Consider the following 72,089-nt stretch of genomic DNA (forward strand, 5'->3'; position numbering starts at 1 on the left):
GATGGTGGCAGCGAGAGTCTCTGCTCGACAGCGTGTCCCTCCTTCCTAAGAGCCCGTGGCGGCGGAGCCGGCCATGAGAGGAAGGGGGAGGGGCGAGGCCAAGGCCGGGGTGGCGCTCGGGGAAGAGGGGGACAGGGTGGCGCACCGGCCTTGCCTCCGCCAGCGATGCCTCCTCCGATGGAGGGCCATGTCGGGTACTAGCCTCGCAAGTTCTTCATGAAGCTGCGTCAGCCACCGCGTCATCGCCTTCGTCTTCCTGCGCCATTCGCTTGGGAGATGGAGCTCGATCCGCCCCAAATCTTGAGGGTTGCACATGAGGGGCTGCGGGAATGGCGGCACGCGGGTCGACGTCAACTTTCCCGCCCCTCAGGTCATGTATCTTCGCCGCGGATGGAAGACCTTCGCTCACATCCATAGCCTGATGGCGGGGCTCGTTCTCTATTTCAAATTAATGGAGAACGGCCTGCTCTCCGTCAAGGTCTTTGGAGACTCTGGGACTCGCCTGAAGTGCTGCGTGGAGAGCTCCTCCGACGATGAAGACTCCTCTTCAAGCGGGAGTGATGAGGAGGACAGCGACAGCGACGACGAGAGTGTCGAGCGAGGGCACGTCGACCTCGTCTCCGATTGACCGCGTCGCCCCTCCCTCCGTCGGGCACTCTGCCAAGGGCCTTCCTCATCAAGCTCTCCATCGGCGCGTTCCCCGTCCCTTCTTTTTAGCCTTCACCTGTTGCACCTAGGAGAAAAGGGGCAAGAATGGGGATCACGGGGCACTTATCTTTTCTAGTTTGTAACCCTGCGAGCACTCGTTAGATTTCAAAATTTGTAACCCCTTTCTCGTGTACCCATTCCATATGAATTGTACTTGTTTGCAATGTATGAATGAAAGGAAGGGTGTTTGCCGGTTTTGTTTGCGCGTGGGCGAGGGCCACACCGACGAACGCGTCCTCGTTATCTTAAGATAAACATGGTCTCCCAGCAATAGGCCTTGCCGTCCTCCTGTTCTATGGCCCGACTACGCTCACGCTCTTGGTGGAGGTAGGGGCCGAGTAGGATTGGGCCTTTCGCTCGCCCTCTTCCCACCGCACTACAACCAAGTTCCGGTCCAAAGTAGAGTTTTCGGACATGGGATGGAGGGGGCAGGATGGTACGAGAGTGAGTGAAGCCTTATATGTTCAAGGTTCACACGGGCGCACGGAGTGGGGGGAGAAAAACTTGTCTGACGTTGCATCCCCCGGCAACCTTGGCCTGCTGCGGTTAGATCCTTGTGCCTGCAGCCCCCGGCAACCTTGGTTTGCCGGGGCCAGAGCGTCGGCCCGTTATTTTTCCTCCCACTGGCTCAGCAGAAATGTCCATGTACCCTGCGAACCAAAGAAGATGGAAAGGAACAGAGTGACGCACACTCGACCTCTATGCTAGGGGTTAGCCCCCGCTAAGCACTATCAACCCCTAACGGAGGGAGAGACTCAACCTAGCATGCATGCTATAACTTAGGGCGCCAGCGCTTCATTTATTTATGCTCAGGGTCTGCACCTGGCTTTGTACGAAGGGTTACTTGCCTTGCCGGAAAGGCTTGTACAAAAGGTGGTTTGCCGGTGGGCCCGGCAACCATGCCTTATGGGTAGAACTTGCGAAGATGTTCGATGTTCCAGGAGTTGCTCACTGGAACGCCATCTTCGGTCTTCAGGCAGACTGCACCGGGCCTGGTGACTCATACTACCCAATAAGGGCCCTCCCACTTCGGTGTCAACTTGTTGGAATTCTTGGCCGACTGAACGTGCCGAAGAACAAGGTCGCCTTCCTCAAAGCTTCAGGCATGAACCTTATAGCTATGGTAGTGGCGCAAGGCTTGCTGGTAGCGCGCTGCTTATACAGCCGCCCGAAGACGATCTTCCTCAAGGAGAATCGCGTCATCTTGTCACAACTGCTCTTGCTCAAGCTCATCATAAGCAAGCACTCGAGGTGACCCGTATGTGAGTTCCATGGGGAGAACTGCTTCTGCCCCGTAAACGAGGGAGAAGGGTGTCTGACCGGTGGCTCGATTTGGCGTCATTCTGATTGACCAAAGAACTGCCGGCAACTCATCAATCCAGCGTCGTCCGCACCTGCGTAGCCTGTCAAAGGTCCTTGTCCAGAGGCCTCGCAACACTTCAGCATTTGCCCTCTCAGCCTGGCCGTTCCTTCATGGATGTGCAACAGAAGCAAAACATACCTTGTTGCCGAGGTCCTGGATGTACTGCATGAAGGCGTGGCTCGTGAACTGTGTGCCATTGTCGGTGATGATCCTGTTTGGCACACCGAAACGGCAAACTAGCCCCTTGAAGAATTTGACGGCCGATTGTGCTATCACCTTTCTCACTGTCTCCACCTCCGGCCACTTTGTGAACTTGTCAATTGCAACATCCAAGTAGTCAAAGCCCCCGACAGCACGGGGAAAGGGGCCTAGTATGTCGAGCCCCCAGACCGAGAATGGCCAGGAGAGAGGGATTGTTTGGAGCGCTTGAGCTGGTTGATGAAGCTTCTTCGAATGGAACTAACACGCTTCACACTTGGTTACTAGTGTCGTTGCATCTTGGAGGGCGGTGGGCCAGAAGAAACCTTGCCGGAATGCCTTGCAGGCAAGGGCCCTTGACCCTACGTGGGAGCCACATATGCCTCTGTTTATCTCTGCAAATAACTCTAGTCCTTCCTCTCAGGGAATGCACTTCAATTTCACAATGTTTGGTCTTTTTCTATACAGGACATCGTCGACGAACTAATACATCGCAGACCGACGGGCTACTTTCTCCGCTTCTTCCTGCTCCTCAGGGAGTTCCCTGTCTGGAGGAATCAGACGATATGTTGTGCCCATGCCGGAGCCTGACGCTCGACGGCAAGGACTAAAGGCACTTCCTCAGCCATGGGAGCAGCTGTCTCTACAGCCAGGACTTGACGCCCCGCTGGAGTCGGTTGCCCCACGGCTGGCTCAGTGCCCACGGCAACATCCTTGCCGGCGGCTCCTGGGAGCTCGGCGGGAAAGTACTTGCCAGGGCCTGATTTCCTTCGCTTGTTCTGCTCTGTTGCTGGTTCAACGGATGGTTGAGTCAGTCGAAGCACAAAAGTACCTGGTTCCACAGGTAGTTTGAAGGCAGCACGCTTCGACAGGTACTCGACGATTTTGTTCTCCACTCGGGGAACATGCTCTGCCTGTATACCGTCAAAGCGCTCCTCCAGCTTCCTCACCTCATCCACGTAGGCCTCCATCAACGGGCTTTGATAATCTTTGTAGACTTGCCTGACAACAAGCTGTGAATCACCCCTGACGATGAGCTTCTTGATCCCGAGGTCTGCTGCGATCCTAAGACCGGCGAGCAACCCCTCGTATTCAACAGTGTTGTTTGTGGACATCTCCCTGGGAAAGTGCATCTGGATTACATACTTGAGGTGCTCTCCGGTGGGTGCGATGAGCAGCACACCAGCACCGGCGCCATGCAGTGAGAAAGCCCCGTCAAAGTACATAATCCAGTTGCGACATGCCTCCTTGCCGAGGAGGGTGGTCTCCTGGATCTCTTTGTCTGGCGTCGAGGTCCACTCGGCAATGAACTCTGCCAAGACTCTGCTCTGGATTGTCGAAGTACTTTCAAACTTCAAACGAAAACTCGATAGCTCCACAACCCACTCCACAATCCTACCGGTTGCGTCTGGGTTATGCAATATCCATTGCAACGGGAGGCGGGTGACGACGGTGATATCGCGTGCCTGGAAGTAATGACGCAGCTTCCTCGAGGCCATAAGCAGGCCGAAGAGCAATTTCTGCACACCGGAGTACCTTGACCTAGCCCCCTACAAGAGGGAGCTGACAAAGTAAACCGGGTGCTGCATCATTTTCTTCTTCGACAGCACTTCGCATGGTTGCACAGGACCTGCCCTGCCAGCGTCGGACCCTACTGGGGGCTTTGCCTCTTCGTCGACCTCCCTCTGCGCCACTAGTGCGGCACTGACCACTTGGTTCGTTGCCGCCAGGTATAGCAGCAACAACTCATGAGGTTTCGGCGCAACCAGTATCGGTGTAGAGGAGAGGTATTTCTTCAAATCCTGCAGCGCTGCTTCGGCCTCCGGGGTCCATTCCATTGGGCCCGCCTTTTTCAAGATTTTGAAAAAGGGAAGGGCACGCTCAACAGACCTGGAGATGAATCTGCTCATGGCGGCAACGCAACCAGTGAGCCGACGCACGTCCTTGATCCGATTGGGTGCCCTAATCTGCTCAATAGCCTTGATCTTGTCTGGATTCGCCTCGATCCCACGCCGTGACACAAAGAACCCGAGAAGTTTGCCGGACGGAACACCGAAGACAGACTTCTCAGGGTTCAACTTGAGGTTGATCTTGCACAGATTCGCAAACATCTCTTCCAGATCTTGTACAAGTGTTGCCCTGTCTTTGGTTTTGACCACTATGTCATCCATACAAGCTTCAATATTTCTATGTAGTTGGGGCTCAAAACCAATTTGGACTGCCCTTGCAACCGTCGAGCCAGCACTCTTCAACCCTAAAGGCATCCATAAAAAGCAATACGTGCCACATGGGGTGATGAACACTGTCTTCTCTTCGTCTTCTTTCGCCATGAAGATTTGGTGGTACCCCGAGTAGGCGTCAAGGAATGATAGCAGGTCACACCCGGCCGTGGAGTCAACAATCTAGTCAATGCGTGGCAACGGGAAAGGGTCATTGGGACAAGCCTTATTGATATCTGTGTAGTCAATACACAGCCTCCACTTCCCATTCGCCTTGCGCACTACTACCGGATTGGCCAACCACGTCGGATGGAGTACTCCCCTCACCAAACCCGCTGATTCCAACTTCCTTATCTCTTCCGTAATGAACTCCTACCATTCCAAAGCTTGCTTCCTGACCTTCTGCTTGACCGGTCGCGCATGAGGACAAACAGCAATATGGTGCTCAATCACCTCCCTGGGAACGCCGAGGATGTCGGATGCTTGCCACGCAAACATGTCAACATTCGCCCGCAGGAAGGTGACAAGCGCGCTTTCCTATTTGCTGTCCAGGGTGGAGCTTATGGTGAAAGCCCCTCCCGTGCCATCCTCCTCGACGGACACCCTCTTGGTCTCTGGTGGCGCAGTTCTAGAATTCTTGCTCTTGCCGGTGGAGCTCTGTAAGTGCATCTAGTGCCACCCCTAGTTGGTTTTGGAGTATTGACGACATACCTAGTTGAGGGACTAATGTGTTTGTGAGAATTGCAGGATAACACAAGTAGAAGTCCCTCATTGATTCGGTTTCATTACCAGAGATGACCCCTAAAAATGTATGAAGACATTGAAGCCAAAGGTGGTATATGAAGATATTCACATTGAAGACTATGACAAAAGAAGACACGTTATGAAGCCTATGAAGCTCGAAGACTTAGATCTTCCGTAGTTCTTTTTCTTTTTGTGTTGAGTCATAGGAACCACCGTACTATTAAGTGGGGTCCAGGAGAACCAGTCAGAATGACTGAAGTGATGCCTAAACTAAAAACCTATGTCTTCGAGTGAAGACAATGAGAGCGAATCTTGTCCAGAGCCGGACAAGTCAGCTTTGCTTGTAGCCCAAGTAAAGTTGCCATGAGAGTTTGAAATCTGACCGTTGAGACACGTGTCAGTTCCTTAGTGACCCAGGGTCATTTCGGACAAATCAGGTTGGGTTGCCAAGTGGCTATAAATAGCCCACCCCCTACAACCATAAACGGTTGGCTGCTCAGATTTCAGTGCACGGCTTTTGTCGTTTGAGAGCAACCCACCTCGAAGCCTTTGAGAGAAAATTCCTAGCGAGGAGAAAGCCCTAACCACCCAGAGCCAGAGTAAATTGGGCATCACTTAAGTCTTCTTGTCTGAGTGATCTGAAGACTTATTACACTTGAGGACTGTGCATCCTCCAGACGGTTAGGCGTCGCGTTCTGAGCATCCAAGAGACATTGTGGATTGCCAGTGAACGAAGTCTGTGAAGGTTTGGGAGTCTACCTTGAAGACTTACCTGAGTGATTGGGCGAGGACTATGTGACCTTAGCTCAAGGAGAATACGGTGAGGACTTGGTGTCCTGAGTTGCGTGTTCAGGACTGGGTGTCCGGGACTGTGTGTCCTAAGGTTTAAATACCTAGCCGCTCCAACCAGACGTACAGTTGTCACAGCAACTGGAACTGGTCCAACACATCATTGTCTTCAACGAGTCACTGGTTTCATCTTCACTTCCTTTTACTTACTGTTACTCATTGTGAAGCCATTGCATGCTTGCTATATCTTTTGTCTTCACAACGTAACTGTATGATTTGTTTGGCTTCATAACTTCTTCCTACCTGATCCTTATTACACTGCAGCTACTTGTCATTGTGCTTTCACTCTATTGAATACTTGACCATGGCTTGCCTAGTGTAATCTAACTTCCGCTGCATAGTGATAGGCATATCTCTACTGTTTGTCTTCTTAACTTCCACGTTTTGAAGACTTTCATAAAAATCGCCTATTCACCCCCCTCTAGTCGATATAACGCACTTTCAAGCTCTCTGGCACGTCCTCGACGGGAGCACAACACTCCGAAGAGGTGCGCTTGCCGGAGTGGGTGCGAGAGGTCTTGCCGGTCTTCTTCCCTACCGGAGCTCCAGCGGAAGGAGCGAGTGCCTTGGCGGCAGTCGCTGCAACTGCTTCCCGGTAGAGTTGGTCGGCGCATATTAGTGCATCCTTCTTGTCAGAGGGGACGGTGATGATGGTCATCGACCCCGGCATCTTCAGCATGTTGTAGGCGTAATGCGACGCCGCCATAAACTTGGCTAGTGTCGGGCGGCCGAGAATCCCGTTGTAGGGCAAGGGGATCTCGGCTACATCGAAAACAATCCTCTTCGTCCTGTAGTTTAACTTGCCTCCAAACTTCACGGGCAGCGTGACCTTACCCTTCGGCTGACTCCTCCCCGGGTTGACCCCTTGAAACATGCCCGTCTCTTCGAGGTCTCCATCAGGAATCTGCAGCCTTTTGATCACAACGGACGAGATCAAGTTCAGACCGGCCCCGCCGTCAACCAGCATCTTCGTCACCTTGAGGTTGCGTGTCATTGACGTGACCAACAATGAAAAACACGCGACCACAGTCGTGCGGTCAGGGTGGTCCTCGGCGTCGAAAATGATAGGCGTGCTGGACCATTTCAGTGGCCTCTGAGCATCGAGGGATGGTTCCGTTGCTGTAATCTCACGCGCCCACTGCCTGAGTTGGCAGTGAGAAGTGTGCAATGAGGCGCCACCATCGATGCACATGGTCTCCGTAGCCTTCTAGAACCCGTGCTCGCCGGACTCGTCATCCTCGTCATGATCATCATCTTCTTGCTTCTTGTCGTGGCCCCGAGCGGGCCTCTCTTGCTGATTATCCTTTCTACGGCGGCCTCCTTGGCCGCTACGCTTCATGCTAGACCCCTCGGCACCATCCTGGCCCTTCTCCTTGTCCCGCCTCTCATACTCGGCATTTTGCTTCTCAGCAAGCAGCTCGACTTCCCGGCAGTTCCGGAGGTCGTGGCCCTTGGTGCGGTGGATCTTGCAATATTGCTTGTCGGAGCCTCCTGGCTTGTCGGCGGCCGCCAAGGCCCGGCAAGCGCCGCACCCGGCAATTTCCTTGCCGGGGTCATCTGCCTTGGCCTTCTTGGCAGCGCCGGCGTCCTCGGATCCCTCGACGACAAGCACGGTCTTGCCCTTGCACTTCCTATTGCGGCGCCGGCCCTTTTTCGTTGGGGTGGCCGCGTCTTTGTTTGTGGAGTCGGTTTCCGCGCCGGCGTCCTTGCTGGGGTACTTCCTCCCCTCTTCCGCTCAAGTGCACCTATCGGCCAGAACATAAAGTTTGGCCACATCCTTGACCTTGTTCATCGCCAGCTCTTCATGCATCTTGTGGTTGCACACATTCTGATGGAATGCGCTGATCACGGCAGCGGGATGAACATCTAGGATGTTGTATTGCACTCGGCTGAACCTCTGTATGTACTTGCATAGTGTTTCACCTTCCTTCTGGGGGATGATATGCAAATCGCTTGCCTGGCCATGAGCTTGGTGGCCTCTGGTAAAGGCGCCAACGAACTCATGGCACAAGTCCGACCAAGAAGAAATGGAATCCGCCGGCAAGTGCATCAGCCATGACATGACATTGGGTTTGAGTGCCAGCGGGAAGTAATTGTCAAGCACCTTTTCGTCGCGGGCTCCAGCAACTTGCATCGCGATGGTGTAGATGTTGTGGAACTCTGATGGGTGGGTCTTGCCGTTGTACCGCTCGCCAACGCCTGGCTTGAACGTGCGGTGGGAGGGACACTGGAACTATCGCAGCTCACAGGTAAAGGTCGGGAAACCAACCTCGTAGGATAGGTCGCCAGAGCCCCCCAGTGCTGGGTGGTCCATAGTGGGCCCCGCCCGCCTATCTGACTGGTGGCACGTATCGCGCCGACGTTCGATGGTGGTTTGAGCGTCTTCACGGGCTCGCTCCTGAAGAACTTGGCGCTGGTCGCGGTGGGTTCATGGGTCGGGCGACACTACGGAAATGTTATCACAAGCGCCGTCATGATGGATCGACACCCGCGGTGGCTGGCCTGGAGGAGGAGAGTGCACCGTGGCTGCAGCGCCCCCGATCCTTCCACCACTAGCATGCGGCGGCTTGATGGAGCGCCGGCCAGAGGGCCCCGCTGGTCGTGGCTCATCTTTGTTGGCAACGCTGACAAGGCTTCGGATGGTGGCTCTCCATTCATCGAGTTTCTCCGCAGCAGGAGGAAAGTCGAGGAGCAACTACGCGCGTGCCAAAGCTTCCGCTGGCGTGGGTGGTGGTGAAAGCGGCATGGACCGTGATGCACTCCGACTTCTAACCACGTTAGAAGGAGCTCTATCACGGCCCGACGGCTGTACGCCGTTTTCGCCAGCATTTCGGCACGCGTGCTGGTCTTCTACGTCCCACGAATGATGCACAGGACTCTCCCCACGACGGTGCCCAGGGTTGCCAGCGTGGTGACGCTGCTCGTCGCGCACAACCTGGGAAGAGCACGTCGGGGCCGCCGACGTAGGCGCCTCGGAAGTCGCTGCGCTGCCCGTGGGTGGCACGACATTGGCCCTGGAGGGCGCCGCCTGCGAGGGGCCTGGCTCCGTCTTTGGATTTGGTGGTGTGTGGCCCATCGTCTCACGCATGAACGATGCCGCTCGCCAGGCTTTGGTTGCCAAAGCAATGCGGGTGTTCGCGAGCCGTGCCTCGGCTTCCGTCCGTGACCGCCCCATCACTCGCCCGCACTGGTACGGGCCGTTTGGCCCCTGACGAGCCGATCGTCGTGATCGTCTTCTTCTTGGGAGCCATGGTGATGAAGAACTGCTAAACTAACTGCTAGACCGTATTCTCACAACTGCGCACCCCCTACCTAGTGCGCCAGAGATGTCGGTGGGAAACGACACCTATGGGGTCATTGGGATCCCTTTTACGGTTGGCGGGCGCGAGGTTGTGCAAAGAGCGGGTCTGGCGGTCAGCACACAAATCATTTATCCAGGTTCGAGCCGCGGAGACGCGTAAAACCCTAGTCCTGTTTTGATGTGTATTTAGGTGTTCTCGTGTTCTTGAACTAGCTGCAATGGCTCTCTAGTCCAAAAGATCAAAATCCCCCTCTAGTACGCCCCGGGCCTCCTTTTATACACAAAAAGGGGTTGCCACAATGGCACACAGGAGGTGGAAAGGTGTACAGGGGCTGAGTCTATCCCCTGGCATTGTCGGACAAACGCATTTAGTGCGCTGCCGACATGCCCCTCTTGCTTTATTGGGGACGGCAAAGAAGCTTGTCCCAGCTGTCGTCGCCTCACCTGGCTTCGACGCACGTCCAAGCTGACGAGGCGTTGTAACGCCACGTTAGCTGGCTGTTGGGCTGGCGTGGTGGTGGAGCCTTCACGAAGATCTGCATGCCACCACTGCAGGTGCTTGCTGAGTTGGTGTAGAGGTCGCGCGCTGCCACACAGATGCCTGCCCAGCTGGACGAGCTAGCAGCTATATGGGAGCGGCGGTGGAGGCTTTGGCAGACGTGGGCCTGGCTGTGGTGCCGCGGGCGTACTCGGCAAGGGTCTTGCCGAGGGCCCGGCAAGGGTCTCGCTGCGGCACCGCGTTCTTCCCCGGCAAGGGTCTTACCGGGAGTCTCGTGGATCTCCTTGGCAAGGATCTCGCCAAGGGTTGTCGTCTTTTGGTTCTCATCTGATCTTGTGTATCTATGATCTCTATAAAGATCTGCATGCCACCATGGAGGTGCCTGTTGCGGATCGTAGCAGAAATTTAAAATTATCTGCGCATCACCAAGATCAATCTATGGAGTAATCTAGCAACAAGGGGAAGGAGAGTGCATCTACATACCCTTGTAGATCACTAAGCGGAAGCGTTCAAGTGAACGGGGTTGATGGAGTCGTACTCGTCGTGATCCAAATCACCGATGATCCTAGCGCCGAACGGACGGCACCTCCGCGTTCAACACATGTACGGAACGAAGACGTCTCCCACGCCTTGATCCAACAAGGAGGAGGGAGAGGTTGAGGAAGAGAGTCCAACAGCAGCACGACGGCGTGGTGGTGATGGAGTGGCAGGGCTTCGCCAAGCTCACGCGGAGGAGGAGAGGTATTGGAGGGGAGGGGCTGTGCCAGGTTCAAGCGTTGTGGCCGCCCTCCCACCCCTCCACTATTTATAGGTGGGGAGAGAGGGGGCCGGCCCCCTTTAGATCCCATCTAGGGTTGGGGGCGGCGGCCAAGGGGGGGAGGAGTGCCTCCCAAGTCAAGTGGAGGCCCTACCCCTTAGGGTTTCCCCTCTCCCATGCGCATGGGCCTTGGGGGGTCTGGTGCCCTTGGCCCATTAAGGTTAGGGCACCCCCCCTACAGCCCATGCTGCTGTATTGGATGTGGTGGAACATTTTCCGGACCTCCGGACCCCTCCGGAATCCTCCGGAACCTTCCGGAAGCTTCCCGGTACAATACCGGAAAAACCAAACTTGTAGTCATCAGGATTCTAAGCCATAAAATATGGTGCACTAAGCTATCAAGTAGTCATCAGGATGTGTCTGTCAGGTGTTCACAACATCCACAGACGATGTTGTAGGGGTTTGCACATCGAGCGGTGCATCAAAGACGTAAGCCATCTGTGTAGCATTGAGGACACTCCTCGGACTACGGACCCAATTCGCATCATTGCTTACAATATCTTTCAACTTAATCTTTCTCTAGGAACGTATTGAAACAGGGAGCTACAACGTGAGCTATTTATCTACAACATATTTGCAAAGACAATTTAGACTATGTTCATGATAATTGAGTTCATCTAATCAAATTATTTAATGAACTCCCACTCAGATAGACATCCCTCTAGTCATCTAAGTGAAACATGATCCGAATCGACTAGGCCATGTCCGATCATCACGTGAGACGGACTAGTCATCAACGGTGAACATCTCATGTTGATCGTATCTTCTATACGACTCATGTTCGACCTTTCGGTCTTCCGTGCTCCGAGGCCATGTTTGTACATGCTAGGTTCGTCAAGTCAACCTAAGTGTTTCGCATGTGTCCCGAGGCCATGTCTGTACATGCTAGGCTCGTCAACACCCGTTGTATTCGAACGTTAGAATCTATCACACCCGATCATCACGTGGTGCTTCGAAACAACGAACCTTCGCAATGGTGCACAGTTAGGGGGAACACTTCTCTTGAAATTTTAGTGAGGGATCATCTTATTTAAGCTACCGTCGTTCTAAGCAAATAAGATGTAAAACATGATAAACATCACATGCAATCAAATAGTGACATGATATGGCCAATATCATTTTGCTCCTTTTGATCTCCATCTTTGGGGCTCCATGATCATCGTTGTCACCGGCATGACACCATGATCTCCATCATCATGATCTCCATCATCGTGTCTTCTTGAAGTTGTCTCGTCATCTATTACTTCTACTACTATGGCTAACGCTTTAGCAATAAAGTAAAGTAATTACATGACGTATATGTTGACACACAGGTCATAAATAAATTAAGACAACTCCTATGGCTCCTGTCGGTTGTCATACTCATCGACATGCAAGTCGTGATTCCTATTACAAGAACGTGATCAATCTCATACATCACATATATCATTCATCACATCCTTTTGGCCATATCACATCACAAGGCATATGCTGCAAAAACAAGTTAGACGTCCTCTAATTGTTGTTGCAAGTTTTTTTTATGTGGCTGCTATAGGTTTCTAGCAAGAACGTTTCTTACCTACGCGAAAACCACAACGTGATATGCCAATTTCTATTTACCCTTCATAAGGACCCTTTTCATCGAATTCGATCCGACTAAAGTGGGAGAGACAGACACCCGCTAGCCACCTTATGCAACTAGTGCATGTCAGTCGGTGGAACCAGTCTCACGTAAGAGTACGTGTAAGCTCGGTTCGGGCCGCTTCATCCCACGATGCTGCCGAATCAATATAAGACTAGTAACGGCAAGTAAATTGACAATATCGACGCCCACAACTGCTTTGTGTTCTACTCGTGCATAGAAACTACGCCTAGACCTAGCTCATGATGCCACTGTTGGGTATCGTAGCAGAAATTTAAAATTTTCTGCGCATCACCAAGATGAATCTATGGAGTAATCTAGCAATGAGGGGAAGAAGAGTGCATCTACATACTCTTGTAGATCGCTAAGCGGAAGCATTCAAGTGAACGGGGTTGATGGTGTCGTACTCGTCATGATCCAAACCACCGATGATCCTAGCGCCGAACGGACGGCACCTCCGCGTTAAACACACGTACGGAACGGAGACGTCTCCCATGCCTTGATCCAGCAAGGAGGAGGGAGAGGTTGAGGAAGAGAGTCCAACAGCAGCACGATGGCGTGGTGGTGATGGAGTGGCAGTTCTCCGGCAGGGCTTCGCCAAGCTCACGCGGAGGAGGAGAGGTATTGGAGGGGAGGGGCTGCGCCAGATTCAAGCGTTGTGGCCGCCCTCCCACCCCTCCACTATTTATAGGTGGGGAGAGAGGGGGCCGGCCCCCTTTAGATCCCATCTAGGGTTGGGGGCGGCGGCCAAGGGGGGAGGAGTGCCTCCCAAGTCAAGTGGAGGCCCTACCCCTTAGGGTTTCCCCTCTCCCATGCGCATGGGCCTTGGGGGGGCCGGTGCCCTTGGCCCATTAAGGTTAGGGCTCCCCCTACAGCCCATGCTGCTGTATTGGACGTGGTGGAACATTTTCCGGACCCCCGGACCCCTCCGGAATCCTCCGGAAGCTTCCCGGTATAATATCGGAAAAACCGAACTTTTCCCGGAACCCGAACAACAACTTTCCATATATAAATCTTTACCTCCGGACCATTCCGGAACTCCTCATGACGTCCGGGATCTCATCTGGGACTCCGAACAACATTCGGTAATCACATACAAGTCTTCCTAATAACCCTAGCGTCATCGAACCTTAAGTGTGTAGACCCTACGGGTTCGGGAACCATGCAGACATGACCGAGACAACTCTCCGGCCAATAACCAACAGCGGGATCTGGATACCCATGTTGGCTCCCACATGTTCCACGATGATCTCATCGGATGAACCACGATGTCGAGGATTCAATCAATCTCGTATTCAATTCCCTTTGTCCAGCGGTATTGTACTTGCCCGAGATTCGATCGTCGGTATCCCGATACCTTCTTCAATCTCATTACTGGCAAGTCTTTTTACTCGTTCCGTAACACATCATCCCATGATCAAATCCTTGGTCACATTGTGCACATTATGATGATGTCCTACCGAGTGGGCCCAGAGATACCTCTCCGTTTACACGGAGTGACAAATCCCAGTCTCGATTCGTGCCAACCCAACAGACACTTTCGGAGATACCTGTAGTGTACCTTTATAGCCACCTAGTTACGTTGTGACGTTTGGCACACCCAAAGCACTCCTACGGTATCCGAGAGTTGCACAATCTCATGGTCCAAGGAAATGATACTTGACATTACAAAAGCTTTAGCAAACGAACTACACGATCTTGTGCTAGGCTTAGGATTGGGTCTTGTCCATCACATCATTCTCCTAATGATGTGATCCCGTTATCAACGACATCCAATGTCCATGGTTAGGAAACCGTAACCATCTATTGATCAATGAGCTAGTCAACTAGAGGCTTACTAGGGACATGGTGTTGTCTATGTATCCACACATGTATCTGAGTTTCCTATCAATACAATTCTAGCATGGATAATAAACGATTATCATGAACAATGAAATATGATATAATAATAACTAATTTATTATTGCCTCTAGGGCATATTTCCAACAGTGCCTCCCGAGCCTTGGTTCCAATATGGCGTGGGAACCCCTTGGGCTCAAGGGTGGCGCGCTCTGTTGGCGTCAGGCAAGTTGCCCCGACAAGGATCTTGCCAAGGTTGCGGAAGCCACCCCGGCAAGAGTCTTTCCGGGGGAGTCCACCTCGCCCTCTTTCTCTCTTTGCGTCTCTAGTCTTGGCGTTGCTCTGGTCGTCTTGTGCTCCGTCATCCCTCCTCTGCCCTGCTAAGTGTGGCCGTGGGCGCAACTATGACTGCCCGTGCACAAGTAAAGGTGTGCAAAAGGAGAGTCCCTACTTTTGTACACCGACATCAAGGGGCCCGAAAAATATGACAAACCATGCCATTCAGCCGCACCGGTCTAAAAGTGAGCAGACATGGCAAAACATGTTATGCGGTCAGCCGCAACAATCAAAGCCCGACGACGCTCAAAAAATGGACACACGTCCCAAAACACGCCTTTGTTTCAAAGGAGCGCAAGGGCGAGAGGCCGTGGTACAACCCCACACCCATCTCAGCAGAACAAAGGTAAATGAAAGCCAACGCTCACATTACATCTGTATCAATCACCATTCAAAAATTTCTATGTTCAAGTTTATCAATGACCACAGTATAACATAGTCTGACCATCATGGGATGCCCAACTCGGGAGAGTGAGCCTACCGGCACGGGCAAGGGAGCCTACCCGGCACAGGGCGGCGTGTCCAAGGAGGGTGTGATAGCTACTCTCAAAAGGGACTGCATCCAAGCTTAAGGGCCCTTTCCACTGTATTTGGTCTTAATTGGCTCTTTGTATGACGAATCGAACTGCATAATTTTCAACATCTTGGCATATATGAGTTTTTTGTTTCGCGTTTGTGTGACGAATTGAACTACATAATTTTCAACATCTCGGCATATATGAGTTTTTTTTGTTTTGCAAGCGTATATGAGGTTAAGAATGTTGCCGCCGTCCATCAAAATTCTTCCGTAAACGTCATATACATTTTCATAGTCATATGATTAGAACATTAGCTTGCCTCACCCAAAAGCAAAACAAATGGCACTCAAACATGAACACGGCCATAATCATTAAACTAATATATAACTAGGCGCATGACCACACTACTATCTAAGCACAACAATTTGGAGTTCATAGACGAAATAAGGTGTATTATAAATCCTTAAACATGGCAAGCGTTAGGTCATCCTAGCCGCATCCGACAACCACCTCAACGCCAAAAAGGTTGAAGATGATCACCCTGAAGCTAACTTCAGTCATGGCCTTGAAGGTGAGCAAGTACCTGACCTGCACATGAGATATGGTGAAGCCACCCCACCCTTCATCAACAATGAGCTACCCATTGACATCCAAGAGATTAACCTTCCAGTCATAGCCAGTGTGGTTTATAGGATGATCTCCTCTGGAGTAGTACCCATGTGATCTCGAAAAGCTATACTGGCAAAGATAGGGTAGTTGTTTCATTGGTGTTGCTGCTCTCTTGTGGTATATCCGAAATCGAAGAACAAATCATGTTTTCAAAGTGTTGTACCTAGAGATCCTACTGACATTATTTTTCTTGTTTGTTCCCTGCTAGACTCTTGGAAAAATCTGCAGAAAGAGGCGTACAAAACATGCTCCATGTCTAGAAGAATTGCCTTAGTGACTCGTGATGTCTTGAGAGGTGGGCATGGCTTGGCGCCACATATAAGGAGAATTTTGTGAAGCCAGTTCTTGTTATGCTTGCTGGCCTCAAAGCATTTTATGTTAATTTGGTCTCCTGTCCTTCAAATTGTCGATACTTTGTAGTTGTTGTGTAGTCGCTTCTCCTGATAGTTAGTGTGGTTGGACATAGTTTCTTTTTCTTAGTTGGTTATAATTGGTCAGATTTGAAGCATCCTTGGGTGGTTATACAGCAATGATGTAATGGTTGCTTAGTTGCCTCCTATAAGAAAGACTCCATTTTCGTAATGAAATCGGGGTTGTGTGGCCCCTTTTATCAAAAAAGATGCCAGATTAACCGTAGTATGATGGCAAGATTGAGAGAACTGCCCAACAGGCTTGAGCTCAAGGAGTTGTACTTGAACGGTCGACGCTACACGTGATCGAATGAGAGGTGGAGCCCCACACTAGAGAAAATCGACCACATTTTCATCTCTAACTCATGGGAAGATATTTATCCACGCAACCCTCTAACGGTGTTGGGCTCGGCAATACTGGACCACTGCCCCCTTCTCGTGGATCTAGATGCGGATTTTCAGCTAGGCCGACATTTCAAATTCGAGAGTTTCTAGCCCAAAGCAGAGGGCTTCCTTGATACAGAACGGGAGGCCTGGCAGTAGGTGGCATCAGAAGGGAACCCGTTTGTGGTTTTGGACAACAAATTACATGCCGCGGAAAAGGATTTACAGAGGTGGAACATCTGACTTCAACTTTCCTTAGCGCTGGAGGTGATTGGGCGACTGGATATGGCAACGGATTCCAGGCAGCTGTTGGACCAGGAATATGGGCTGCGTAAACTATTAAAGAAGAAGTTGTTGGGATTGTGCTCACTGGATCGGTCCATTGCAAGATAGGGGTTGAGGCTTTTGCAGCTTAGGAAAGGGGATGCAAACACGACCTTCTTCTAGACACATGACAGGCATGGGCAGTAGAAGAATGTGATCACATCACTACAACATGATGTTGCAGTGCACGGGGTAGCAGAACATCGCAGAGGTGGTGTGTAACACCCCGGATGTAACTTTCCCAATTTGTACTCCAACTCTTGCCGATTCCGGCGTTAAGTTAATTTATTTTCTCGGGTTCGGGTTTTTGCCTCCGTGTGTTGTTGTCGTTGTCATGCATCTCATATCATGTCATCATGTGCACTGCATTTGCATATCTGTTCGTCTCATGCATTCGAGCATTTTCCCCGTTGTCCGTTTTGCATTCCGGCGCTTCGTTCTCCTCCGGTGGTCATTTCTAGCTTTTTTCGTGTGTGGGGATTAAACATTTCCGGACTGGACCGAGACTTGCCAAGCGGCCTTGGTTTACTACCGGTAGACCGCCTGTCAAGTTTCGTATCATTTGGACTTCGTTTGATACTCCAACGGTTAACCGAGGGACCGAAAAGGCCTCGTGTATGTTGCAGCCCAACACCCATCCAATTTGGCCCAAAACCCACCTAACCCTGCTCCATCATCTAGAGCGTTCGATCACGATCGCGTGGCCGAAAACCGCACATCATTTGGACTCTCCTAGCTCCCTCTATGCCTATTTAAAGAACCCTCCAAATCCGGATCTTCCTCTCCCCCGAAAACCCTAATTTCCCCTCCGACGCGCCGGACATTATCCACCCGCGCCGGACGCTCCGCGCCGCCACCCCCACACCAGTCGCGTGCCGCCACGTGGCCTCCCGCTGCCGTCCACCGTGTCGGCCCTCTCGGGCCCAGGGAGAGCCCCGGCGGCCCAGAGGAGCCGCGCCGCCTGCGCCCTTCTCCTCCCTTCGCCGCGCCGCCGTGGGCCGCCAGCGCCGCCTCGCCCGGCCGCCGCCTGCGCCGTCGCCGCCGCCTCGCCCGGCCGCCGCCTCCGCCGCCACCGCCTCGCCCGGCCCGTGCCCCGCCGCCGCCGCCTCGCCCGGCCACCGGCCTCGCCCAGCCGGCTCCGGCGAGCTCCTTCCCCGCCGGTCTACAGTGCTCGGGCTGCCTCGATTTCCGTGCATGAGATCTAGATCCAAAAAACCCTAGGTCAAATTCGTCTAAGTCCCGAAATTCTCAGTCCATATGCTCATGTTCACGGCTCCGTAACTTTGCATCGGTAGATCTGATTCATGCATATAGCATATCAAAATGTTCATCTCAGAGAGTACATCATTTCATTCCATTGCATCATTTTCATTTGAGCTCATCTTGATAGCCGAAATGCTGTTAGAAGAGGGCTACCTGAGTTAATTGTCAGATCTGCTACTCCGTTTAGCACTTTTGTCATTTTTGCCATGATTATTGTGTGCATGATATGCCCGTGAGTTCTACATATGTTTTGTTAAGGGTTTTGTCATCTTTCCAGAGGTGCAACCCATGTATTTTTGTGATGTGTGTGGTGACTTGTGCAAGCTTGCAAAGTGGTGCACTTGCTAATTCTGTTTTCAGGGACTTAGTAATTTCACTAAGTCCTGGATCTGGTTATCTCATGATGCCATATGTTCTTGTTGTTTTCTAGTGATCCGTGCCTCTTTTGAGGATGATCAGTAAGGGAGTTTTGTTAATATTGTAGTGCTATATCCATCCATGTCTTTGTTTGCAATTATGGAGCATCCTAGCTTGAGTCAATCGAGCTCTACTTTTGCTACTTTGTGAATCTGGGCAGATTGTCAACTTGTTTGCAATTTTGCCGATGATGTTGTAGTTGATCCGTGCATGCTATGCTATTGTTCTTGCCATGTATAGCTTGTATTTTGTTCCTTCTTGATAGATGTATGCTTGTCTTGCCATGACTTGCACCGTAGTGAGTGCATCGAGCTCGTAAACATGCCTACTTGAGTTATATTTCAGCTTGTGTCAGTTTTTCACTAAGTCTAAAAACTGATTATGTTTTTGCTATGTTCACATGCTTGCAATTGTATTTTCTGATCCATTTTGGCTCAAGCTCACTAAGGGACTTTTGTTAAGCTCTTTGAGTAGCTCCATGCCATGCTTTACTTTGCCATGATCAGATCCTGTAGCATGTAGTTTTGTTGCTCCGAAGAGGGCTACCTGATCTGAAATTCCAGACAAGTGTTAATTTCACTAAGTCTGAGATCTGTTTGTCATATGCATTTTTGGCCGTAACTCAGTGCTAGACTTTTGTTAAGCATCTTGTATGCATCCCTGCCATGTATTTTGTTGTCATGTTTGGGTGTTGTAGCATGTTCATTTCATTGCATTTAGATGCCTACTTGCTGTAAATCGCAGACCGGTGTCATTTTTGAATCGCTTGCCATTTACAAACCGTAACTCCGATTCCGGCGTTCTTTATAACGTTTTCAAGCGATTTCATCTCATCTTTCCAGCAGCACACTTGGATTTCTAAGTTGAGGCCAGGTTCATGCATTTCCTGTCATATCTTGCATTTCGCATCCCGCATCGCCTCCCGCATAGCATATCATCATTGCATCATATTGTTTGTTCCTTGCACGTGGTTGATTGTATCCTTGTTGCTTGTTTGTCTTGTTTGGGTAGAGCCGGGAGACGAGTTCGCTAACGAGGAGCCCGTTGAGTTTGCTTTTGAGGATCCAGTCAACTCTGACAACTGTGCAGGCAAGATGATCATACCCTCGAAATCACTACTATCTTTGCTATGCTAGTTTGCTCGCTCTTTTACTATGCCAATGCTACGATGCCTACCACTTGCTTTCAAGCCTCCCAAATTTCCATGTCAAACCTCTAACCCACCATTGTCCTAGCAAACCGTTGATTGGCTATGTTACCGCTTTGCTCAGCCCCTCTTATAGCGTTGCTAGTTGCAGGTGAAGATTGGAGGCCGTTCCTTGTTGGAACATTTATTTACTTGTTGGGATATCATTATATTGCTATGTTATCTTAATGCATCTATATACTTGGTAAAGGGTGGAAGGCTCGGCCTCTCGCCTAGTTTTTTGTTCCACTCTTGCCGCCCTAGTTTCCGTCATATCGGTGTTATGTTCCCGGATTTTGCGTTCCTTACACGGTTGGGTTATAATGGGAACCCCTTGATATTTCGCCTTGATTAAAGCTTTTCCAGCAATGCCCAACCTTGGTTTTACCATTTGCCACCTAGCCTTTTTTCCCTTGGGTTCTGCAGACTCAAGGGTCATCTTATTTTAACCCCCCCGGGCCAGTGCTCCTCTGAGTGTTGGTCCACCTGTCAGCTACCGGTGGCCACCAGGGGCAACTCTGGGCTGGCCTACCCGTACCTAGGACAATCTGAGTGTGCCCTGAGAAAGAGATATGTGCAGCTCCTATCGGGATTTGTCGGCACATTCGGGCGGTGTTGCTGGTCTTGTTTTAACCTGTCGAAGTGTCTTGAATTACCGAGATACCGAGTCTGATCGGAACGTCTTGGGAGGAGGTCTATTCCTTCGTTGACCGTGAGAGCTTGTCATGGGCTAAGTTGGGACTCCCCTGCAGGGATTTGAACTTTCGAAAGCCGTGCCCGCGGTTATGGGCAGATGGGAATTTTTTAATGTCCGGTTGTAGATAACTTGAACCTTAATTAATTAAAATGAATCAACTGAGTGTGTTACCGTGATGGCCTCTTCTCGGCGGAGTCCGGGAAGTGGACACGGTGTTGGAGTAATGTTTGCGCAGGTTGCTCTCTAGTTTCTCGCTCGCGCTTTGCCTCCTCTTCTCGCTCTCTTTTGCGAATAAGTTAGCCACCATACTTGCTAGTCGCTTGCTGCAGCTCCACTATATTTACCTTGCCTTACCTATAAGCTTAAATAGTCTTGATCGCGAGGGTGCGAGATTGCTGAGTCCCTGTGGCTCACAGATTACTATTACACCAGATGCAGGGCCTGATGATTCCGCTCCAGGAGACGCGTATGAGCTCAAGTGGGAGTTCGACGAAGACTCTCAACGTTACTATGTTTCCTTTCCCGATGATCAGTAGTGGTGCCCAGTTGGGGGTGATCGGGACCGTGTCGCATGTTGGGTTCTCTTTTATTTTGGCGCCGTAGTCGGGCCATGAGTGTTTGGATGATGTAATGTTATTTATGTACTTGATTGACGTGGCGAGTGTAAGCCAACTATGTTATCTCCCCTTTATTATTATATTACATGGGATGTTGTGAAGATTGCCTAACTTGCGACATATGCCTTCAATGCGATTATGCCTCTAAGTCGTGCCTCGACACGTGGGAGATATAGTCGCATCGAGGGTGTTACAAGTTGGTAATCAGAGCCTTCCCCGACCTTAGGAGCCCCATTGCTTGATCGTTTTTAGCGGCCGAGTTGTGTCTAGAAAAATGTTTTGAGTCTTTAGGAATTATATATCGGAGAGTTTAGGAATTCTTTTTACTTCCCAGTCTCCTCATCGCTCTGGTAAGGCATCCTGACGTAGAGTTTTGACTCTTCTCTTCTCAAATTTCACTAAAAAAATTTAGGATCACGCGGGTATCTTGGAATCGTTCCGATGGTTTTATGATGAGAACATTGTCTTGGTGCCTCCTGTCAGGGGTTTAGTGGAAGTGTCCCGGGGAGTTGAGCTCTGAGGTGTTGTCATCATAATTTTATCGTTGCAGTTCTGGAATACCTGAGTTTAGTACGCCGACATCGAAAATCTCTTTTATGCAGTTCGTTGGTGAGATAACCTCGACGCCACCCAGTACTGGGGCGGGAGTTCGGGAGTATCGCCATAACTTGTATAACGGATGCTTTTCGAAGGTTGAGGTAGATGGTTTCCGAAGGTTTCTTGGTTATGTGTTGAAGGATGGATACAGCTGGATGTAGGATTTGCTAGTTTGGGTGAGATATTATGCTTCCCCTGTATCCCCAACACCTGATTGCATAACCGGAAAGGTTCGGGAGTTTCATAGGTGGGAATTCTAGTAGCTCTAGTTCTTCTTCCACGGATATTGGTTTGAGATTGGGATTTCTTACCGATTATTCGTTCTTGATCCGTACCTTGTTGATTTATTTCTCTACCTTAATTCTACGTGGCTTCTCAATTTATGGATATGTGACCATTTCAAGAGGAATGCATTCGTTCATTTTGTTCGGATGTGAAGACTATATGTTGCAATTTTCATTCCGTTGGATTCAGCTTCAATATTTGTCTGTCAATGTGCTAATGGTGGTCAACCTCTTCAGGATGGCTCCTCCAACGCGCACGACTCCGAATCCTGATCCGCCACCACCTCCACCTCCTCCGGAGGCATGGCAAGCTGTGATGGCCGCAACCAATGCAAACACACAGTTGATCATGCAAATTCTTCAAGAGCGCAATCAAGGCAACCAAGGGAATCAAGGCAGCAATCAGAATCACTTTGCTACACTCAACCAGTTCCTTGCTAACGGGCCAAAGACTTTCAGCAATTGTGTTGAGGCAACCGATGCTGACGATTGGCTTGTGGATCTGTGCAAGCATTTCGAGTGCAGTAACGTCAGGCCTGAGGACTTTGTTAAGTTCGCTTCCTTCCAACTCAAAGATCAAGCTGCAGAATGGTTCCAGCAGTACAAGGACTCCAGAGGTGGACGTGTTATCACTTGGGATGATTTCCGTCGAGATTTCCGAGCTCATCATATTCCCCAGAGCGTGGTTGAAAGCAAGCGTGAGGAATTCCGCAATCTGAAGCAAGGCTCTTTGTCTGTCTATGACTACAACAAGTTGTTCCAGAAGCTCGCCCGCTTTGCCAAGCAGGACGTCCCTGATGAGAAGAGCATGATATACCAGTTCAGGGGTGGTCTCAGAGAAGAAATTCAGCTAGCTCTTGTTCTCTTTGAGCCCTTGAGATACGATGAGTTCTACAACATGGCACTGAAGCAAGAGGCTGCTCAGTTGAGGTGTGATGCTTCCAAGAAGCGAGTCCGAGATGTTACTCCTTCTTCCTCTACTCAAGTGGCCAAGCAGCAGAAGTATTGGCTTCCTCCTCCTCCGTTCCGTCAGCCGTATCAGCAGAAGAGCAAAGGTGGCAGTGGTTCTTCCCACCCACCCAACCCTGGCTTTCAGAACAAGACTTCGTCTCAAGCTCCAAGATCGAGTGCTCCGTATCACCGTCCGCTTTCAGAGGTCACGTGCAACAAGTGCCAACAGAAGGGTCACTATGCCAACAAGTGTTTCAACCAGAGGCGTCTTCCTCCTCCTCCTGTCAGATCGGCAAGTACAGCTATGGTCAAGCATAACCCCAAGCATGCCAAGGTCAACTTGATGAATGCAGCTCAGGCAGAGGACTCGTCAGATGTGATCATGGGTAACCTTCCTGTTAATGATATTCTAGCTAAAGTTCTTTTTGACACTGGTGCATCGCATTGCTTCATCTCGAGACCGTTTACAAATAGGCATGAATTGGTTTCGCAAGTTTTGCCTAGTCCTTTAGCAGTTTTCTCTCCCGGTAAGTGCATGCAGGCTAACTCCATCGTTCCGGATGTTTCTATCACCTTGGGTGACTACAAGTTTCTGGCTTCTCCAACGGTTCTCGGTGACTCGGATATTGATCTTATTCTCGGAATGGATTGGCTTTCTAAGCACAAGGCTCAGCTTGATTGTGCAGCCAGGCAGATTCAATTGACTCATTCGTCTGAGGATGAAATTGTCTTTGCCGCTCGTGATGATACCATCCGTCTATTTTCTCTCAATGAGAAGGGTGAATTGGATGTTATTTCACAAATTCCAGTCGTTTGCGAATATCAAGACGTCTTTCCAGAAGAGCTCCCAGGAATGCCTCTGCATCGGCCAGTTGAATTCGTTATTGATCTTGAGCCTGGCACGGAACCGGTGTGCAAACGTCCTTACAAGCTCGGGCCTGAAGAGTTGAAGGAGTTGAAGAAGCAACTCGATATTCAAGAGAAAATGGGTCTCATCCGGCCTAGTTCTTCTCCGTGGGGTTGTGGTGTTCTTTTTGTGAAGAAGAAGGATGGAACGGACCGACTTTGTGTTGATTACCGTCCAGTGAATAAGAAGACCATCAAGAACAAATATCCACTTCCCAACATCAATGAGCTGTTCGAACAACTCAAAGGTGATCAAGTATTCTCCAAGCTTGATCTCCGTATGGGTTATCATCAGATTTGAATCCATGAGCAAGATATTCCCAAGACGGCTTTCAGGACAAGCTTTGGTTCATATGAATACACTGTCATGTCTTTTGGCCTCGTCAACGCTCCTCCGACGTTCTCTCGCATGATGAACTTCATCTTCAACGCCTACACCAATGACTTCGTTTTGGTCTATCTCGACGACATTCTGGTTTTCTCCAAGAACAAGGAAGATCATGCCAAGCACTTGCGTTTGGTTCTTGATAAGCTCAGGGAACATCAGTTCTACGCCAAGTTCTCCAAGTGTGAATTTTGGCTCGATGAGGTTCTTTATCTTGGTCATATCATCTCTGCCAAGGGCATTGCCGTGAATCCTGAGAAGGTGTCTGCAATTGTGAATTGGGAACCTCCTCAGAACGTGAAGCAACTCCGTAGCTTCCTCGGTCTCGCAAGCTATTGCCGAAGATTCGTTGAAAACTTTTCTAAGATCGCGAAGCCTCTCTCAAATCTTCTCCAGAAGCACGTCAAGTACGTTTGGTCTCCGGAGTGTGATATTGCTTTCAACACTTTGAAAGAGAAATTGATCACTGCTCCAGTTCTGACTCCGCCTGATGAATCCAAGCCGTACGAGGTCTTTTGTGATGCCTCTCTCCAAGGTCTTGGCGCAGTATTGATGCAAGAGAAGAAAGTTGTTGCTTATACATCTCGCCAGTTGAAGCCTAATGAGAAGAACTACCCCACTCATGATCTCGAGTTGGCGGCAGTTGTGCATGCTCTTTTGACTTGGAGACATCTTCTATTGGGAAGAAAAGTGGACATTTTCACTGATCACAAGAGTCTCAAGTACATCTTCACTCAGCCTAATCTCAACCTCAGGCAAACTCGATGGGTCGAAATGATTCAAGAGTATAATCCGAGTATCGAGTATACTCCAGGCAAGGCCAATGTGATTGCTGACGCATTGAGCAGGAAAGCTTACTGCAACAGTCTGATTCTCAAGCCTTATCAACCCGAGCTTTGTGAAGCTTTCCGCAAACTTAATCTGCAAGTTGTTCCTCAAGGTTTCCTCGCCAACCTTCAAGTCTCTCCTACCTTGGAAGACCAGATTCGCCAAGCCCAGCTTCTTGATGCTATGGTGAAAAAGGTGAAGATTGGGATTGCCAAGAGTCAGTCCAAGTACAAGTGCTACCGCCTTGATGACAAGGACACTCTCTTCTTCGAGGATCGTATTGTTGTACCCAAAGGTGACCTCCGTAAAGTGATCATGAACGAGGCTCACAATTCTCTCCTCTCCATCCACCCTGGGAGCACGAAGATGTATCAGGACCTCAAGCAAGCTTATTGGTGGACTCGAATGAAGCGCGAGATCGCTCAATTCGTGAATGAATGTGATGTCTGCAGAAGAGTGAAGGCAGAACACCAAAGGCCAGCAGGTCTCCTCCAACCTCTTGCCATTCCAGAATGGAAGTTTGACCACATTGAAATGGACTTCGTGACTGGGTTTCCAAAGTCCAAGCGTGGCAATGATGCTATATTCGTTGTCATCGACAAACTCACCAAAGTGGCTCACTTTCTGCCTATCAAAGAGTCGATCACTGCAGCTCAATTGGCGGAACTCTATACCTCTCGTATTGTCTCTCTGCACGGTATTCCTCAAGTGATCTCTTCAGACCGTGGCAGCATCTTTACCTCGAAGTTTTGGGATTCTTTTCAGAAGGCCATGGGCACAACATCCGCTTCAGCACAGCTTTCCATCCTCAAACTAGCGGTCAAGTCGAGCGTGTCAACCAGATTCTTGAAGATATGCTCAGGGCTTGTGTGATCTCCTTCGGCATGAAGTGGGAGGATTGTCTTCCTTATGCTGAATTCTCCTACAACAACAGTTTTCAAGCAAGTTCGGGCAAGGCCCCATTTGAAATTCTGTATGGCAGGAAGTGCCGTACCCCTCTCAACTGGTCTGAAACCGGTGAACGTCAGCTTTTGGGTAATGACTTAATCACAGAGGCAGAAGAAATGTGCAAAGTCATTCGTGATAACCTCAAAGCAGCCCAATCCCGCCAGAAGAGCTACTATGATAGTAAGCACCGTGATTTGGCTTTCGAGATCGGAGATCATGTTTACCTCCGCGTCTCTCCTATGAAAGGTACTCGTCGCTTCGGTATCAAAGGGAAGCTTGCCCCTAGATACGTGGGACCTTTCAAGATTGTCAGCAAGAGAGGCGACCTCGCCTATCAACTCGAGCTTCCTTCAAACTTTGCAAATGTTCATGACGTGTTCCATGTCTCTCAGCTTCGAAAGTGCTTCAAGACTCCTGACCGCACCGTCAACTTCGAGGACATTGAGCTCCAAGAAGATCTCTCTTATCGTGAGCACCCAGTTGCTATTCTTGAAGAGACTGAACGCAAGACTCGCAACAAGTCAATCAAATTTCTCAAAGTCAAGTGGTCACACCATTCCGACCGTGAAGCTACCTGGGAACGCGAGGATCACCTCCGTTCTGAGTACCCGGCGTTCTTTCAGTCCTAGATCTCGGGACGAGATCCTTTCGTAGTGGTGGAGTGTTGTAACACCCCGGATGTAACTTTCCCAATTTGTACTCCAACTCTTGCCGTTTCCGGCGTTAAGTTATATTTATTTCCTCGGGTTCGGGTTTTGTCTCCGTGTGTTGTTGTCGTTGTCATGCATCTCATATCATGTCATCATGTGCATTGCATTTGCATACGTGTTCGTCTCATGCATTCGAGCATTTTCCCCGTTGTCCGTTTTGCATTCCGGCGCTTCGTTCTCCTCCGGTGGTCATTTCTAGCTTTCTTTCGTGTGTGGGGATTAAACATTTCCGGATTGGACCGAGACTTGCCAAGCGGCCTTGGTTTACTACCGGTAGACCGCCTGTCAAGTTTCGTATCATTTGGACTTCGTTTGATACTCCAACGGTTAACCGAGGGACCGAAAAGGCCTCGTGTGTGTTGCAGCCCAACACCCCTCCAATTTGGCCCAAAACCCACCTAACTCTGCTCCATCATCTAGAGCGTTCGATCACGATCGCGTGGCCGAAAACCGCACCTCATTTGGACTCTCCTAGCTCCCTCTATGCCTATAAAGACCCCTCCAAATCCGGATCTTCCTCTCCCCCGAAACCCTAATCCCTCGGCCGCCGGACATGTCCGCCGCGCCGGACGTCCGCCGCCGCCCCCGCACTCGCGCCGCCACGTGGCCCCCGCCGCCGCCACCGCGCGGCCCGCCGGCCCGGAGGCCCCGCGGCCCGGCCGCGCCGCCCGCCGCCCCTCCCCCCGCCGCGCCCCGCCGCCGCGCCGCCTCGCCCGGCCGCCGCCTCGCCCGGCCGCCCCGCCGCCGCCGGCTCCGGCGAGCTCCTTCCCCGCCGGTCTACAGTGCTCGGGCCGCCTCGATTTCCATGCGCGAGATCTAGATCCAAAAAACCCTAGGTCAAATTCGTCCAAGTCCCGAATTCTTAGTCCATATGCTCATGTTCACGGCTCCGTAACTTTGCATCTGTAGCACCGATTCATGCATATAGCATATCAAAATGTTCATCTCAGAGAGTACATCATTTCATTCCATTGCATCATTTTCATTTGAGCTCATCTTGATGCCCGAAATGCTGTTAGAAGAGGGCTACTTGAGTTAATTGTCAGATCTGCTACTCCGTTTAGCACTTTTGTCATTTTTGCCATGATTATTGTGTGCATGATATGCCCGTGAGTTCTACATATGTTTTGTTAAGGGTTTTGTCATCTTTCCAGAGGTGCAACCCATGTATTTTTGTGATGTGTGTGGTGACTTGTGCAAGCTTGCAAAGTGGTGCACTTGCTAATTCTGTTTTCAGGGACTTAGTAATTTCACTAAGTCCTGGAGCTGTTTATCTCATGATGCCATATGTTCTTGTTGTTTCCTAGTGATCCGTGCCTCTTTTGAGGATGATCAGTAAGGATGTTTTGTTAATATTGTAGTGCTCTATCCATCCATGTCTTTGTTTGCAATTATGGAGCACCCTAGCTTGAGTCAATCGAGCTCTACTTTTGCTACTTTGTGAATCTGGGCAGATCGTCAACTTGTTTGCAATTTTGCCGATGATGTTGTAGTTGATCCGTGCATGTTATGCTATTGTTCTTGCCATGTCTAGCTTGCATTTTGTGCCTTCTTGATGGATGTATGCTTGTCTTGCCATGACTTGCACCGTAGTGAGTGCATCGAGCTCGTAAACATGCCTACTTGAGTTATATTTCAGCATGTGTCAGTTTTCACTAAGTCTGAAAACTGATTATGTTTTTGCTATGTTCACATGCTTGCAATTGTATTTTCTGATCCCTTTTGGCTCAAGGTCACTAAGGGACTTTTGTTAAGCTCTTTGAGTAGCTCCATGCCATGCTTTACTTTGCCATGTTCAGATCCTGTAGCATGTAGTTTTGTTGCTCCGAAGAGGGCTACCTGATCTGAAATTCCAGACAAGTGTTAATTTCACTAAGTCTGAGATCTGTTTGTCATATGCATTTTTGCCATGCTTGTTTGAACCTGTTAATGGATGAATTGGCCGTAGCTCAGTGCTAGACTTTTGTTAAGCATCTTGTATGCATCCCTGCCATGTATTTTGTTGTCATGTTTGGGTGCTGTAGCATGTTCATTTCATTGCATTTAGATGCCTACTTGCTGTAAATCGCAGACCGGTGTCATTTTTGAATCGCTTGCCATTTCCAAACCGTAACTCCGATTCCGGCGTTCTTTATATCGTTTTCAAGCGATTTCATCTCATCTTTCCAGTGGCACACTTGGATTTCCAAGTTGAGGCCAGGTTCATGCATTTCCTGTCATATCTTGCATTTTGCATCCCGCATCGCATCCCGCATAGCATATCATCATTGCATCATATTGTTTGAGTCTTGCACGTGGTTGATTGTATCCTTGTTGCTTGTTTGTCTTGTTTGGGTAGAGCCGGGAGACGAGTTCGCTAACGAGGAGCCCGTTGAGTTTGCTTTTGAGGATCCAGTCAACTCTGACAACTGTGCAGGCAAGATGATCATACCCTCGAAATCACTACTATCTTTGCTATGCTAGTTTGCTCGCTCTTTTGCTATGCCAATGCTACGATGCCTACCACTTGCTTTCAAGCCTCCCAAATTGCCATGTCAAACCTCTAACCCACCATTGTCCTAGCAAACCGTTGATTGGCTATGTTACCGCTTTGCTCAGCCCCTCTTATAGCGTTGCTAGTTGCAGGTGAAGATTGGAGGCCGTTCCTTGTTGGAACATTTATTTACTTGTTGGGATATCATTATATTGCCATGTTATCTTAATGCATCTATATACTTGGTAAAGGGTGGAAGGCTCGGCCTCTCGCCTAGTGTTTTGTTCCACTCTTGCCGCCCTAGTTTCCGTCATATCGGTGTTATGTTCCCGGATTTTGCGTTCCTTACGCGGTTGGGTTATAATGGGAACCCCTTGATATTTCGCCTTGATTAAAGCTTTTCCAGCAATGCCCAACCTTGGTTTTACCATTTGCCACCTAGCCTTTTCTTTCCCTTGGGTTCTGCAGACTCAAGGGTCATCTTATTTTAACCCCCCCCGGGCCAGTGCTCCTCTGAGTGTTGGTCCACCTGTCAGCTACCGGTGGCCACCAGGGGCAACTCTGGGCTGGCCTACCCGTACCTAGGACAATCTGAGTGTGCCCTGAGAAAGAGATATGTGCAGCTCCTATCGGGATTTGTCGGCACATTCGGGCGGTGTTGCTGGTCTTGTTTTAACCTGTCGAAGTGTCTTGAATTACCGAGATACCGAGTCTGATCGGAACGTCTTGGGAGGAGGTCTATTCCTTCGTTGACCGTGAGAGCTTGTCATGGGCTAAGTTGGGACTCCCCTGCAGGGATTTGAACTTTCGAAAGCCATGCCCGCGGTTATGGGCAGATGGGAATTTGTTAATGTCCGGTTGTAGATAACTTGAACCTTAACTTAATTAAAATGAATCAACTGAGTGTGTTACCGTGATGGACTCTTCTCGGCGGAGTCCGGGAAGTGGACACGGTGTTGGAGTAATGTTTGCGCAAGTGGTTCTCTAGTTTCTCGCTCGTGCTTTGCCTCCTCTTCTCGCTCTCTTTTGCGAATAAGTTAGTCCCCATACTTGCTAGTCGCTTGCTGCAGCTCCACTCATATTTAACCTTGCCTTACCTATAAGCTTAAATAGTCTTGATCGCGAGGGTGCGAGATTGCTGAGTCCCTGTGGCTCACAGATTACTATTACACCAGATGCAGGGCCTGACGATTCCGCTCCAAGAGACGCGTTTGAGCTCAAGTGGGAGTTCGACGAAGACTCTCAATGTTACTATGTTTCCTTTCCCGGTGATCAGTAGTGGTGCCCAGTTGGGGGTGATCGGGACCGTGTCGCATGTTGGGTTCTCTTTTATTTTGGCGCCGTAGTCGGGCCATGAGTGTTTGGATGATGTAATGTTATTAATGTACTTGATTGACGTGGCGAGTGTAAGCCAACTATGTTATCTCCCCTTTATTATTCATATTACATGGGATGTTGTGAAGATTGCCTAACTTGCGACATATGCCTTCAATGCGATTATGCCTCTAAGTCGTGCCTCGACACGTGGGAGATATAGTCGCATCGAGGGTGTTACAAGTGGATGATTACTATGCAGATTTGTTTGGGTCAGTGGAGCCTAGGGTGGCCTCGGTTAATCTGGACATGCTTGATCTTCTTTTCGAGGATCTTTTGCACCCGGAGGAGCCATTCACCGCGAAAGAGGTGGAGAAGGCCATTAAATCAATGTCGTTTGACAAGGCACCGATCCCCAATGGACTCATTGGTATATTCTATGTGACTTGTTGGCAGATCATCAGAGTTGACTTCATGCAGGCACCCGAGTAGTTTCATAGAGGGGACATGAGGGGCTTGGCGGCGATAATGTGCTGGTGTCACTCCTCCCTAAGATGGTGGGGGCGGTGGATATAAAATGCTATAGACCGGTTAGCCTGATAAGTGGGTCGATAATTGTTTTGACAAGATCCTGGCCAGGAGACTTGTAGTGGATCTCTCGAGACCGGTGGGACACCATAAAAGTGTGTTCATGCATGGCCGCTAGCTCCATGACAACTTTGTGCCGGTGCAGTGCACGGCAAGGCAACTATAGGCTATGAAGAGCCTGGCGGTACTACTTAAATTCGGCATCACCAAAGCTTTTGACACCATCCAATGGCCTTTCCTACTTGAGGTGTTGCGGAGATTGGGTTTCAAATCCAAGTGGATTGCTTGGATATGTGGATTATTGGCCACCTCCTGTACGAGAATCATGGTAAAAGGTCTAGCATGAACACCAATTTTGGTGTGCCTGGGGTTCAGGTAAGGGGACCCACTATCCCCAATGCTCTTCATCCTATGCATGGAACCCCTCTGAGCCCTCTTCCAGTACATTATAGAGAAAGGGATACTAGCACCGCTTCCTAGATAGGGGCTACGACAATAGATATCTATGTTTGCTGATGATGTGGTGGTATTCTTCAAACCAAATGACCTGGAGGCACGCACTTGTGATGCAATCTTGCAGCTCTTCGATCAGGCATCAGGTTTCGTGGTAAACATGAACAAGAGCATGGCGTTGCCAATCCGTTGCTCACATGATGAGATGCTGATGGTCACAGCTACTTTGTAGTGCCCCATAGTCCTGTTTCCGTGCAAATATGTCGGGTTACCGTTGACACTCAGGAAGCAAACAACAACACAACTGCAAAGTCTGGTGGACCGGGTGAGTGACGCTTTACCACTTTGGAAGGCGGCAATGCTTCTGAAGAGTGGTCGGTTACTTCTTATTCAATTGGTATTATGCGCAATCCCTGTGCACTTTGTGCTGGCTTTGGATTTGCCAACGAAGACTCTCTCGGCATTGGCCAAGATTTGCCATGGATTTCTCTACTGTGGGAAAAAGGAGGCGAGGGGAGGAAATTGTTCTGTAGCCTAGGAGGTGGTGTGTCGACCAAAGTGGACCAGGGAGCTTGGGATCCCCAACATGTAGTGGCTTAACAAATCGTTGCAAGCCTGATGGTCATGGTTACAGAGATATGACAAAGACAGGCCATGGGCGGAGTTCCAGATCAGGGTACCGGCGGAGGCTCTTGCCTTGGTTCGAGCGGCAGCAAGCACGACGACGGGCAATGACAAGTCCACGTTGTTTTGGGATGACAGGTGGTTAAACGGCTCTCGGATATGTGACTACCTCCGATGGTGTATGAAAGGATCCTGCCTAGGATTAAGAAACCAAAGCTTGTCTCGGAGGCACTCAACAACAACAGTTGGGCAAGCAATATTGGTCCCGACCTCACAGCCGAGGCGTTGCTTCAATCCCTTTAGTTTTGGCCGCAGGTCATGGAGAGCATGGAAGATGTTGTCAAGTGGAGCTGGGAGAAGAATGGCCGATTCTCGGCTCGTTTGACATATGTGACTAGATTCATGGGCCTCGAGGTGTCTCTGACAGCGGGATTCATGTGGAACTCACGGGCACCCATTCAGTGCCGCTTCTTTGCCTGGCTTGTTTTCAAGAATCGGTGCTGGACCTCGGAATGTTTGGCTCGTCGGGGACTGCCCCATCAGGATACATGCCACTGTGCAATCAACAGGAGAAGACCATCCAGCACCTGCTAATCGACTGCATGTTCGCAAGGCAAATATGGCATTGGTTGGGGAGGATCACTGGTAGGCCGGCATTTGAGACGCTCAATGATGAGGAGTTGAGTGTGTGGTGCATCAGGTAGGATTCGACCGCTACAGATCGGAAGTCAACAAGGGCTAAATGCCTCCTGACTATGTGGCTCCTTTGGAAGCATCGGAATGGCGTCGTGTTCAATGGCATGACAGCGCCACGCTCCCACTTGATGCAGCGGATAAAGGACGAAGGAAGGCTATGGGAAAAAGCAAGGCTGTTGAAGAGGAATACAGTATGATTAGAGATGGAGGTAGGATTGTGGGACGTCGAGATGTAGTTGGTTCACAAGTTTGGCGGTAGTGTCGAAAAATTCCGCATGTAATTAAAATTTGTACATATGAACTTGGGGAGTCTTCCCTCTTCTTCTTTAAAGAATGATACGCACACTAGTGCGTATTCGAGAAAGAAAAAAGATGCCAGATGGTAAAATGGTTGAACGATGATTTGGCACCAAGGTGGGTGCATCGAAATCAACTCTCCTTTCACGCAACCAACTAAAGTGGACGGAAACTGGAAAATATGAGCTTGCTAAACAACTTTGATACTGCTCGCAACTAGAAAGAGAGTTGGGTGGGTCATGAGGAAAATCCACTATGCTTTCTCTTGAAAGAAGAACCAAAAAATAATAATAGCATGTTCGGAATCCTCCCAATCCGAAATTTCCGGTCCCTCCCTCGTCGCGCCCGCAAGGTGACGGGGAGGGCGATCTCAGATCCCACCGCTGGTTTCCCCTCCTCCCTCCTCCTTCCTCACCGCCGTCACGAGGCGCAGCCGGGCAAAGCTCGTCCGGGCCGGCGGCGGCGAGGCCTTGGCGTCCTCACGCATGTGGGGGCTGCACGAGCAGGCCTCTCCATAGTCAGGCACGGCATTGGTGTTGGGCGCTGCGGCGTGGCGGCGCTTAGGTCTGACGGCTCTGCCTTGCGGCGGTGCCGGCGGCCCGGGGGACTGCTGCGCGACGGGCAGCACGACGGCGGATTGTGCCTTGGCACGACGGCCAGCTCTGGTCAATTGGCGACGCGAGCTGCGACAGCAAGGGCCGGTGGCTGCTGCTCTGCCTCCCGGCGGTGGTGGCTATCGGCGGCGGTGGATCTCTGGCCATGGGTGGGCCCTCGGGCGCGGCAGCGGGTTGGAGCAGCGGGGAGGATGCATCCCTCATGGCCCTAGTGACCTTCGTGCAAAGTCACCGTTCCACTTGCGATCGGTCCTCTTTGATTTCGCCATCGGCGAGCTCCGGACTTCTCCTTCGAAGGAAAACAAGGACTGACGTATATGACGCTCTTTGGACACCTTGATTGGATTGGGCCAGTCGAGTACACCCGCAACATCAGCATAACTAGCTTTACCGGGGTATCGCGCAGCTTCGTTTTTTGTTGACACCTCGGGACATGTCTGCACCAAGATTTCCAAGGGATCAACATATGCGGGGAATGCCATGGCGTGATTGGAGGAACTGCAAGTGACGGAGGCTGGGTCTTGAATACGATGAAGACTTTGCTTCACATGCAGTTGTCCAGACTTGGTTGTGGGATATGTTCCCGTCCAAACCAGGCACGAGTTCCTGTGAGTTTGGTGGTACGAGACTTCTAGTAGTGGACTCCGCAAGTGGGGGTGGCGGCATTGGAGGACTTCTTTGTTGGTGGTGCTCCTTTGAGTACTGAGTCGTGGTTTTCAGGTGAAAACCCAAGGTATGGCCTTTATTGGTTGTGCCTGGCAGCGACCTTGTTGAAAGCATTGTTTTGGGAACGCAGTCTTTCTGGAGGATGAAAACCTACGATCTTTGATCGGGCAACGACAACACTTGTGCATTGTTTCCTTCTAGGAGGCGTTGCTTTTGGAGAACCTTCTTTCTAGTCCGGGTGTTGTCTTTGGTGGTGGTTAGAGTGTTGCTATTGCGGATGATCGATTACCGTGGCAGGGTCTTTTTTTTGGCTGTATGTATCCTGAATGTTTTTAGACATCTTGTAGGTGCAAAGGATGGGTGTAATTGATATCTACTTGATATTAATATATTCCACTTTTAAAATAAATAAAATAATAATAGCATGTTCATACGTACTGAGCATCGAAAGGTTCACTTAGTTTAGCTAGCTCTGCCTGGCACTAGCACACAAGCAGAAAGGCTACCAGGCGCCAAAGGGCACGACGCGGCATCGACATGTGTACATACATAAGCAAAAGCACCTGGCGCCTCCTAACTGATCGTTTAGTCAAGTAGTACAACAAAAGCGACAAAGCCCAGCAGGATCTTGGACTGCAGATGCATATATGTTCTCTCCTCTAGCCGCACTAGTTTATTCCCTTCTCTTCGGGCAGAAGCAAACCCAACTATACTAGTTACCAGCCTAGCTACCAACGAAAACGACATGTACTATTTATTGCTTGCTTGCATCGATCGCCCTTGGCTGGGGTAAAAAACTAGAGCTGGGGGCATCGTTGTTAATGTTATCTCGTGACGCCAGCGACCAGGACGTCTGAATATGGCCATGGAATGTGGTTTTCCCCCGGTCGGGAACACTAGGAGAGCTGGCTGTGTGTCTTTGCATCTTTGCCGTCGAATATTCAGACCTCCTCTCCTCCCTACCTAGTAGTATGTGCTGTAGATGCATTGGTTGATCTGACGAATCGCTTATTTCTTGAGAAGAGTGTTGTGGTAACCGATGAATTCAAGCATAAACTGTCTGCAACGGCTTTAGTTTGATATTGGCTTTGCGCTGCTTCCCAGATGCTCGTGTGAATTTTCGTTGGCATACCATACCTCCATTGGCCAAGTCGCCGATGGAGACATCTCGGTGCAAAAAGAAAAAGAAAACTGAAATTGTGCGCCGTGTCGACATGCTGTACTACGGACAAGACTTGCCTGCTCCCCCAGCGTGCTCCCATCCATGCTCCGGCATATGTGTCACGATTTGATTGAAACAAAATAAGGCCCGGCCCCACCCCCTTAAAATCAGAGGGGAGATGATTAAATTAAAAAGAAAAAAAGAAAAAAAGACAGCCGTAGGATGAAGTGGGAGCACGGATGGGAGCATGGCGAGGGAGCAGGCAAGCCGGATCCGCTGTACTACTCCCTGATGCACCATAAAGAAGTAAATACAGAGGTGCCCTTTTGGTCAGACAAACGACACCTCGAATGAACCAAGTATTTTAACGATCCCCCGCAAAATAAAATATAGAGATCATTTAGAAAAATGATCACAGGGGGATAATGTAAGTAGAACCTTCATATTCGTCCGGTCATAGAAGTTTCGTACGTACTTCGTTGGCACCATTGGAAAATTCAATGCATGCATGCTGCGGCACTGACAGCTCCGCCAATGAGGCAAGCCCAACATCGCAACAACAAAAGCGACGTCTCCATACATTTTTACGAGTTGGTTGGTACGCACAGAGCACTAGCGAATTTGGCCGGCGGCCTACGTATGCGCACCGGCGAAGGGGCTCCCCTCCATCGCGACCATATATACACCATCGTTCCCAGAAGAAACATCAACCAGGCCATTCGCACCCCTCGAGCTCCGGCGGAAGTGCTGCCCGCGCCGTCCATGTCGACGCCGCCGCAGCCGCCTCCTAGCCTCATCCACATCTGCTGCCTGCACTCGCTCTCCATCGTCCTCCTCCACTTCCTCTACGTGATCTCCTGATCCGCCCCCCTCTCCCCATCCAAAGTATAGTAGTGGTAGTAGTGTGTTTCCTTCTACGTTCTTGTTTCCGTACCTTCTTCTTCCTCCGGCTTGCAAGTAAGTACTACGTTCTCCACCGCTCCTGGTACACTGGTACACTTCTAGGAGCGGGAATTACGTACTCTGGTGTGTTTCTGCGTGATACTCTACAACAAATGGAGATGATTCCGCCGGCTGCGGCGTCGTCGGCGCCACCACGCCATGGCGGCGCGGTCACCGAGGAGGAGCGGCAGCGCAAACGGAAGACCTCAAACCGCCTCTCAGCGCAGAGGTCTCGCATAAAGAGGCAGCAGCGCGAGGACAATCTGGTCGTGCGCGCGGCCCAGCTCGAGATCGACAACAACGCCATGCGTGTCACCACCGCCCTCGTGCAGCAGCAATGCAGCCTGGTCGAGCAGCAGAACCGTGTGCTCTTCGCAGACGCTCGTTGCCTCTACAGCCTTCTCCAGCAGCAAAACTCCCAGCTCCGCATGCTCGGTCAGATCACCGGCGTTCCGATGGACGTGCAGGAAATCCCCGTCCACCTCACGCAGCTGTACGGCGGCCTGCAGACGCCACCGCCGCCGCCCCTGCCCTTGCCGCCGGAGATTCAGATGATGTTCCAGCCGGAGCAGCTCGATGATATCATGGACGATGCAGGGAGTCTCCCGTGGCTCTGACTCGGGAGCGTATTATCATATTGTGTGTACTGTGATGCGTGTTCGTGTGGTGCTAGTAGTGTGATGACGTGAGCTATGGCGTTGGTATGACTGTTGACTTGCACTACTTTTGTTTTGGAACTACGTGAGTTTCTTGTGTGAACTTGTACGTGTAGTACGTACACAAGAGTGTGATGTGTTGCTCTATAGTACAATATTTGAATAAATAAGTCAAGTTTGTGAAGTTGTGTTGTTGCACCTGGAATATAACTGAGATGTGTATCTAGCAGATCTCGCAAAATATCTATCTATGGAAAGCCAGTGAGATATCATTTCTTAATCGCCTTTTTTTAGCATCAGTACAGACACAAGCGCTCATATACACGCGCATACACTCACCCCTATGAACGCACACACGCACACCCTATCCCTACGAGCACTTCCGAAAGACTGAGCCGGCATATCCCCAACCCACTCAACCACAGGTTGATTCACATTTCTTAATCGCCTTCTCTAGTGCATCATTCTTCAGTAGTTAGTACTTGGATCTTCTGAAGGCTCGGTCAAATTTTGCCATCGTCCAATAGCAGATCAACTGACACTCCTTTTGACAATAATTTTTTTTTAAAAAAAATACCGACACTCCTCTTTGTTCAGATTCACAAACACCACTGCATTCTCAAAAATACCGATTGTTTGTTGCACACAAACGAACAAATTAACGTCCGGTGGTCGCTGCCATCTGATACGGCTGATACGGACGCCGACGCAACCGATGCTGAGCTGCTGATCGCGAAGTGCTTCTACACCTTAAACAAAGCAGCGACACTCGAGCGTGACTAGACGTCGATGCGTGGATGCGTGAGCGTGATGCGGACCGGCAGACTTCGCGTCTCCTGGCTTGTCGTCACCGCGGGCACCGCGACGCCGGGCAGACGGCATGCATCGCTATTCACGGACCAGCCGGGAGGCTTTAATTTGCCTCCGTCGACTTCACCATGCACGACGGCGATGGTGGTTTGTTTGTCACCTGGTTTCATCCACTCCATCTGCCGAGCTTTCAGTAAAGAGATTTTTTTTTGGAGTACTACACAAAATAATGGGTTGTATATAGTTGATCCAACGGTTAGTACGGTCCGCTCGGAATTTGGCCAAGTGTGGATTGGTAATTTCCTATATCGGATAGTATTTTTCATGTTTTATTCATAATGATGTACACAAACAATCCCCAAAAAAGTAAAATACACAGAATCCCACAATAGCGACGTGATTAGCAGAAAACTGCCACTTAATGAAACATTGCACTATGCACCGTATGAAAAAATGGCTGTGGCAAAAAACAGTGAACCGTTTTTTGAACAGAATTTGACGTGCCAAAGCACGCGTGCACCAGCACGGCGCCTAACGGCTGTCTGACCAGCGCGGTCAGAACATGCTTCCCTACAGGGAAACAGGGCTAGCCGCCAGCTCACTCAACTCACTCTCTCGACCAGCTCACTCACTCAAGCTCGTGCCCCTCTCCACCTCTCTCGCCTCTGTGCCGTCATCGATGCGCTCAATGTGACGCCCCAATAATCATGCTATAGTAACCTCATGTTAATGACGCTGTGTCATCGCCTTTTTCTAAGCCAAGTTACCACTTGATGAAAATTCAAAGCCATTTCAAATTTAATTTGAAGTCAAAATTAATATGTATTCAAACAGTAAAACTAAAATGTTCGCATTATTCCATAAATTCCCTTGATCATTTGTCATGTTGAACCCAACATCATTAGAAATACTTAAATGCCCTTAACCCATTTAAAATAGTGCTAACGGCATTAAACTGTGTCATTTCAATTTAAATAAATATTTGAACAATTCAAAATAAATTGGCACTTGCTGTGCTAGCTCCAATCATTGCCTAGTATTTATGTACTAAATTTTAAGTTCAACAAAAATCATTTGCTAGTGATAAAAATGCAACACAGGGAAAGAAGTACAAAACAGAAAATGGAAAAGAAAAAATCTAAAAGACCTAATGTGATACTGTGCTACTTGGCTAAATTCTTAAAACTACCACTCATTGCACTATGCACTAGTGAAATCTACAGCCCCCGAGTCTATTTTCTATCATATTGTTTTCAGGTCTATTATTTCAAAAACCCAAAAATAACTTGCTGCACTTTTTATTTATTAATTTATTTATTTTGTGTTTTAGTTAGTTCTATTTATCAAATCTCATACAATTTAATCTATCTCAATACCAAGGAGGGATTGATAACCCTTCTTACGCGTTGGGTTGCAAGTATTTGCTGTTTGTGTGCATGTGTTGTTTACATAGTGTTGCTTGGTTCTCCTACTGAATTGATAACCTTGGTTTCATAACTGAGGCACACACTTACCATTGTTGTGCTGCATCATCCCCTCCTCTTCGGGGAATCACCAACACATATACAAGCAATCAGTCTGCTGGACGGTGATGGAGTTGGATGAGATTTATCATGCAATCGAGTCAATTTGTTAGGGATTGGTCACCAGTATCCAATATGTTCTGAGATTGATGTTGCTATGACTTTGTTATGCTTAATGTTTGTCACTAGGGCCCGAGTTGTTGGGGAACATAGCATGCAATTTCAAAAAAATTCCTACAATCACACAAGATATATCTAGGAGATGCATAGCAACGAGAGGGGGAGAGTGTGTCCACGTACCCTTGTAAACCGAAAGCGGAAGCGTTAACTTAACGCGGTTGATGTAGTCGATCGTCTTCGCGATCCAACCGATCAATTCCAAATGTATGGCACCTTCGAGTTCAGCACACGTTCAACTTGATGACGTCCCTCAAACTCTTGATCCAGAAAAGTGTCGAGGGAGAGTTTCGTCCGCACGACGGCGTGGTGACGGTGATGGTGATGTGATCCATGCAAGGCTTCGCCTAAGCACTACGACAATATGACCGGAGGAGTAAACTGTGGAGGAGGGCACTGCACACGGCTAAGAGAACATTTTTATAATCACCTAGTTAAATTGTGACATTTGATAGCACACATGATGTTCCTCCGGTATTCGGGAGTTGCATAGTGTCATAGTCAAAGGAATATGTATAAGTCATGAAGAAAACAATAGCAATAAAACTTAACGATCATTATACTAAGCTAACGGGTGGGTCTTGTCCAACACATCATTCTCCTAATGATGTGATACCGTTCATCAAATGACAACACATGTATATGGTTAGGAAACTTAACCATCTTTGATTAACGAGCTAGTCAAGTAGAGGCATACTAGGGACACTTTGTATTGTCTATGTATTCACACATGTATCAAGTTTCCGGTTTAATACAATTCTAGCATGAATAATAAACATTTATCATGATATAAGGAAATATAAATAACAACTTTATTATTGCCTCCAGGGCATATTTCCTTCAGTCTCCCACTTGCACTAGAGTCAATAATCTAGATTACATTGTAATCATTCTAACACCCATGGAGTCTTGGTGCTAATCATGTTTCGCTCGTGGAAGAGGCTTAGTCAACGGGTCTGCAACATTCAGATCTGTATGTAATTTGCAAATCTCTATATCTCCCACTTTGACTTGATCGTGGATGGAGTTGAATGGTCTCTTGATGTGTTTGGTTCTCTTGTGAAATCTCTATTCCTTCGCTAAGGCAATTGCTCCAGTATTGTCACAAAAGATTTTCATTGGACCCGATGCACTAGGTATAACACCTAGATCGGATATGAACTCCTTCATCCAGACTCCTTCATTGGCTGCTTCCGAAGCAGCTATGTACTCCGTTTCACACGTAGATCCCGCCACGACGCTCTGCTTGGAAATGCACCAACTGACAGCTCCACCATCAATATAAATACGTATCCGGTTGACTTAGAGTCATCCGGATCAGTGTCAAAGCTAGCAACGACGTAACCATTTACGACAAGCTCTTTGTCACCTCCATAAACAAGAAACATATCCTTAGTCCTTTTCAGGTATTTCAGGATGTTCTTGACCACTGCCCAGTGATCCACCACTCCTAAATTACTTTGGTACCTCCCTGCTAAACTTATAGCAAGGCACACATCAGGTCTAGTAAACAACATTGCATACATGATAGAACCTATGGCTGAGGTATAGAGAATGACTTTCTTTTTCTCTCTATCTTCTGCAATGGTCGGGCATTGAGTCTGACTCAACTTCACACCTTGTAACACGGTTAAGAACCCTTTCTTTGACTGATCCATTTTGAAATTCTTCAAAACTTTATCAAGGTTTGTGCTTTGTGGAAGTCCAATTAAGCGTCTTGATCTATCTCTATAGATCTTGATGCCCAATATATAAGGAGCTTCACCGAGGTCTTTCATTGAAAAATTCTTATTCAAATATCCTTTTATGCTATCCAGAAATTATATATCATTTCCAATCAACAATATGTCATCTACATATAATATTAGAAACGCTACAGAGCTCCCACTCACTTTCTTGTAAATACAGGCTTCGCTAAAAGTCTGTATAAAACCATATGCTTTGATCACACTATCAAGCGTATATTCCAACTCCGAGAGGCTTGCACCAGTCCATAAATGGATCGCTAGAGCTTGCACACTTTGTTAGCACATTTAGGATCGACAAAACCTTCTGGTTGCATCATATACAAATCTTCTTTAATAAATCCATTAAGGAATGCAGTTTTAACATCCATTTGCCAAATTTCATAATCATAAAATGCGGCAATTGCTAATATGCTTCGGACAGAATTAAGCATCGCTACGGGTGAGAAGGTCTCATCGTAGTCAACTCCTTGAACTTGTCGAAAACCTTTAACAACAAGTCAAGCTTTGTAGACAATAACATTACCATCAGCGTCAGTCTTCTTCTTGAAGATCAATTTATTCTCTATGGCTTGCCGATCATAGGAAAAGTCAACCAAAGTCCATACTTTGTTTTCATACATGGATCCCATCTCGGATTTCATGGCCTCAAGCCATTTTGTGGAATCTGGGCTCATCATCGCTTCCTCATAGTTCCTAGGTTCGTCATGGTCTAGTAACATGACTTCCAGAACAGGATTACCGTACCACTCCAGTGCGGAACGTACTCTGGTTGACCTACGAGGTTCGGTAGTAACTTGATCTGAAGTTTCATGATCATCATCATTAACTTCCTCACTAATTGGTGTAGGCATCACTGGAACTGATTTCTGTGATGAACTACTTTCCAATTCGAGAGAAGGTACAACTACCTCATCAAGTTCTACTTTCCTCTTGATACGTCTCCAACGTATCTATAATTTTTGATTGTTCCATGCTATTATATTATATGTTTTGGATGTTAATGGGCTTTAGTTTACACTTTTATATTATTTTTGGGACTAACCTACTAACCCAAGGCCCAGGGCAAATTGCTGTTTTTTTTCCTATTTCAGTGTTTCGCAGAAAAGGAATATCAAACGGAATCCAAACGGAATGAAACCTTCGGGAGAGTTATTTTTGGAACAAACGTGATCCAGAGGACTTGGAGTGACGTCAAGAAACAAACGAGGAGTCCACGAGGTAGGGGGGAGCGCCTACCCCCTGGGCGCGCACTCCCTCCTCGTGGGCCCCTCGTGGCTCAACCGACCTACTTCTTCCTCCTATATATACTCATATACCCTGAAAACAACCAGGAGCACCACGAAACCCTATTTCCACCGCCGCAACCTTTTGTACCCAAGAGATCCCATCTTGGGGCCTTTTTTTGAAGCTCCGCTAGAGGGGGCATCGATCACGGAGGGCCTCTACATCAACTCCATGGCGTCTCCGGTGATGTGTGAGTAGTTTTCTTCAGACCTTCGGGTCCATAGTTATTAGCTAGATGGCTTCTTCTCTCTCTTTGGATCTCAATGCAAAGTTCCCCGCGATCTTCTTGGAGATCTATTTGATGTAACTCTTTTTGCGGTGTGTTTGTCGAGATCCGATGAATTGTGGGTTTATGATCAAGTCTATCTATGAACAATATTTGATTCTTCTATGAAATCTTTTATGTATGGTTGGTTATCTTTGCAAGTCTCTTTTAATTATCAGTTTGGTTTGGCCTACTAGATTGATCTTTCTTGCAATGGGAGAAGTGCTTAGCTTTGGGTTCAATCTTGCGGTGCTCGATCCCAGTGACAGAAAGGGAAACGACACGTATTGTATTGTTTCCAATGAGGATAAAAGGATGGGGTTTACATCATATTGCTTGAGATTATCCCTCTACATCATGGCATCTTACCTAATGCATTACTCTGTTCTTATGAACTTAATACTCTAGATGCATGCTGGATAGCGGTCGATGTGTGGAGTAATAGTAGTAGATGCAGGCAGGAGTCAGTCTACTTGTCACGGATGTGATGCCTATATACATGATCATGCCTAGATATTCTCATAATTATTCGCTTTTCTATCAATTGCTCGACAGTAATTTGTTCACCCACCATAATACTTATGCTATCTTGAGAGAAACCACTAGTGAAACCTATGGCCCCCGGGTCTATCTTTTATCATATAAGTTTCCAATCTATTTTATTTTGCAATCTTTACTTTCAATCTTTATCATAAAAATACCAAAAATATTATCTTATCATCTCTATCAGATCTCACTCTCGTAAGTGACCGCGAAGGGCTTGACAACCGCTTTATCGCGTTGGTTGCGAGGTTCTTATTTGTTTGTGTAGGTACGAGGGACTTGCGTGTGGCCTCCTACTGGATTGATACCTTAGTTCTCAAAAACTGAGGGAAATACTTACGCTACTTTGCTGCATCACCCTTTCCTCTTCAAGGGAAAACCAATGCATTGCTCAAGAGGTAGCAAGAAGGATTTCTGGTGCCATTGCCGGGGAGTCTACGCACAAGTCAAGACATACCAAGTACCCATCACAAACTCTTATCCCTCGCGTTACATTATTTGCCATTTGCCTCTCGTTTTCGTCTCCCTCACTTCACTCTTGCCGTTTTATTCGCCCTTTTTTCATTCCCCTTCTCTTTTCTAGTTCGTCTCTTTTTGCTAGTTTCTTGTTTGCTTGTGTGTTGGATCGCTTGCTTGTCACGATGGCTCAAGATTATACTAAATTGTGTGATTTTTTCAATACCAAAAATAATGATTTTATTAGCACTCCGATTTCTCCTCTTACCGATGCCGAGTCTTGTGAAATTAATGCTGCTTTGCTAAATCTTGTCATGAAAGATCCATTTTCCGGCCTTCCTAGTGAAGATGCCGCTACCCATCTAAACAACTTTGTTGATTTGTGTGATATGCAAAAGAAGAAATAGGTGGATAATGATATTGTTAAACTGAAGCTATTCCCGTTTTCCCTTAGAGGTCGTGCTAAAACTTGGTTTTCGTCTTTGCCTAAAGAATAGTATCGATTCATGTAATAAGTGCAAAGATGCTTTTATCTCTAAGTATATTCCTCCCGCTAAGATCATCACTCTTAGAAACGATATTATGAATTTTAAGCAACTTGATCATGAACATGTTGCACAAGCTTGAGAGAGGATGAAATTAATGATACGTAATTACCCTACGCATGGTTTGAATCTTTGGATGATTATACAAAATTTTTATGCCGGATTGAACTTTGCTTCTATAAATCTTTTAGATTCGGCCGCGGGAGGCACTTTTATGGAAATCACTTTAGGAGAAGCTACTAAACTCCTAGATAATATTATGGTTAATTATTCTCAATGGCATACTGAAAGATCTACTAATAAAAAGGTGCATGCTATAGAAGAAATCAATGTTTTGAGTGGAAAGATGGATGAGCTTATGAAATTGTTTGCTAATAAGAGTGTTTCTTCTGATCCTAATGATATTTCTTTGTCTACTTTGATTGATAATAATAATGAATCTATGGATGTGAATTTTGTTGGTAGGAACAATTTTGGTAATAACGCATTTAGAGGTAACTTTAATCCTAGGCCATTTCCTAGTAATTCCTCTAATAATTATGGTAATTCCTACAACAATTCTTATGGAAATTATAATAAGATGCCCTCTGATTTTGAATCTAATATTAAAGAATTTATTAGTTCGCAAAAGAGTTTCAATGCTTTGATTGAAGAAAAATTGTCTAAGATTGATGAGTTGGCTAGGAACGTGGATAGAATTTCTCTTGATGTTGATTCTTTGAAACTTAGATCTATTCCACCTAAGCATGATATCAATGAGTCTCTCAAATCTATGAGAATTTCCATTGATGAGTGCAAAGAAAGAACCGCTAGGATGCGTGCTAAAAAAGATTGCTTTGTGAAAGCGTGTTCTTCTAGTTTCCATGATAATAATGATGAAGATCTAAAAGTTATTGATGTGTCCCCTATTAAATCTTTGTTTTGCAATATGAATCTTGATAATGATGGGACTGTAGATGAGTCAACTTTAGTTAGAAGGCGTCCCAATGATTCGGAGTTTTTAGATCTTGATGCAAAAATTGATAAAAGTGGGATGGGAGAGGTCAAAACTTTAAATAGCAATGAACCCACTATCTTGGATTTCAAGGAATTTAATTATGATAATTGTTCTTTAATAGATTTTATTTCCTTTTTGCAATCCATGCTAAATTCTCCGCATGCTTATAGTCAAAATAAAACTTTTACTAAACATATCGTTGGTGCTTTAATGCAATCTTATGAAGAAAAGCTTGAATTGGAAGTTTCTATCCCTAGAAAACTTCATGATGAGTGGGAACCTACTATTAAAATTAAAATTAAATATCATGAATTCTATGCTTTATGTGACTTGGGTGCTAGTGTTTCCACGATTCCTAAAACTTTGTGTGATTTGCTAGGTTTCCGTGAATTTGATGATTATTCTTTAAACTTGCATCTTGAGGATTACACCATTAAGAAACCTATGGGAAGAGTTAATGATGTTCTTATCGTTGCAAATAGGAATTATGTGCCCGTAGATTTCATTGTTCTTGATATTAATTGCAATCCTTCATGTCCTATTATTCTTGGTAGACCTTTCCTTAGAACGATTGGTGCAATTGTTGACATGAAAGAAGGGAATATTAGATTCCAATTTCCGTCAAGGAAGGGCATGGAACACTTTCCTAGAAATAAAATTAAATTACCTTATGAATCTATTATGAGGGCCACTTAATGGATTGCATACCAAAGATGACAATACCTAGATCTATCCTTGCTTTTATGCCTAGCTAGGGACGTTAAACGATAGCGCTAGTTGGGAGGCAACCCAATTTTATTTTTGTTTCTTGATTTTTGATTCTGTTTAGTAATAAATAATTCATCTAGCCTCTTTTTAGATGTGGTTTTATGCTTTTAATTAGTGTTTGTGCCAAGTAGAACCTTTGGGAAGACTTGGGGAAAGTCTTTGCGATCTTGCTGTAAAAAACAGAAACTTTAGAGCTCACGAGATATGCTGCCATTTTTTACTGGGAGTCATATTTAGTTAATTCTTTTTGAAGATGATTAATAGATAAATTCCTCACTTACATAAATTTATTTTAGAATTTTTGGGGTTCCAGAAGTATTCGAAACCTACATATTACTACAGACTGTTCTGTTTTTGACAGATTCTGTTTTTCGTGTGTTGTTTGCTTATTTTGATGAATCTATGGCTAGTGTTTGAGTGTATGAACCATAGAAAAGTTGGAATACAGTAGATTTAACACCAATATAAATAAATAATGAGTTCATTACAGTACCTTAAGTGGTGCTTTGTTTTCTTTTACTAACGGAGCTCATGAGATTTTCTGCTTAAGTTTTGTGTTGTGAAGTTTCAAGTTTTGGGTAAAGATTTGATGGATTATGGAACAAGGAGGGGAAAGAGCCTAAGATTGGGGATGCCCAAGGCAAGCCAAGGTAAAATCCAAGGAAAACCAAAAGCCTAAGCTTGGGGATGCCCCGGAAGGCATCCCCTCTTTCATCTTCGTCCATCGGTAACTTCACTTGGAGCTATATTTTTATTCACCACAGGGTATGTGTTTTGCTTGGAGCGTCTTGTATGATTTGAGTCTTTGATTTTTAGTTTACCACAATCATCCTTGCTGTACACACCTTTTGGGAGAGCCACACATGAATCGGAATTTATTAGAATACTCTATGTGCTTCACTTATATCTTTTGAGCTAGATAATTTTGCTCTAGTGCTTCGCTTATATCTTTTAGAGCACGGCGGTGGTTTTATTTTATAGAAATTATTGATCTCTCATGCTTCACTTATATTATTTTGAGAGTCCTTTAAAACGGCATGGTAATTTTCTTTGGTTGTGAATTTAGTCCTAATATGATAGGCATCCAAGATCGGTATAATAAAAACTATCATAAAAAGTGCATTGAATACTATGAGAAGTTTGATACTTGATGATTGTTTTGAGATATGGAGATGCTGATATTAGAGTATGCTAGTTGAGTAGTTGTGAATTTGATAAATACTTGTTCTAAAGTTTGTGATTCCCGTAGCATGCACGTATGGTGAACCATTATGTGATGAAGTCGGAGCATGATTTATTTATTGATTGTCTTCCTTATGAGTGGCGGTCGGGGACGAGCGATGGTCTTTTCCTACCAATGTATCCCCCTAGGATCATGCGTGTAGTACTTTGTTTCGATAACTAATAAAATTTTTCAATAAGTATATGAGTTCTTTATGACTAATGTTGAGTCCATGGATTATACGCACTCTCATCCTTCCACCATTGCTAGCCTCTCTAGTACCACGCAACTTTCGCCGGTACCATAAACCCACCATATACCTTCCTCAAAACAGACATCATACCTACCTATTTCGCCGGTACCATAAACCCACCATATACTTTCGCCGGTACCACAAACCCACCATATAAGTTTCCACCGTTCCATTTATTATGACACACATCATCATTGTCATATTGCCTTGCATGATCATGTAGTTGACATCGTATTTGTGGCTAAGCCACCATGCCTAATTTTTCATACATGTCACTCCTGATTCATCGCAATCCTGGTACACCGCCGGAGGCATTCACATAGAGTCATATTTTGTTCTAAATATCGAGTTGTAATTCTTGAGTTGTAAGTAAATAAAGTGTGATGATCATCATTATTAGAGCATTGTCCCAAGTGAGCAAAGGATGATGGAGACTATGATTCCCCCACAAGTCGGGATGAGACTCCGGACGAAAAAAAGAGGGCATAAAAAAATAAGGCCCAAATAAAAAAATGAGAGAAAAAGAGAGAAGGGACAATGTTACTATCCTTTTTCCACACTTGTGCTTCAAAGTAGCACCATGATCTTCATGATAGAGAGTCTCATATGTTATCACTTTCATATACTAGTGGGAATTTTACATTATATAACTTGGCTTGTATATTCCAATGATGGGCTTCCTCAAATGCGCTAGGTCTTCGTGAGCGAGCAAGTTGGATGCACACCCACTTAGTTTATTTTTGAGCTTTCATACACTTATAGCTCTAGTGCATCCGTTGCATGGCAATCCCTATTCACTCACATTGATATCTATTGATGGGCATCTTCATAGCCCATTGATACGCCTAGTTGATGTGAGACTATCTTCTCCTTTTTTGTCTTCTCCACAACCACCATTCTATTCCACATATAGTGTTATGTCCATGGCTCACGCTCATGTATTGCGTGAAGATTGAAAAAGTTTGAGAACATCAAAAGTATGAAACAATTGCTTGGCTTGTCATCGGGGTTGTGCATGATTTAAACACTTTGTGTGGTGAAGATAAAGCAAAGCCGGACTATATGATTTTGTAGGGATAACTTTCTTTGGCCATGTTATTTTGAGAAGACATAATTGCTTAGTTAGTATGCTTGAAGCATTATTATTTTTATGTCAACATTAAACTTTTGTCTTGAACCTTTCGGATCTGAATATTCATGCCACAATAAAGAGAATTACATTGAGAATTATGCTAGGTAGCATTCCACATCAAAAATTCTATTTTCATCATTTACCTACTCGAGGACGAGCATGAATTAAGCTCGGGGATGCTTGATACATCTCCAACGTATCTACAATTTTTGATTGTTCCATGCTATTATATTATCTGTTTTGGATGTTAATGGGCTTTATTTTACACTTTTATATTATTCTTGGGACTAACCTACTAACCCAAGGCCTAGTGCAAATTGCTGTTTTTTTCCTATTACAGTGTTTCGCAGAAAAGGAATATCAAACGGAATCCAAACGAAATGAAACCTTTGGGAGAGTTATTTTTGGAACAAACGTGATCCAGAGGATTTGGAGTGGACGTCAAGAAACAAACGAGGAGTTCACGAGGCAGGGGCACGCCCTCCCCATCGTGGGCCCATCGTGGCTCAACTAACATACTTCTTCCTCCTATATATACTCATATACCCTAAAAACAACCAAGAGCACCACGAAACCCTATTTCCACCACCACAACCTTCTGTACCCAAGAGATCCCATCTTGGGGCCTTTTTTTGAAGCTCCGCTAGAGGGGGCATCGATCATGGAGGGCCTCTACATCAACTCCATAGCCTCTCCGGTGATGTGTGAGTAGTTTACTTCAGACCTTTGGGTCCATAGTTATTATCTAGATGGCTTCTTCTCTCTCTTTGGATCTCAATACAAAGTTATCCTCGATTTTCTTGGAGATCTACTTGATGTAACTCTTTTTGAAGTGTGTTTGTCGAGATCTGATGAATTGTGGGTTTATGATCAAGTCTATCTATGAACAATATTTGATTCTTCTATGAAATCTTTTATGTATGATTAGTTATATTTGCAAGTCTCTTCGAATTATCAGTTTGGTTTGGCCTACTAGATTGATATTTCTTGCAATGCGAGAAGTGCTTAGCTTTGGGTTCAATCTTGCGGTGCTCGTTTCCAGTGACAGAAAGGGAAACGACACGTATTGTATTGTTGCCATCGAGGATAAAAAGATGGGGTTTACATCATATTGCCTGAGTTTATCCCTCTACATCATGTCATCCTACCTAATGCATTACTCTAATCTTATGAACTTAATACTCTAGATGCATGCTGGATAGCGGTTGATGTGTAGAGTAATAGTAGTAGATGCAGGCAGGAGTCGGTCAACTTGTCACGGACGTGATGCCTATATACATGATCATGCCTAGATATTCTCATAATTATTCACTTTTCTATCAATTGTTCGACAGTAATTTGTTCACCCACCGTAATACTTATGCTATCTTGAGAGAAGCCACTAGTGAAACCTATGGCCCCCGGGTCTATCTTCTATCATATAAGTTTCCAATCTATTTTATTTTGCAATCTTTACTTTCAATCTTTATCATAAAAATACCAAAAATATTATCTTATCATCTCTATCAGATCTCACTCTCGTAAGTGACCATGAAGGGCTTGACAACCCCTTTATCGCGTTGGTTGCGAGGTTCTTATTTGTTTGTGTAGGTACGAGGGACTTGTGTGTGGCCTCCTACTGGATTGATACCTTGGTTCTCAAAAACTGAGGGAAATACTTACGCTACTTTGCTGCATCATCCTTTCCTCTTCAAGGGAAAACCAACGCAGTGCTCAAGAGGTAGCACTTCCCACTCACTTCTTTTGAGAGAAACTCCTTCTCTAGAGATGATCCATTCTTAGAAATAAATATATTGCCTTCAGATCTGTGATAGAAGATGTACCCAACAGTTTCTTTTGGGTATCCTATGAAGACGCACTTCTCTGATTTAGGTTCGAGCTTATCAGGCTGAAGCTTTTTCACATAAGCATTGCAACGCCGAACTTTACGAAATGAGAGCTTAGGTTTCTTGCCAAACCACAGTTCATACGGTGTCATCTCAACAGATTTAGACGGTGCCATATTTAACGGGAATGCAGTTGTCTCTAATGCATAACCCCAAAACGATAGGTGTAAATCGGTAAGAGACATCATAGATCGCCCCATATCTAATAAAGTAAGGTTACGACATTCGGACACACCATTACATTGTGGTGTTCCAGCTGGCGTGAGTTGCGAAACTATTCCACATTATTTTAAATGAAGACCAAACTCGTAACTCAAATATTCACCTCTGCGATCACATCGTAGAAACTTTATTTTCTTGTTATGATTATTTTCCACTTCACTATCAAATTCCTTGAACTTTTCAAATGTTTAAAACCTGTGTTTCATTAAGTAGATATACCTATATCTGCTCAAATCATCTGTGAAGGTTAGAAAATAACGATATCCGCCGCAAGCTTCAACACTCATCGGATCGCATGTTGGGGAACGCAGTAATTTCAAAAAAAATCCTATGCACACGCAAGATCATGGTGATGCATAGCAACGAGAGGGGAGAGTGTCGTCCATGTACCCTCATAGACCGTTAAGCGGAAGCGTTATGACAACGCGGTTGATGTAGTCGTACATATTCACGATCGACCGATCCTCAGTATCGAACGTATGACACCTTCGTGTTCAGCACGCGTTCCGCTCGGTGATGTCCCGCGAACTCACGATCCAGTAGAGCTCGAAGGAGAGTTTCATCAGCACGACGGCGTGGTGACGATATTGATGAAGCTACCGTCGCAGGGCTTCGCCTAAGCACCACTACAGTATGACCGAGGTGGATTATGGTGGAGGGGGCACCGCACACGGCTGGGAGAGATCAATGATCAACTTGTGTGTCCTAGGGTGCCCCCTGCCCCCGTATATAAAGGAGAAAGGGGGGAGGCCGGCCGGCCCTGTAGGGCGCGCCAGGAGGAGGAGTCCTCCTAGTAGGAGTAGGACTCCCCTCTTTCCTACTCCTACTAGGAGGGGGAAAGGAAGGGGGAGAAGGAGAAGGAAAGGGGCCCCCCTTCCTAGTCCAATTCGGGCCAGAGGGGGAGGGGGTATGCGGACTGCCCTGGCCGGCCCCTCTCTCTCTCTCTCCACAAGGGCCTAACAAGGCCCATTAACCCCCGGGGGGTTCCGGTAACCCCTCCGGCACTCCGGTAAAATCCTGATTTTACCCGGAACTCTTCCGATGTCCAAATGTAGGCTTCCAATATATCAATCTTTATGTCTCGACCATTTTGAGACTCCTCGTCATGTCCGTGATCATATCTGGGACTCCGAACTACCTTCAGTACATCAAAACATATAAACTCATAATACCGATCGTCATAGAACTTTAAGCGTGCGGACCCTACGGGTTCGAGAACTATGTAGACATGACCGAGACATGTCTCCAATCAATAACCAATAGCAGAACCTGGATGCTCATATTGGTTACTACATATTCTACGAAGATCTTTATCGGTCAAACCGCATAACAACATACGTTGTTCCCTTTGTCATCAGTATGTTACTTGCCCGAGATTCGATCGTCGGTATCTCAATACCTAGCTCAATCTCGTTACCGGCAAGTCTCTTTACTCGTTCTGTAATGCATCATCCTGCAACTAGCTCATTAGTTACATTGCTTGCAAGGCTTATAGTGATGTGCATTACCGAGAGGGCCCAGAGATACCTCTCCGACAGTCGGAGTGACAAATCCTATTCTTGATCTATGCCAACTCAACAAGTACCATCGGAGACACCTCTAGAGCACCTTTATAATCACCCAGTTACGTTGTGACATTTGGTAGCACACAAAGTGCTCCTCCGGTAATCGGGAGTTGCATAATCTCATAGTCATAGGAACATGTATAAGTCATGAAGAAAGCAATAGCAGTAAACTAAAATGATCAAGTGCTAAGCTAACAAAATGGGTCAAGTCAATCACATCATTCTCTAATGATGTGATCCCGTTAATCAAATGACAACTCATGTCTATGGTTAGGAAACATAACCATCATTGATTCAACGAGCTAGTCAAGTAGAGGCATACTAGTGACAATCCATTTGTCTATGTATTCACACATGTATTATGTTTCCGGTTAATACAATTCTAGCATGAATAATAAACATTTATCATGATATGAGAAAATAAATAATAACTTTATTATTGCCTCTAGGGCATATTTCCTTCACCCCATACATCAGTATGTATTATTTCCAATAAGTCAGTGGCTCGCTCCACTGTTCCGGAGTTCGGAGTCTTAGTCATCTTGCCCATGAGGCATGCTTCGCAAGCATCAAGTGATTCCAAAAGCCCATCTGCATGGAGTTTATTCATGCGCTTTACACCAATATGACCTAAACGGTAGTGCCACAAATAAGTTGCACTATCATCATTAACTTTGCATCTTTTGGCATCAATATTATGAATATGTGTATCACCACGACCGAGATTCAACAAAAATAGACCACTGATCAAGGGTGCATGACCATAAAAGATATTACTCATATAAATAGAACAACCATTATTCTTTGATTTAAATGAAGAATCGTCTCCCATCAAACAAGATCCAGATAGGATGTTGATGCTTAACGCTGGCACCAAATAACAATTATTCAGGTCTAAAACTAATCCCGAAGGTAGATGTAGAGGTAGCGTGCCGACGAATATCACATCGACCTTGGAACCATTTCTGACGCACATCGCCACCTCGTCCTTAGCCAATCTTCGTTTACTCCGTAGCCCCTATTTCGAGTTGCAAATATGAGCAACAAAACCAGTATCAAATACCCAACCGCTACTACGAGCATTAGTAAGGCACACATCAATAAGATGTATATTAAATGTACCTCTCACTTTGCCATCCTTCTTATCTGCTAAATACTTGGGGCAGTTCCACTTCTAGTGACTAGTCCCGTTGTAGTAGAAGCACTCTTCAGGCTTAGGTCCAGACTTGGGCTTCTTCCCGGGAGTAGCAACTTGCTTGCTATTCTTCTTGAAGTTGCCCTTCTTTCCTTTGCCCTTTTTCTTGTTACGATGATTTTCCACTTCACTCTGAAATTCTTCGAACTTTTCAAATGTTTCAGACTTATGTTTCTTTAAGTAGATATACCCATATCTGCTCAAATCATCTGTGAAGGTGAGAAAATAACGATACCCACGCGAGCCTCTATATTCGTCGGACCACATACATCAGTATGTATGATTTCCAATAAATCTGTTGCTTGCTCCATTGTTTCGGAGAACGGCGTTTTAGTCATCTTGCCCATGAGGCATGGTTCGCAAGTACCAAGTGATTCCAGAAGTCCATCAGTATGGAGTTTCTTCATGTGCTTTACACCAATATGACCCAAACGGCAGTGCCACAAATAAGTTGCACAATCATTATCAACTCTGCATCTTTTGGCTTTAACATTATGAATATGTGTATCACTACTATCGAGATTCAACACAAATAGACCACTCTTCAAGGGTGCATGACCATAAAAGATATTACTCATATAAATAGAACAACCATTATTCTTAGATTTAAATGAATAACCGTCTCGCATCAAATAAGATCCAGATCTAATGTTCATGCTTAACACCAGCACCAAATAACAATTATTTAGGTCTAAAACTAATCCGAAGGAAGATATAGAGGTAGCTTGCCGACGGCGATCACATCAACTTTGGAACCATTTCCCACACGCATCGTCACCTCGTCCTTAGCCAGTCTTCGCTTAATCCGTAGTCCTCGTTTCGAGTTGCAAATATTAGCAACATAACCAGTATCAAATACCCAGGTGCTACTGCAAGCTCTAGTAAGGTGGACATCGATAACATGTATATCACATATACCTTTGTTCACCTTGCCATCCTTCTTATCCGCCAAATACTTGGGGCAGTTCCACTTCCAGTGACCAGTCCCGTTGCAGTAGAAGCACTTAGTCTCAGGCTTAGGTCCAGACTTGGGTTTCTTCTCTTGAGAAACAACTTTTTGTCGTTCTTCTTGAAGTTCCCTTTCTTCTTCCCTTTACCCTTTTCATTGAAATTGGTGGTCTTGTTGACCATCAACACTTGATGCTCCTTCTTGATTTCTACCTCTGCAACTTTTAGCATTGCGAAGATCTGGTGAATCATCTTATCCATCCCTTGCATATTATAGACCATCACGAAGCTCTTGTAGCTTGGTGGCAGTGATTGAAGAACTCTGTCAATGACACTATCAACAGGAAGATTAACTCCCAATTGAGTCAAGTGGTTATGGTACTCAGACATTCTGAGTATATGTTCACTTAAAGAACTATTCTCCTCCGTTTTGCAGCTGTAGAACTTATTGGAGACTTCATATCTCTCAATCCGGGCATTTGCTTGAAATATTAACTTCAACTCCAGGAACATCTCATATGCTCCATGATGTTCAAACCGTCGTTGAAGTCCCGGTTCTAAGCCGTAAAACATGGCACACTGAACTATCGAGTAGTCATCAGCTTTACTCTGCCAGACGTTCTTAACGTCATCAGCAGCGTCTGCAGCAGGCCTGACACCTACCGGTGCTTCCAAGAAGTAATTCTTCTGTGCAGCAATGAGGATAATCCTCAAGTTACGGACCTAGTCCGTGTAATTGCTACCATCATCTTTCAACTTTGCTTTCTCAAGGAATGCATTAAAATTCAACGAAACAACAACACGGTCCATCTATCTACAATAACATAGACAAGCAAAATACTATCAGGTACTAAGTTCATGATAAATTTATGTTCAATTAATCATATTACTTAAGAACTCCCACTTAGATAGACATCCCCCTAATCATCTAAGTGATCACGTGATCCATATCAACTAAACCATAATCGCTCATCACGTCAGATGGAGTAGTTTTCAATGGTGAACATCTCTATGTTGACCATATCTACTATATGATTCACACTCAACCTTTCGGTCTCAGTGTTCTGAGGCCATATCTGCATATGCTAGGCTCATCAAGTTTAACCCGAGTATTCTAAGTGTGCAAAACTGTCTTACAACCATTCTAGATGAACGTTGAGCTTATCACAACCGATCATCACGTGGTGTCTTGGCACGATGAACTTTGGCAACGGTGCATACTCAGGGAGAACACTTTTCTCTTGAAATTTAGTAAGAGATCATCTTATAATGCTACCGTCAGACAAAGCAAAATAAGATGCATAAAGGATAAACACCACATGCAATCAATATAAGCTATATGAGATGGCATCAACATCTTGTGCCTTTGATCTCCATCCACAAAGCACCGTCATGATCACCATCGTCACCGGCGCGACACCTTGATCTCCATCGTAGCATCGTTGTCGTCTCGCCATCTATTGCTTCTACGAATATCGCTACCGCTTAGTGATAAAGTAAAGCAATTACAAGGTGATTGCATTGCATACAATAAAGCGACAACCATATGGCTCCCGCCAGTTGTCGATAACTTCGTTACAAAACATGATCATTTCATACAATAAATATAGCATCATGTATTGACCATATCACATCACAACATGCCCTGCAAAAACAAGTTAGACGTCCTCTACTTTGTTGTTGCAAGTTTCACGTGGCTGCTACGGGCTGAGCAAGAACCGTTCTTACTTACACATCAAAACCACAATGATAGTTTGTCAAGTTAGTGTTGTTTTAACCTTCACAAGGACCGGGCGTAGCCATAGTCGGTTCAACTAAAGTTGGAGAAACTGACACCCGCCAGCCACCTGTGTGCAAAGCACGTCGGTAGAACCGGTCTCGTGTAAGCGTATGCGTAATGTCGGTCCGGGCCGCTTCATCCAACAATACCGCCGAACCAAAGTATGACATGCTGGTAAGCAGTATGACTTGTATCGCCCACAACTCACTTGTGTTCTACTCGTGCATATAAAATCTACGCATAAACCTGGCTCAAATGCCACTGTTGGGGAATGTAGTAATTTCAAAAAAAAATCCTACGCAAATGCAAGATCATGGTGATGCATAGCAACGAGAGGGGAGAGTGTCTTCCACGTACCCTCGTAGATCGTTAAGCGGAAGCGTTATGACAATGCGGTTGATGTTGTCATACGACTTCACGATCGACCGATCCTCAGTACCGAACGTACGACACCTCCGTGTTCAGCACACGTTTAGCTCGGTGATGTCCCACGAACTCACGATCCAGTAGAGCTCGAAGGAGAGTTTTGTCAGCACGACGTCGTGGTGACGATGTTGATGAAGCTACCGTCGTAGGGCTTTGCAAGCACCGCTACAGTATGACCGAGGTGGATTATGGTGGAGGGGGGCACCGCACACGGCTGGGAGAGATCAATGATCAACTTGTGTGTCCTAGGGTGCCCCCTACCCACGTATATAAAGGAGCAAGGGGGAGGCCGGCCTGCCCTATAGGGCACGCCAGGAGGAGGAGTCCTCATACTAGTAGGAGTAGGACTCCCCTCTTTCCTACTCCTACTAGGAGGGGGAAAGGAAGGGGGAGAAGGAGAAGGAAAGGGGGGCGCCGCCCACCCCTCTTCCTAGTCCAATTCGGACCAGAGGGGGAGTGGGCGCGCGGCCAGCCCTGGCCGGCCCCTCTCTCTCTCCACTAGGGGCCAACAAGGCCCATTAACCCCCGGGGGGGTCCAGTAACCCCTCCAGCACTACGGTAAAATCCCGATTTCACCCGGAACTCTTTCGATGTCCAAATGTAGGCTTCCAATATATCAATCTTTATGTCTCGACCATTTCGAGATTGCTCGTCATGTCCGTGATCATATCCGGGACTCCAAACTACATTCGGTACATCAAAACATATAAACTCAATACCGATCGTCACAGAACTTTAAGCATGCGGACCCTATGGGTTCGAGAACTATTTATGAGCAACAGAACCAGTATCAAATACCCAAGCGCTACTACGAGCATTAGTAAGGTACACATCAATAAGATGTATATAAAATATACCTCTCACTTTGCCATCCTTATTATCTGCCAAATACTTGGGGCTGTTCCGCTTCCAATGACTTGTCCCGTTGTAGTAGAAGCACTCAGTTTCAGGCTTAGGTCCAGACTTGGGCTTCTTCCCGGGAGCAGCAACTTGCTTGCTATTCTTCTTGAAGTTGCCCTTCTTTCCTTTGCCCTTTTTCTTGAAACTAGTCGTCTTGTTAACCATCAACACTTGATGCTCCTTCTTGATTTCTACCTCCGCGGCCTTGAGCATTACGAAGAGCTCGGGAATCATCTTGTTCATCCCTTGAATATTATAGTTCATCATGAAGCCTTTATAGCTTGGTGGCAGTGATTGAAGAACTTTGTCAACGACACTATCATCTGAAAGATTAACTCCCAGCCGAGTCAAGTGGTTATGGTACCCAGACATTCTGAGTATGTGTTCACTGACAGAACTGTTCTCCTCCATCTTGCAGCTATAGAACATGTTGGAGACTTCATATCTCTCAAGTCGGGCATTTTCTTGAAATATTAACTTCAACTCCTGGAACATCTCATATGCTCCATGACATTCAAAATGTATTTGAAGTCCCGATTCTAAGCCGTAAAGCATGACATACTGAACTATCGAGTAATCATCAGATTTAGCTTGCTAGACATTCATAATGTTCAGAGCTGCTCCTGCAACAGGCCTTGCACCTAGCGGAGCTTTAAGGACGTAATTCTTCTATGCAGCAATGAGGATAATCCTCAAGTTACAGACCCTTTCCGTGTAGTTGCTACCATCATCTTTCAACTTAGCTTTCTCTAGGAACGCATTAAAATTCAAGGGAACGGCAGCACGGGCCATTGATCTACAACATAGATATACAAAAAACTACCAGGACTAAGTTCATGATAAATTTAAGTTCAATTAATCAACGGCGATCACATCGACCTTGGAACCATTTCCGACGCGCATCGTCACCTCATCCTTAGCCAATCTTCGTTTAATCCATAGCCCCTGTTTTGAGTTGCAAATATGAGCAACAGAACCAGTATCAAATACCCAGGCGCTACTACGAGCATTAGCATGGGGAACATCTTTCATTTTCTCTCTATCTTCTGGAGTGGTCGGGCATTGAGTCTTACTCAACTTCACACCTTGTAACACAGGCAAGAACCCTTTCTTTGCCCGATCCATTTTGAACTTTTTCAAAACTTTATCAAGGTATGTGCTTTGTGAAAGTCCAATTAAACGTCTTGATCTATCTCTATAGATCTTGATGCCCAATATATAAGCAACTTCTCCAAGGTCTTTCATTGAAAAATTCTTATTCAAGTATCCTTTTATGCTATCCAGAAATTCTATGTCATTTCCAATCAGCAATATGTTATCCACATATAATATTAGAAATTCTACAAAGCTCCCACTCACTTTCTTGTAAATACATGCTTCTCCAAAAGTCTGTATAAAACCATATGCTTTGATCACACTATAAAAACGTTTATTCCAACTTCGAGAGGCTTGCACCAGTCAATAAATGGATCGCTGCAGCTTGCACACTTTATTAGCTCCCTTTGGATCGACAAAACCTTCTGGTTGCATCCTATACAACTCTTCTTCCAGAAATCCATTCAGGAATGCAGTTTTGACATCCATTTGTCAAATTTCATAATCATAAAATGCGGCAATTTCTAACATGATTCGGATAGACTTAAGCATCGCCACGGGTGAGAAAGTCTCATCGTAGTCAACTCCTTGAACTTGTCGAAAACCTTTTGCAACAAGTCGAGCTTTGTAGACAGTGACATTACCGTCAGCGTCAGTCTTCTTCTTGAAAATCCATTCATTCTCGATGGCTTGCCGATCATTGGGCAAGTCAACCAAAGTCCATACTTTGTTCTCATACATGGATCCCATCTCAGATTTCATAGCCTCAAGCCATTTTGCGGAATCTGGGCTCACCAGAGCTTCTTCATAGTTTGTAGATTCATCATGGTCAAGTAACATGACTTCCAGAACAGGATGACCGTACCACTCTCGTGTGGATCTTACTATGGTTGACCTACGAGGTTCGGTAGTAACTTGATCTAAAGTTTCATGATCATCATCATTAGCTTCCTCACTAATTGGTGTAGGTGTCATAGGAACCGGTTTCTGTGATGAACTACTTTCCAATAAGGGAGAAGGTACAGTTACCTCATCAAGTTCTACTTTCCTCCCACTCACTTCTTCCGAGAGAAACTCCTTCTCTAGAAAGGATCCATTCTTAGCAACGAATGTCTTGCCTTCAGATCTGTGATAGAAGGTGTACCCAACAGTCTCCTTTGGGTATCCTATGAAGACACATTTCTCCGATTTGGGTTCGAGCTTATCAGGTTGAAGCTTTTCCACATAAGCACCGCAGCCCCAAACTTTAAGAAACGACAACTTTGGTTTCTTGCCAAACCACAGTTCATAAGGCGTCGTCTAACTGGATTTCGAGGGTGCCCTATTTAACGTGAATTCAGCCGACTCTAAAGAATAACCCCAAAACGATAGCGGTAAATCAGTAAGAGACATCATAGATCGCACCATATCTAGTAAAGTACGATTACGACGTTCGGACACACCATTACGCTCTGGTGTTCCGGGTGGCGAGAGTTGCGAAACTATTCCGCATTGTTTCAAATGTAGACCAAACTCGTAACTCAAATATTCTCCTTCACAATCAGATTGTAGAAACTTTATTTTCTTGTTACGATGATTTTCAACTTCACTCTGAAATTCTTTGAACTTTTCAAATGTTTCAGACTTATGTTTCATTAAGTAGATATACCCATATCTGCTCAAATCATCTCTGAAGGTGAGAAAATAATGACACCCGCCGCGAGCATCAATATTCATCGGACCACATACATCAGTATGTATGATTTCTAATAAATCTGTTGCTCGCTCCATTGTTCCGGAGAACGACATTTTAGTCATCTTGCCCATGAGGCATGGTTCACAAGTACCGAGTGATTCCAGAAGTCCATCAGTATGGAGTTTCTTCATGTGCTTTACACCAATATGACCCAAACGGAAGTGCCACAAATAAGTTGCACTATCATTATCAACTCTGCATCTTTTGGCTTCAACATTATGAATATGTGTATCACTACTATCGAGATTCAACACAAATAGACCACTCTTCAAGGGTGCATGACCATAAAAGATATTACTCATATAAATAGAACAACCATTATTCTTAGATTTAAATGAATAACCATCTCGCATCAAACAAGATCCAGATATAATGTTCATGCTTAACGCCGGCACCAAATAACAATTATTTAGGTCTAAAACTAATCCCGAAGGTAGATGTAGAGGTAGCCTGTCGACGGCGATCACATCAACTTTGGAACCATTTCCCACACGCATCGTCACCTCGTCCTTAGCCAGTCTTCGCTTAATCCGTAGTCCTTGTTTCGAGTTTCAAATATTAGCAAAATAACCAGTATCAAATACCAGGCGGTACTGCGAGCTCTAGTAAGGTACACATCAATAACATGTATATCACATATACCTTTGTTCACCTTGCCATCCTTCTTATCCGCCAAATACTTGGGGCAGTTCGGCTTCCAGTGACCAGTCCCTTTGCAGTAGAAGCACTCAGTCTCAGGCTTAGGTCCAGACTTGGGTTTCTTCTCTTGAGCAGCAACTTGTTTGCCGTTCTTCTTGAAGTTCCCTTTCTTCTTCCCTTTACCCTTTTTCTTGAAACTGGTGGTCTTGTTGACCATCAACACTTGATGCTCCTTCTTGATTTCTACCTCCGCAGCTTTTAGCATTGCGAAGAGCTCGGGAATCGTCTTATCCATCCCTTGCATATTATAGTTCATCACGAAGCTCTTGTAGCTTGGTGGCAGTAATTGAAGAACTCTGTCAATGACACTATCAACAGGAAGATTAACTCCTAGTTGAGTCAAGTGGTTATGGTACCCACACATTCTGAGTATATGTTCACTGACAGAACTATTCTCCTCCATTTTGCAGCTGTAGAACTTATTGGGGACTTCATATCTCTCAATCCGGGCATTTGCTTGAAATATTAACTTCAACTCCTGGAACGTCTCATATGCTCCATGACATTCAAACCGTCGTTGAAGTCCCGGTTCTAAGCCGTAAAACATGGCACACTGAACTATCGAGTAGTCATCAGCTTTACTCTGTCAGACGTTCTTAACGTCATCAGCAGCGTCTGCAGCAGGCCTGACACCTAGCGGTGCTTCCAGGAAGTAATTCTTCTATGCAGCAATGAGGATAATCCTCAAGTTATGGACCTAATCCGTGTAATTGCTACCATCATCTTTCAACTTTTCTTTCTCAAGGAATGCATTAAAATTCAACGGAACAACAACACGGGCCATCTATCTACAATAACATAGACAAGCAAAATACTATCAGGTACTAAGTTCATGATAAATTTAAGTTCAATTAATCATATTACTTAAGAACTCCCACTTAGATAGACATCCCTCTAATCATCTAAGTGATCACGTGATCCATATCAACTAAATCATAACCTATCATCACTAGATATGGAGTAGTTTTCAATGGTGAACATCTCTATGTTGATCATATCTACTATATGATTCACGCTCAACCTTTCGGCCTCAGTGTTCCGAGGCCATATCTGCATATGCTAGGCTCGTCAAGTTTAACCTGAGTATTCTGCGTGTGCAAAACTGTCTTACACCCGTTGTAGATGAACATTGAGCTTATCACACCCGATCATCACGTGGTGTCTCGGCACGACGGACTTTGGCAATGGTGCATACTCAGGGAGAACACTTTTACCTTGAAATTTAGTGAGAGATCATCTTATAATGCTACCGTCAGACAAAGCAAAATAAGATGCATAAAGGATAAACATCACATCCAATCAATATAAGTGATATGATATGGCCATCATCATCTTGTGCCTTTGATCTTCATCTCCGAAGCACCGTCATGATCACCATCGTTGTCGTCTCGCCATCTATTGCTTCTACGACTATCACTACCGCTTAGTGATAAAGTAAAGCAATTACAAGGCGATTGCATTGCATACAATAAAGCGATAACCATATGGCTCCTGCCAGTTGCCGATAACTCCGCTACAAAACATGATCATTTCATACAATAAATAGAGCATCATGTCTTGACCATATCACATCACAACATGCCCTGCAAAAACAAGTTAGACGTCCTCTACTTTGTTGTTGCAAGTTTCACGTGGCTGCTACGGGCTGAGCAAGAACCGTTCTTACCTACACATCAAAACCACAACGATAGTTCGTCAAGTTAGTGTTGTTTTAACCTTCACAAGGACTTGGCGTAGCCACACTCAGTTCAACTAAAGTTGGAGAAACTGACACCCGCCAGCCACCTGTGTGCAAAGCACGTCGGTAGAACCAGTCTCGCGTAAGCGTACGCATAATGTCGGTCCGGGCCGCTTCATCCAACAATATCGCCGAATCAAAGTATGACATGCTAGTAAGAAGTATGACTTGTATCGCCCACAACTCACTTGTGTTCTACTCATGCATATAAAATCTACGCACAAACCTGGCTCGAATGCCACTCTTGGGGAATGTAGTAATTTCAAAAAATTCCTACGCACACGCAAGATCATGGTGATGCATAGCAACAAGAGGGGAGAGTGTCTTCCACGTACCCTCATAGACCGTTAAGAGGAAGCGTTATGACAATGCGGTTGATGTAGTCGTACGTCTTCACGATTGACCGATCCTCAGTACCGAACGTACGACACCTTCGTGTTCATCACACGTTTAGCTCGGTGATGTCCCGCGAACCACGATCCAGTAGAGCCCGAAGGAGAGTTTCGTCAGCACGACGACGTGGTGATGATGTTGATGATGCTACCGTCGTAGGGCTTTGCAAGCACCGCTGCAGTATGACCGAGGTGGATTATGGTGGAGGGGGCACCGCACACGGCTGGGAGAGATCAATGATCGACTTGTGTGTCCTAGGGTGCCCCCTACCCCCGTATATAAAGGAGCAAGGGGGGAGGCCGGCCAGCCCTGTAGGGCGCGCCAGGAGGAGGAGTCCTCCTCCTAGTAGGAGTAGGACTCCCCTCTTTCCTACTCCTACTAGGAGGGGGAAACGAAGGGGGAAGGAGAAGGAAAGGGGGAGCCCCCCCTTCCTTGTCCAATTCGGACCAGAGGGGGAGTAGGCGCGCGACTATCCCTGGCCGGCCCCTCTCTCTCTCCACTAGGCGCCAACAAGGCCCATTAATCCCTGGGGGGTTTCGGTAACCCCTCCGGCACTCCAGTAAAATCCTGATTTCACCCGGAACTCTTCCGATGTCCAAATGTAGGCTTCCAATATATCAATCTTTGTGTCTCGACCATTTCGAGACTCCTCGTCATGTCCGTGATCATATCCGGCACTCCGAACTACCTTCGGTACATCAAAACATATAAACTCATAATACCGATCGTCACAGAACTTTAAGCGTGCGGACCCTACGGGTTCGAGAACTATGTAGACATGACCGAGACACATCTCCGGTCAATAACCAATAGCGGAACCTGGATGCTCATATTGGTTCCTACATATTCTATGAAGATCTTTATCGGTCAAACCGCATAACAACATACGTTGTTCCCTTTGTCATCGGTATGTTACTTGCCCGAGATTCGATCGTCGGTATCTCAATACCTAGCTCAATAACGTTACCGGCAAGTCTCTTTACTCGTTCCATAATGCATCATCCCGCAACTAGCTCATTAGTTGCATTGCTTGCAAGGCTTATAGTGATGTGCATTACCGAGAGGGCCTAGAGATACCTCTCCGACAATCGGGGTGACAAATCCTATTCTTGATCTATGCTAACTCAACAAGTACCATCGGAGACACCTGTAGAGCACCTTTATAATCACTCAGTTACGTTGTGATGTTTGGTAGCACACAAAGTGCTCCTCCGGTAATCGGGAGTTGCATAATCTCATAGTCACAGGAACATGTATAAGTCATGAAGAAAGCAATAGCAGTAAACTAAAACGATCAAGTGCTAAGCTAACAAAATGGGTCAGGTCAATCACATCATTCTCTAATGATGTGATCCCGTTTAATCAAATGACAACTCATGTCTATGGTTAGGAAACATAACCATCATTGATTCAATGAGCTAGTCAAGTAGAGGCATACTACTGACAATCTGTTTGTCTATGTATTCACACATGTATTATGTTTCCGGTTAATACAATTCCAGCATGAATAATAAAATTTATCATGATATGAGGAAACAAATAATAACTTTATTATTGCCTCTAGGGCATATTTCCTTCAGTCTCCCACTTGCACTAGAGTCAATAATCTAGATTACACAGTAATGTTTCTAACACCCATGGAGTCTTGGTGCTAATCATGTTTTGCTCGTGGAAGAGGCTCAATCAATGGGTCTACAACATTCAGATCCGTATGTATCTTGCATATCTCTATGTCTCCCACCTGGACTTGATCCCGGATGGAATTGAAGCGTCTCTTGATGTGCTTGGTTCTCTCGTGAAATTTGGATTCCTTTGCCAAGGCAATTGCACCAGTATTGTCACAAAAGATTTTCATTGGACCCGATGCACTAGGTATGACACCTAGATCGGATATGAACTCCTTCATTTGCTGCTTCCGAAGCAGCTATGTACTCCGCCTCACACGTAGATCCCGCCACGATGCTTTGTTAAGAACTGCTCCAACTAACAGCTCCACCGTTCAATATAAATACGTATCCGGTTTGCGATTTAGAATCGTCCGGATCAGTGTCAAAGCTTGCATCGACATAACCATTTACAACGAGCTCTTTGTCACCTCCATAAATGAGAAACATATCCTTAGTCCTTTTAAGGTATTTCAGGATGTTCTTGACCACTGTCCAGTGATCCATTTCTGGATTACTTTGGTACCTCCCTGCTAAACTAATAGCAAGGCACACATCAGGTCTGGTACACAGCATTGCATACATGATAGAGCCTATGGCTGAAGCATAGGGAACACTTTTCATTTTATCTCGATCTTCTGCAGTGGTCGGGCATTGAGTCTTACTCAACTTCACACCTTGTAACACAGGCTAGAACCCTTTCTTTGCTTGATCCATTTTGAACTTTTCAAAACTTTATCAAGGTATGTGCTTTGTGAAAGTCCAATTAAGAGTCTTGATCTATCTCTATAGATCTTGATGCCCAACATATAAGCAACTTCTCCGAGGTCTTTCATTGAAAAACTCTTATTCAAGTATGCTTTTATGCTATCTAGGAATTATATGTCATTTCCAATCAACAATATGTCATCCACATATAATATTAGAAATGCTACAGAGCTCCCACTCACTTTCTTGTAAATACAGGATTCTCCAAAAGTCTGTATAAAACCATATGCTTTGATCACACTATCAAAACATTTATTCCAACTCCAAGAGGCTTGCACCAGTCCATCGCTGGAGGTTGCACACTTTATTAGCTCCCTTTGGATCGACAAAACCTTATGGTTGTATCATATACAACTCTTCTTCTAGAAATCCATTCAGGAATGCAATTTTGACATCCATTTGTCAAATTTCATAATCATAAAATGCGGAAATTGCTAACATGATTTGAACAGACTTAAGCATCGCTATGGGTGAGAAAGTCTCATCGTAGTTGAAAGCACAAGTGCTCCCTAGGTGGTTTTGATAATTGATGACAACATATCTCTTGTTGGACTAACATTTCGATCTAGCATGTTTCAGATAAGTTCAACAATGGAGTGGCATGGACTAAAGGTTGTGGGAACTCCTTCAAGATGCTAAGGACAAAGGATTGGCTAAAGCTTCAAGCTCAAGACTCCTCATTTTACATTTTAGTGATCCAAGATCACATTGAGTCTTTAGGAAAAGCCAATACTATCAAGGAGGGATGAGGTGTTGCTTAATGAGCCTCTTGCTTCATGTGCTTAGTGATATGCTCCAAAACCCTCAGCTACTTTCCCACTTCCACATATGACCTAAACCCTAAGACAAACTCAGTCCTACCGATTCTTCCTATCCGGCGCCACCGAGTTTCACTTGTCATAAACCACTGCCAAACCCTAATCAGTTCGGTCTCACCGATGGGATCTCAGTCTCACCGAGATGGGCTTGCAAACTCTCTGTTACCCATTGCAATATTCTCGGTCCCACCGAGATATGCAATCGGTTCCACCGAGTTTGCTTGGCCAAATCTCAGTTTCACTTATTACCCAAATCGGTCCCACCGAGTTTGAGTAATCAGTCAAACCGAGTTTTGGATTTACCCTAACCCTAGCACATCGGTCCCACCGAGTTGATCAAGTCGGTCCCACCGAAATCTCTAATGGTCACTAGGTTTACCTTTTCGGTCCGACCGAGTTTGTTGATTCGGTCCCACCGAGATTGGAAAACAGTGTGTAACGGTTGGATTTTGTGTGGAGGCTATATATACCCCTCCACCTCCTCTTCATTCAAAGAGAGAGCCATCAGAACACATACACCATTCCAATTCATATGTTCTGAGAGAGAACCACCTACTCATGTGTTGAGCCAAGATATTCCATTCCTACCATATGAATCTTGATCTCTAGCCTTCCCCAAGTTGCTTTCCACTCAAATCTTCTTTCCACCAAATCCAAATCCTATGAGAGAGAGAGTTGAGTGTTGGGGAGACTATCATTTGAAGCACAAGAGCAAGGAGTTCATTACCTACACACCATTTGTTACTTCTTGGAGAGTGGTGTCTCCTAGATTGGCTAGGTGTCACTTGGGAGCCTCCGACAAGATTGTGGAGTTGAACCAAGGAGTTTGTAAGGGCAAGGAGATCGCCTACTTTGTGAAGATCTACCGCTAGTGAGGCAAGTCCTGTGTGGGCGATGGCCATGGTGGGATAGACAAGGTTGCTTCTTCGTGGACCCTTTGTGGGTGGTTTATTCTTCGTGGACCCTTCGTGGGTGGAGCCCTGTGTGGATTCGCGCAACCGTTACCCTTCGTGGGTGGAGCCCTGTGTGGACTCGCGCAACCGTTACCCTTTGTGGGTTGAAGTCTCCATCAACGTGGATGTAGGATAGCACCACCTATCCGAACCACGGGAAAAACATCCGTGTCTCCAATTGTGTTTGATTTCTCCAAACCCTTCCCTTTACATTCTTGCAAGTTGCATGCTTTACATTCCGCTGCTCATATACTCTTTGCATGCTTGCTTGATATGTATTGTGTGTGTTGAAATTGTGCCTAATCTCCACTTAAACCGAAAAAGCTTAAAAATTGCAACTTTAGCATTAAGTGTCTAATCACCCCCCTCTAGACACATCTACTTCTAGATCCTACAGTAGTCAACTCCTTGAACTTGTCAAAAACCTTTTGCAACAAGTCGAGCTTTGTAGACAGTAACATTACCGTCAGCGTCAGTCTTCTTCTTGAAGATCCATTTATTCTCGATGGCTTGCCGATCATTGGGCAAGTCAACCAAAGTCCATACTTTGTTCTCATACATGGATCCCATCTCAGATTTCATGGCCTCAAGCCATTTTGCGGAATTTGGGCTCACCATCGCTTCTGCATAGTTCATAGATTCATCATGGTCAAGTAACATGACTTCCAGAACAGGATTACCGTACCACTCTGGTGCAGATCTTACTCTGGTTGACCTACGAGGTTCGGTAGTAACTTGATCTGAAGTTTCATGATCATCATCATTAGCTTCCTCACTAATTGGTGTAGGTGTCACAGGAACCGGTTTCTGTGATGAACTACTTTCCAATAAGGGAGCAGGTACAGTTACCTCATCAAGTTCTACTTTCCTCCCACTCACTTCTTTCGAGAGAAACTCCTTCTCTAGAAAGGATCCATCCTTAGCAATGAATGTCTTGCTTCGGATCTGTGGTAGAAGGTGTACCCAACAGTCTCCTTTGGGTATCCTATGAAGACACATTTCTCCGATTTGTGTTCGAGCTTATCAGGTTGAAGCTTTTTCACATAAGCATCGCATCCCCAAACTTTAATGAACGACAACTTTGGTTTCTTGCCAAACCACAGTTCATAAGGCGCCATCTCAACGGATTTCGATGGTGCCCTATTTAACGTGAATGCAGCCATCCACTAAAGCATAACCCCAAAACGATAGCGGTAAATCAGTAAGAGACATCATAGATCACACCATATCTAGTAAAGTATGATTATGACGTTCGGACACACCATTATGCTGTGGTGTTCCGGGTGGCGTGAGTTGCGAAACTATTTCGCGTTGTTTCAAATGTAGACCAAACTCGTAGCTCAAATATTCTCCTCCACGATCAGATCATAGAAACTTTATTTTCTTGTTATGATGATTTTCCACTTCACTATGAAATTCTTTGAACTTTTCAAATGTTTTAGACTTATGTTTCATTAAGTAGATATACCCATATCTGCTCAAATCATCTGTGAAGGTGAGAAAATAATGATACCCGCCGCGAGCCTCAATATTCATAGGACCACATACATCAATATGTATGATTTCCAATAAATCTGTTGCTTGCTCCATTGTTCCAGAGAATGGCGTTTTAGTCATCTTGCCCATGAGGCATGTTTCGCAAGTACCAAGTGATTCTAGAAGTCCACCAGTATGGAGTTTCTTCATGTGCTTTACACCAATATGACCCAAATGGCAGTGCCACAAATAAGTTGCACTATCATTATCAACTCTGCAAATTTTGGCTTCAACATTATGAATATGTGTATCAATACTATCGAGATTCAACACAAATAGACCACTTTTCAAGGGTGCATGACCATAAAAGATATTACTCATATAAATAGAACAACCATTATTCTCAGATTTAAATGAATAACTGTCTCGCATCAAACAAGATCCAGATATAATGTTCATGCTTAACGCTGGCACCAAATAACAATTATCCAGGTCTAAAACTAATCATGAAGGTAGATGTAGAGGTAGCATGCCGACGGCGATCACATCGACTTTGGAACCATTTCCCACGCGCATCGTCACCTTGTCCTTAGCCAGTCTTCGCTTAATTTGTAGTCCTTGTTTCGAGTTGCAAATATTAGCAACAGAACCAGTATTAAATACCCAGGTGCTACTGCGAACTCTAGTAAGATACACATCAATAACATGTATATCACATATACCTTTGTTCACCTTGTCATCCTTCTTATCCGCCAAATACTTGGGGCAGTTCCGCTTCCAGAGACCAGTCCCGTTGCAGTAGAAGCACTTAGTCTCAGGCTTAGGTCCAGACTTCGGTTTCTTCTCTTGAGAAACAACTTTTTTGTCGTTCTTCTTGAAGTTCCATTTCTTCTTCCCTTTACCCTCTTTCTTGAAATTGGTGGTCTTGTTGACCATCAACACTTGATGCTCCTTCTTGATTTCTACCTCTGCATCTTTTAGCATTGCGAAGATCTGGTGAATCGTCTTATCCATCCCTTGCATATTATAGACCATCACGAAGCTCTTGTAGCTTGGTGGTAGTGATTGAAGAACTCTGTCAATGACACTATCAACAGGAAGATTAACTCCGAATTGAGTCAAGTGGTTATGGTACTCAGACATTTTGAGTATATGTTCACTGAAAGAACTATTCTCCTCCGTTTTGCAGCTGTAGAACTTATTGGAGACTTCATATCTCTCAATCCGGGCATTTGCTTGAAATATTAACTTCAACTCCAGGAACATCTCATATGCTCCATGACGTTCAAACCGTCGTTGAAGTCCCGGTTCTAAGCCGTAAAACATGGCACACTGAACTATTGAGTAGTCATCAGCTTTACTCTGCCAGACATTCTTAACGTCATCAGCAGCGTCTGTAGCAGGCCTAGCACCTACCAGTGCTTCCAGGAAGTAATTATTCTGTGCAGCAATGAGGATAATCCTGAAGTTATGGACCCAATCCGTGTAATTGCTACCATCATCTTTAAACTTTGCTTTCTCAAGGAATGCATTAAAATTCAACAGAACAATGGCACGGGCCATCTATCTACAATAACATAGACAAGCAAAATACTATCAGGTACTAAGTTCATGATAATTTAAGTTCAATTAATCATATTACTTAAGAACTCCCACTTAGATAGCCATCCCTCTAATTTAAGTGATCACGTGATCCATATCAACTAAACCATAACCGATCATCACGTGAGATGGAGTAGTTTTCAATGGTGAACATCTCTTTGTTGATCATATCTACTATATGATTCACGCTCGACCTTTCGGTCTCAGTGTTTCGAGGCCATATCTGCATATGCTAGGCTCGTCAAGTTTAACCTGAGTATTCTGCGTGTGCAAAACTGTCTTACACCCATTGTAGATTAAGTTGAGCTTATCACACCCGATCATCATGTGGTGTCTCGGCACGACGAACTTTGGCAACGGTGCATACTCAGGGAGAACACTTTTACCTTGAAATTTAGTGAGAGATCATCTTATAATGCTACCGTCAGACAAAGCAAAATAAGATGCATAAAGGATAAACATCACATGCAATCAATATAAGTGATATGATATGGCCATCATCATCTTGCGCCTTTGATCTCCATTTCCAAAGCATCGTCATGATCACCATCATCACCGGTGTGACACCTTGATCTCCATCGTAGCATCGTTGTTGTCTCGCCATCTATTGCTTCTATGACTATCGCTACCGCTTAGTGATAAAGTAAAGCAATTACAGGGCGATTTCATTGCATACAATAAAGCGACAACCATATGGCTCCTGCCAGTTGCCGATAACTCCGTTACAAAACATGATCATTTCATACAATAAATATAGCATCATGTCTTAACCATATCACATAACAACATGCCTTGCAAAAACAAGTTAGACGTCCTCTACTTTGTTGTTGCAATTTTCACGTGGCTGCTACGGGCTGAGCAAGAACCGTTCTTACCTACGCATCAAAACCACAATGATAGTTCGTCAAGTTAGTGTTGTTTTCACCTACACAAGGACTGGGCATAGCCACACTCAGTTCAACTAAAGTTGGAGAAACTGACACACGCCAGCCACCTGTGTGCAAAGCATGTCGGTAGAACCAGTCTTGCGTAGGCGTACGCGTAATGTCGGTCCGGGCCACTTCATCCAACAATGCCGCCGAACCGAAGTATGACATGCTGGTAAGCAGTATGACTTGTATCGCCCACAACTCACTTGTGTTCTACTCGTGCATATAATATCTACACCTAAACCTGGCTCGGATGCCACTGTTGGGGAACGTAGTAATTTCAAAAAAATTCCTACACACACGCAAGATCATGGTGATGCATAGCAATGAGAGGGGAGAGTGTCTTCCACGTACCCGCAAGATCGTGGTTGATGTAGTCGTACGTCTTCATGATTGACCGATCCGCAGTACCGAATGTACGGCACCTCCCCGTTCAGCACACGTTCAGCTTGGTGACATCCCGCGAACTCACGATCCAGTAGAGCTCGAAGTAGAGTTTCG

General features: G+C 46.1%; 1 protein-coding gene across 1 annotated transcript; it reads left to right on the forward strand.

The window, feature by feature from the left end:
- Positions 1 to 36,178: 36,178 nt before the first annotated feature.
- On the forward strand, positions 36,179 to 37,257 carry LOC123081884 (ocs element-binding factor 1-like). The gene has a single exon (XM_044504397.1). The coding sequence runs from the start codon at positions 36,531 to 36,533 to the stop codon at positions 37,032 to 37,034; it is 504 nt and encodes a 167-aa protein (XP_044360332.1). The 5' UTR covers positions 36,179 to 36,530; the 3' UTR covers positions 37,035 to 37,257.
- Positions 37,258 to 72,089: the final 34,832 nt, after the last annotated feature.

This window comes from Triticum aestivum, chromosome 4A, assembly GCF_018294505.1.
Source record: "Triticum aestivum cultivar Chinese Spring chromosome 4A, IWGSC CS RefSeq v2.1, whole genome shotgun sequence".
NCBI lineage: Eukaryota > Viridiplantae > Streptophyta > Magnoliopsida > Poales > Poaceae > Triticum > Triticum aestivum.

What these genes read in the sequence shown, in the direction of transcription:
- LOC123081884 (XM_044504397.1), top strand. Translation starts at nt 36,531, where the DNA reads ATGGAGATGATTCCGCCGGCTGCGGCGTCGTCGGCGCCACCACGCCAT.